Genomic DNA, 72,089 nt, shown 5'->3' on the forward strand with positions numbered 1-72,089 from the left:
GTCCATTTATACCAATGGTATCATCCCCGCCATGGGTTAATTATGTGGCAACCTATTCCATACCTACATCAACTAACGATCAATTCAGTAATGTTGTACATCATGTACTGGGGGCATTGGAACCAGATCTCTCCTTCATGACCTCTTATGAGTTGTGGTAGGAATATCAGGATAGTTCTTTTACCATGTCAACCTCATTAAAAAAATGAAACAACTCTCGAGGAGAGTTCCTTGTCTTGTGTCAACCTTGTTAAAAAGTGAAACCAAGGATATGAGGATAGTTCTTTTATTATGTCAACCTTGTTAAAAAACGAAACAGGTCCATGACGATAGTTCTTTTATTGTGTCAACCTCATTAAAAAATGAAACAACTCATGTGAGCATAGTTCCTTATCTTGTGTCATTCTCGTTAAAAAATGAAACAAGGAATCTGAGCAAAGTTCTTTGTCTTGTGTCAAGCTCATTAAAAAATGAAACAAGGTCCCCTGGAGCAAAGTTCCAAGTCGAGTCTTTGAGTAGATCTCATAAAATCCCAGTCGAGCCTTTCACTTGATCTCGTAAAAGAACCTTCATTCCATCCACCTGATAGCCATGAGTAGTCTACTTAGGTGAATGTAATGAAGCTTGGGGGGCATATACCTAGTAGTAAAGATAAGTTTCCCTATAGGTTATGTGAAGGGAATCACCCCATTCACCTTTGTCTATCTGGATGAAGCCAAAGAGGTGTTGGATAACCATCCTGCTTCACCGCAACAACTTCCATCTAGTTACTGGAGACTCTCCCTTTCATCATGTTGGGGGCATGCAAACCATTTCCAAGCATAGTTTTTCATTTTAAGTTTGTGTAAAAATGAAACTAAATCCAAGCATAGTTTCGCGTTTCACGCTTGTGTAAACATGAAACTGAATCCGAGCATAGTTTCTTATGGTTCAAGCTTGTGTAAAAATGAACCCATTTTTAACCCTTGTGATTGCCATTCTATTGGCCTTTTCTATCAGATGAGCCTTGGTTGTTTCATTCCATCACTGCCATCTCTTTTACCGATCATATGCTTTCACTTGGTTTTTTTACCCTTTTTGAGGAATAGTTGCAATGAGTGGTCTTATTAGCCAACCTCCTCACATAAATCAACATGTTTTGAGAAAGTTCCAACATCAGCAGAACCAGTTGCTACCATAGACAGCACTCGTTCCTCAAAATGGATTCCTCTTTAAGATCTTTTCAGACTCTCTAAACATGAAAAGATTGTCGAGCACTTGTCGTTTCTAGCTCATTAATGGATTAGAATCGATCTACTCAGTATAGTTTTACCCCTTCTTCAGGCTGAGATAGATTAACTACGAAAAATGTACTCGTTGGTCAAACATGATCAATAGGTTCTCTCTTATATTGTTTTATGATTTTTCAGGCTTGGGAGACAAATGTACGACAAAGAACTTGTGAAGTTTCCTTTTAGTCCCTTTTCAAACTCTCTAAATGTGAAAAGGATCAAGTTATCTTTGTCGTTAAACTCATTAAAAACATTAAATAGCGACAAACTTGTCCGTGTAGACAAGACTAAGTTTCACCTTCGCTAGGCTCTTTAAAACATCAAATAGCAATGGATTCACTCGAAGGGTGGAGTTATACAACAAGCATATGTTATCCTCCTCAAGCTTGATTATAAATAAAGAGGTACTGGTCAGAAAGGATTGGGGAAAATGGGAAAAATCTGGGAACACTTTATGGTAGCAGGTCACTCTTGAACATGACACTTTCACTTCATCACTATGACTATGTGGGTTGGGTCATTCAGCTTGATGGTTATCACACCATTGGTCTATCATACCATCCATCACTTTGTTTGGGTCAATGCTATCAATTCACATTAGTGTTGCCGATGTGTTCAAGAGAAGTCATTCATTTGTCAGGATAAGTTGAATGAACAGATCAGGCTTTGCATGTTTCACTCAGGGATTGGTTAACATTTGAAGTTTCTGGTTCATTACCTCCACATGCGGTTAATGAAAGCTCTAAAAGAGCCAACACTGAAGCTACCTCCTCTAGCCAGCTCGGTCCGCACGGTTCTCCTTCAGTTTGTCTTGGTTCAATCATTGCGGAGAAGAGTGAGCAATCTGCTCTCTGCCCAGCCAGTAATTGAGGGGCTCATTCTACCCTTGACTCAGCTATTGCGAAGAAGAGTGCCCAACCAGTAATCGAGTGCCTCATGGCTCCAATATTCCTTTACGTGAGGACGCGGCTAGCACCTACCCATTGGTTCGGTTTAATGGACAACCTATTGATGCTGGGGGTAGTTCCGTTTCAGCGAATGATGGAAAATCACCAGCTATTGAAGTGTTTCAAGCCATGGGTTTCACCTTAATCTATTCCTACCAGTCTGATTCATCAAATCGTGCCATGAAACAGGTCTCGAGTGATTCCAGCGCATAGGTTCCGATTGGAGGAATGCATGGTAGTGTGGAGCATGGTTTTAGTTTGCCAGTATCCTTAGCTGGCTATCCTACGTAGGATTCTTCCTACGTCTCTGGGCCTGTTTATACTTTGATTCATGCGGAACCGATTCAAAGCTGCAGCCTAGTTCATGTCGATGGTATGGGCTCTAACCCCCCCTGCATTGTTCTCTTAATGGGTTAGTGTCTAATTTTAATTTTAATTATAATATTACTTATAATAATAATATTATTATTAATAATAATTATAATAATATTGTTAATAATAATAATTATTATAATAGTATTATTAGTAATAATAATATTGATAATAATAATGAGGGTAATGATAATAAGAATAAGATTAATAATATTAACATTGGTTATATTAATAATGTGGGTGTTAATATAAATAATAATAATAACAATGAAGAGGACGACATAATTAATTTTGGTTCTAGGATTAATAACATAGAAAGTAGTAATAGGATCATTAATAATATTAATAAGTTAAAATTTCTTAACATGAGCAGTTCTTCTAAGGAGAATCATAGTTTAGTTAAGTTTATTCCTCATCCCCCTCCATCTAATAGTAGTAAGAAGGTTGTCAATTTGTCTAATTTCTCCTTTCCCCTTTATTTTTAAGGTTTTAGGAAAAGGTTTAAATTTTGCCTTGGCCCCTAAGAGGATCCCAGTTGATGACATTATTTGTGACATAGAATTTGGGATTCGTGGTTTACCTGATAGTATTAAAAACACTATTAGGTAGGATTGTGCTGTTATCCTGAGGAAGGGTAAGCCTCCTAAGACCAACCTTAGCACGGATGAGTTTGAAGCCTTAAGATCCTTAAATTAGAACAAAGATATTGTTGTTCTAAAAACTGACAAAGGTGGGGCTACTGTTATTCTTAACAAGGAAGACTATCGCAATAAAATGTTGGAGCATCTTCATAATAGTGGAAGCTATAAGAAGCTTCCCAAAAACCCGTTAAAGAAGATCTCCAAGAATGTGGCCCTTGCCATTAAATATAGTATCTCAGTGGGTCCCCTGCATAATAAACTGATTGAGAGAAATCCTATTACTCCTCGAATCTATGGTCTCCCTAAAATTCATAAGGAAGGAGCTCCCCTTAGACCCATAGTCAACACCATTGGCGGTCCTACCTACCTTCTAGCTAAGTTCCTTGCCTTGAAGCTTAAACCCTTGGTTTGTCGGACAGAGTCCTACGTTAAAGACTGGGCTTCCTTTATTGAGGAGCTCAAGGACATTAGGCTGGACTCTAGGGACATTCTAGTCAATTTTGATGTTGTTTCCCTGTACACTTGCATCCCTATTAATGAGGCCATGGAAGTGATCAACCATTTAACCGATCCTGATACTACTTGGTTAGTTGAGATCTGCCTCACTTCGACCTTTTTTCAGTTTTGAAGGTGAGTTCTTTGAGAAAACCTATGGGGTTACTATGGGCTCTCGCCTTTCCCCTTTTGCTGCAAATCTTTTTATGGAGGATTTTGAATCCAAGGCTCTTAACTCAGCCTGCCTCCTGCCTAAGCTTTGGAAGAGATATGTAGATGACATTATTGTCATCTGGTCTCATGTCCAAGAGGAGTTAGACCTCTTCTTTGATCATCTCAATAGTCAATCCTCGACCATTAAGTTCACTAAGGAGTAAGAAACCAATGGTTGCCTCCCTTTCCTTGATATTCTTATCTCTAAGAATAGTGATGGTTCCCTTTCCCACCGAGTGTTTTGTAAGAAAACTCATACGGAGCAATATCTTGATGCTAGTTCCCAACATTTCCCAGCTCAGAAGTTGGGGGTTCTCAACACCCTTGCTACTTGTGCCTTAAGGATCTCTGATGAAAAGAGCTTCAAGGAGGAGAAATCCCATCTCCTTAATGTCTTTGTTGAGAACGGTTATAGTAGACACTTGGGATAGAAGGCTTTCCTCAAAGCTGCTAAGAATTCATTCACTAAAAGGGATAAGAAGGAGCAGATTCCTGGTGTCAATCTTCCGTTTGTTCAGGGGACCACGAATAGGATTGCGAGGATTCTTAAGAAGCATAATGTCCCCTCGACCTTTAGACCTCTTAACACCATTTGTAAGTCCCTCAGATCAGTGAAGGATCCTATCGACCCCAAGGACATGAAAGGGGTTTATATTATTCCTTGTTCATGTGGGACCCCCTATATTGGTGAGACTGGTCGCTCCATTAATCAAAGGATTAGTGAGCACGTAGCTGACCTTAAGCATAGGAGGGCCAAGTCTTCTATGTTAGCAGAGCATGTGGAGAAAACCAATCATCATGTCTGTATCGAAGAGGCTAGTGTTATTGCTAGAGTGTCCCAATTCCATCATCGGAAATTTAGGGAAGCGCTTGAGATTGAAAAAAGGCTGAACACTCTCAATAAGGAGGATTGTTGGAAGATTAGTAGTTGCTGGGTCCCAACCCTCTCCTCCTAGTCATTGTCTTCCTGTCTTCCCTCCCTTTGTTTAGTCTTTTCTTATTGCTTTTTAAAATTGCCCTTGGTTTTCTGTTTCTTGTGGCCTTTGTTCTTTATGATTGATTTAGTTGGTGTTTTTATGCTAATAAAGAAAATAATCTGGAAAATAATCTTATTTTTAAAATTTTTTTAAATATTAGAATATTCTTTCTTCCCTTAAATTACTTTAATATTTATATATTAACTATTAAACTAGAATTAATTTATTTTTAATTAATTTATTTATAAGTGTTTAATATAGTCCCTTTTCAATAAATATAACTAAATATTCCTATTTATAACTTTTATAATTAACGACTCTAATTTTTAGATTTAACAACTTGGTTCACTTACCATTAATTTAAATTATTTTATTTAAATTTATTTATTTTAATATAGATTTATAATATCATTATTATAATTTAAATTACTCTTTATCATACCCTTAAATTACTCTATATTTATTTAACTTTTATAAATAATTTTTATTTTAAAATTAATTCTAGTTCATAATTGATTTATTTTAATATTCATTTATAAATAAGGGTATGAAACAACCCTTTAACTTATATTTTAATAAGAATATATCTAGCTATTGCTCTATTATTTATACATTTAATAACTTTTTTAACTAACTTTTAGTTACTCTAATTTTGAGATATAATAACTTTGTTAACTAACTATCGAATTAAATTAATTTAGGTTATAATTTTATTTTTTAATGCATTTTTATAATGGTGAGTGTATAAAAAGGGTCCATCTTATAACTAACCAGGGTAACTTATCTAATTAAATAATGGTTATTATCATGTCCTAACTAACCGGTCAAATCTAGCCGTTATCAATATATCCATTACCTGAATATAGCCATTGGAGGTTCTGCTCTATCTATTTAACATGCAAAGCCTGATCTGTTCATTCAACTTGTCCTGATGATGAACCACACTAGTTGGTTCGAAATGTGTCGACAAATGAAAAATCATGTGATTTACGCCGAAGAATCTCTCTTAAACTTGATATGGATCACAAAAGCCTCAATACAACAACAAAAGTCATTCAGTTCAAAGCTTAATACTTTACAGTACAGTAAACCTTCATTTTCATTCCCGCCATTCTTGAACCTTGTGTCATCAGTCAATGTTTCATCTCCAAAATCATTACTTTGTTTTGTGTCGTTGATGTGGGATACATCAAGGCCCACCTGCGACGAGTCGCTTCTTTTCGACATCAGCACATCATCCAAGAAGTTGACTTAGAAACACCCCTTCAGTACCTTAAGGCTTTTGTACATGAATGGCAGGTTTTTCACTTCTGGCGATAGGTTGACATCACTGCCCTTCAACCGAAAGACTTTGTATGGTGTTCGACATCAAATCATTTATTCACATCTTGCGAAATGTACTACAGTACCTCGAGGGTCATTATCATTATCGGTGATTCCTCTCACGTCTGTTAATGGCTTACATCATTGGCTGGTAATTAGATGATGTCTCTCCATGTTCAAAATCAGATCATCTATTCACATGGTTAGACTTGTACTTGAGTGAAATATTGGACGAGATTGAAGACCCCGAATCTAGTTTCATCCATCCGGGCTGCGATATATTTTCAAGAGTACTATATCAAATGTACAATGGCCTTACATTCATGGTCATACATTCATGGGTCTACATCTGTAGATGACTATATTTGTACATGTAATGAGTGTTTATAATGCTGAGAATGGGTATGCCTTCCCTGAGCTAAAATTGTGAGAAAAAATCAAAGTATCATGATATTTGTATTGTAATTGATGCAGGTCACCTTCCACTTCGAAACCTTCTCTCCAAGTGGTAAAGCATCTCACTCGACATGTTTATTTTCAACTTCATGCTTTAGGGGGCAACTGTTATAGGTCAGTTTGGGCACATCAACCCCAGCTTCTAGATCCGTATTATTAGGGTCCATCAATCCATAATTTAGTTGTTTTCATTCCCTAATGAGGTCAAACTACATCATTCTTGCTTCCTAAGAGTTTTCATGTCATCATTCATCCAAAAAATGCCCCTGGAGAGATCAGCGCAGGTGGCCTTTTATCAGGCTACAATGCATTGCAGGAACTACATTGTTTGGGTGCTATGCATCGCACCTAGTCTTTGTTTCACCTGCGCTAAGAAAGATTCATCAAATTTTTGAAATGAATAAAAGTTTCTAGATGGATGGAGCTCTCTTTTGGATGAGGAAGAGGATGAATGAGCCTTAATCCATTATCCCTTCCTCCACGGAACCACTTCCGAATTTTGGCAAAGTATTCATGAGGGAAATTAATGGCTTAACCTCCTCCATTCAACTATAAATGGACCAAGCATTCAAAGGCTTGGGGAGGTTGGAACTTCTTGAGCTAAGGAAATGTTGTTTGAGTGAGATTTGTAAGAGTATTGTGATGATGTCAAATTTTTACTTCATGAGGAGAGAATGGTTTGAAGCTGGAATGATGACACTGAATCGAGCATGCATCTACATGGGTTGTAATATTTCCTTCTATTAATAAGCAATTCTTAGCTTTTACCATTCATGTGTTTATATATGATGTATATCGTATTCTTGATTCAATGATATGTTTAGTTAACAGATCATCATTGTTGTATGCTTTGATGGGTTTCTGTCTCGGCTTGTGTGCAGGTACTTTCCAAGCGAGTTAAGTATGGAAAGGAGTGGTGAAATTGGTCAAAGGAGAGAGGGATCGAGCAAAAGTTCTAGGTTGGTACCTTTGTTCTTCTTTCTCTCATATGTTAACTATAGGAAAAGTGATGAATTACTTTGTTTGTTGTTTCTAGACTAGTTATTAGGTCTAGAGGGTTAGGTGTTTGAAAAACACTAAATTTTCCCAAAACACTCTGAAATTTGAAGCTTGGGATCTTGAACAATGGAGTCGCCAAATGGATGATTGTACTTTCTTGTGTCTGATTGCTATCTAGCATCAACAACTGAATCTAAGTTGTTGTCATTCTTTCCTAGGGAAGATAGATCTTTCGTTCTCTGGCAACGACGCCATTTTGTTATCACTCCTATTCTCCAAGACTGAGGAAGAGTCTAGATGAGGTAACCACAGACCAATCTTTTGACTTGGTAGCTAACCCTACCAAGCTATAGAGGGCTCTCTCCAAAGGATCACAACCAAAAGGGTTGGATGGATTAGGGTCTTAGGCTAGGTATCATGTGCAGAGGTTGTTTAATTTGAGTTGGTGGGTTTGTTGGAAGAGGATTAGGTCAAAGATTCTAGGTCAGGGCAAATAAGGGTATGATTGCAGACATCTAATGGAGCAAGGTAGGTTGGCACTCAAACACTTTAAGGTTATAAAGTGAGATGGATAAGACTAGTGAGGTGCTAAAGAGAGCAAGACAAGCATATATTCTTTCTAAACTGAAGGAAATTGACAAACTATGAATATTTCCCCAAAACAGATCATGTAAGATTTATTCTGCTCATAAATTGGAAAATAAACATATCATAGAAGTAAACTGAAACATGGGAGTACAAAACATTCAAACAGATGAAACATAAGAAGAAACTATGTCAAAATTCCATTCGACAGGTATTCCACCAAAATAGATGCAACTTATTCATTAAAATTCTGCCAAATACTGATTACACTAGTGTCTTTGATCAATAGTATAACATACAATTGTGTCCAACTCTTTCTTACTTCAAATGATGAAGTATTTATACACATTCTAAACTAAAATATCTTGATAAAAATCTCAAGATCTTTTTACAAATATACTAAACTGTTTTTCACAAATAGAAATGAAATGTAGGACATTAAAAACTAATGTATCTACATGGCACTATCATTATGGATTTTTGTTGACAAGGAAGAGAAATTCGAATTTGATTGCAACTCTTAGTTGATGAGGTGGCTAATTGTCTTTGAACATTTTCGTCCCGAAATCCTGCAAAATAGTGTCCAATCATCCCTTTGTATGTCTCAATCTAGGATAGATATGTAAAATGTGAGAGAGGTTATTGTAAATATATTCTTCAGATAAACCTCTCTCAGTTTCACAAAATGCAGCTCCAATGGTTACCAATATTGTCTCCAAAAGGTTGACTGAAACAGGACTTTTCATAGTCTGAAACATAGGCTATAAAGATGTACATGTATCTCTCAGTTTATAATATCTGTGTAAAATCGGAAGTAGGGTATTGTACGTTGGCATTATAGGAACATAGAACTCTTCCAGTTTCTTAAGATTCATCTTGGATTGGCCACAATATGTTATGCAAAAGTATGTCTAAACAAGAAAATTTGGGAAAATATGTCTACAAAGATTCATCTATATATCCAAAACCATAATAGCTGTTAGAAAAATGAGAGACATTTTTGTACATGAGGATGTTGGGAGAAACAACCTCTTTCAGTTTCTAAAAATTCATCCTCATTGGTTTGGAAACCATGTTTTAAATCAATATGGCGTACAGGAAAAAGCATACTTTCAACTGATCATGAGACAGATGAATGGTGTGGATGCTGGAGGTGATATGGCAGTAGCAGAATGGAGGATAACATAACTAAGGGTGCATGGGAAAAGGTAAAGGGAGGTAGATGGAGTGGAGGTGAGTGAGTTTTTTTTGTACTAGGGCTACCATCAGTGAGTAAATGTTTACATGATGACCCAGGTGGAATGATAAAAATTTGAACATGGGACACTAATATGAATATGAAAAGAGGTGTTTTGATCACTGATGACAGTATGAAAATGATGACTCTAACATCAACCTTATTGGGGATGGAAACTCCTTGGAGGTGTCATGAACACTTTAGACCAAGTGCCTAACCATGTGGGCCAATACGGTCAAAAACTTACAACCAAACTAAACATTGAAAAACACACACTGCAAACTGTAAACTAGATGCTGAAGAGTGCTTGTCTAACAAGCTTATTGCACACTTATCCTACACTAATCTACTACAAAATCACTCAATCAAGTGATACTAAAGTGCCAAATCAACGAATCTAGTAGTTGTTGTAATGATGAGGTTGTTTGACGGTGCTTGAACCAGAACATAATTGGAAATTCTACCAGCAATATATACACATAAGACATCTGGCTCTGTAAAAGGAAATATGGTTTATCATTGAAATTTAGAAAATATTCCATATATGCAACTATAGGATCATAAAAACAAGATTCTATTTGCTACCCCAACTCATTAACATATGCTCTTAGCTAAAGATTGTCACATCCTTGCTGTAAATCAAAACATCCTTCAATCCAACCATCCAATGGGAGCCTTACCTTTTCTTCTTTGGGAGGAGGGAGAGTTTCCAAGAACTATTTAGGATCTTGGAAATCATATGATTCAATTTTAACATCCACCATTCAGCAACTAAACCAAGAAAACAATTTTTACCTTCAGGTGTGAGTCGGCTGGATTTCAAACAGTGAAATACTGATGTTGAGAAATTATGATCAATCCGAAATTGTGCTAACTCATTCCTTAAAGTTAGTAATATTTCATGAGATAAAGGATTTGCCACATACCTTGTCATCACTAATTACCATCAATGGTCTAAAATATCGATTCTTTGGCAGTGAAGTCACTCTAAACATTGAAGCTCGGGATATTGAACAATGGAGTTTCCAGGTGGATGATTCAACCTTCTTGTGTCTGACTGCTATCCACCATCAACAAACGGATCTATGTTGTTGTCATTATTTCCCAGGGAATATAGATCTTTCATTCCCTAGCAACAGGACCAGTATGTTATCACTCCTCCTTGTTAGGACCCTACATTGTCCCTTTTTGACCATATATTTTGCTATTATGTCATCCTTTTTTAACCTATATTTAAAGTCCATGTTATTACTTTAATCCATTTTTCCAAAGGTATACAATATTTCTTCTCATGACTATACGTTTAATTTATTTTACATATACTTACATTACCTTCATAGTTAATCATTAAATCAGATAGTTGCTGAAATAGTTATTATTGCAGTCTATGTTGCTGAAACAGGCTGGAGATTGCAGGATTATCATTACGGGTTATGTTGCTGTAAAAGTTAGAATGATGTGCAAATTCCATTGCTGAAACAACCATGATTTGCATTCTAGATTCGACAACAACAGAAGAATATCATCAAAGGAGCTGCTACACTGGCTGTAACGACCACATTCCAAAAGTCATCATCACCATAACCATTGTAACAACATTTTGTTAATGGGAAAATTGATTACCCTATCTTCGTATATTGGGTTAAAGATAGGACCTACAATGTAATCAATTGTAATAGATGTCTACTCTTTAAAAGGAGGAGACATCTACATTAGAGGGGACAGATAGACTACAGGAAGGTTTTAGCTGAGGGAAAGAACTGGAAACTTTTTGTAACATAACATATTGATGGATGAATAAAGTATTGTTCTAAGCATTTCTTTCTAGTTCCTGTTTCCTGGGGAATCTTGTGAGAGGGACAGGGCCCACCTTCATCACAAGATTCACCCATTACATTTCTGCAGTGCGTTAAGTGTGTTTTCTATCCATACCTTGTTAAAGTTCCGTTTACTGAATGTTACTTATGTGTTATTGCTGAACTCTGTTTTTCCAATTGATTGTTGTATTACTTTCTCGAACTCATTTACAGTTAATCTGTGAGTGCTTTATTGGCAATTAAGTTTACAAAGTGAGTTAGCAAGCAGGTAATCAGAAACAGGTGCTGAAGATTCCTGCTTGCGGAATAGGGTCTTATTTTCTGTTACAGCATAGCTAGTGCTTTCCTTTACAGGTTGACTCCTTTTATTAGATTGCTCTTTTCAATGAAATTAATCATTCTTTGATAATTGCCTGCAATAGATTTTTTTTGCTGTAACTTAGAGTAGAGCTTCAGTTTGCTTAGAATAAGGTGTGACTAGTGTACTTATTACTACAACTTTTACTTCTTTTAGATTAAGCACATACACTGTGTGGTTGCCTTTGAAATAAATAGGCTTCCCTGGGTTGACAATTTATGTAGCACTTAGTTGTTTGAATTAATCAACAATTAAAGTGACCAACATTTTGGCGCCATTGCCAGGGAAGGCAATTGTAGATTTCAAAAGCATTAATTTTTTTCTTTTAGATATGCATAATACATGAGAGGACGCAAGAAAAATAACCATATAGGTGGCAAAGGTAAAAGAGGAGGAAGAAAGACCTTTATTGATGATATCATATCAAAGGCTAAAACTTCTCAGAGGCTGAGCTCTCAGAAGCCCAAGCCTCAGCTCTCCCTCCAAACAAACTACAAAACAGAGGAAGTTGTGGGTCCTGAAAAAGTTGAGGAAATAGTAGAAGAAATTGAAAAACCAGCAGAAGATTTTAAGGAGCCGGTTGAAGACATTGAGGAACCAATTAAAGACGTTGAGGAGCTAACAGAAAACATTGAAGACAAAGCAAGTGCAGCAGGAGAACAACCAATGGAAGAGAATAATGAAGGATTCTATAATGGAAGATAGGAAGGAAGAGGTGAGAATTTTCTCTCTACCTTGGGATTTCCTATTGGGGATCTTCCTAGAGGGGCAACTCCCATGAAGAATATCCCACTCTCAGCCTTAACTAACTTCCATGGTTTATCTTTTGAAGATCCTGATGAGTTTCTTTTTGAGTTTGATATATTGTGTAGAAGTTATGATTATGTTACTAATGCTCAAAAATTGAAGCTATTTCCGGCAACATTAAAAGGAAATGCACTAAGATGGTTTATGAGTCTAGGAGGTCATGTAATCACGACATGGGAACAAATGAAAGAGAAGTTCTTGACTAAATATCAAGACTACTGCCGGACAAGAGAAAAAAGGGAGGAATTATTTAAGATGGTGCAAAAGGACGACGAGAATCTGGAGGACTTTGTGGAAAGGCTGCAATATAAGCTGCAAAGATTCAATCGCCCCGATGTAAGTAAAGATATCCTTAAAACAATATTATTAAAAGGGGTGAGGGATGATTGTTTAGACATGTTAAACATGCTTGGTAAAAGGGACATATCTAAAGAATCATATGATGAAATTGTTAACGTCTACAAAAGATGTTCAAGAGGAGCTGCAAGGAACAGATCAAATAGCAAGGATAATACATATTCAAGAGTTCAAGAATCAGCCAATGGAGGAGCAACAAGAGCTAAAATAGGTAATTTACTTGAGGAATTTAAAACTAAAATGTTAAGCTCTTTTGCTTCACCGATTGACACCTTGCAGGCTAAGAAGAAATAGGCACAAGCAGAAGCTGCTTTGGAAATTTTTTGTTCTAAATGCAGAGAAAAATATCCACTAAGGGAGTGCTCGTTGGAAAAAGTAACAATTTGTAGCATTTGTGAGAGGGATCATGAAACATAACAATGCCCTTATTTACCAAGAATAAAATTAGCATTGCAACCAACTGAAGAAGAAGCTGAAGTAGTTTATTTGCTGACATAGAGAAGGCAATGGCAACCACGAAGACAAGGTATGAACTCTAATATGTCATTTTATAATCATTGGAACAATTACCCTTCTTTTAATCAAGCAAATTACCCTCCCTTTAACCAGATGCAATACCCACCCTTCAATCAAATGAGTTACCCACCCATGCAAAAACCAAACCCTCCCTTTGTAAATCCAGCAATGTAGACTTCTTGGCCCCCACAACAGCAATCTTATTTTAATCAATGGAATCCAAATTGGAGGGGTCAGCAACTCCCATTTCCAAACCAATTTCCTCAGTTTTAACAACCACTCCTGCCATCAAGAGCTCCACCTAATAATCAAACAATGAGACCCCAGCTACCGATACAACTGAACCCTAACCCCAATAATAAAGCCGTACAAGTTATTAATATTCAAAACTAGCCTATGTAGTGCAATGATATCCACTTACGATCTGGGAAAATAGTTGAACCTATTATTGATGACATTGTCTCTTTTGATTTTGATAAGGAAGAGACTGAGAAAAATAATTCTCGTAAGGAGGAACAGCCACCCTCTAACAAGGGTGCTGAAACTGCTGAACCACCATTCCCTGAGCATTTAGCCTTGACTAAAACCCCTAAGCCACCTGCTTTTAACCTTTTGGGGGAATTACAGAATCTTTATGTTAAAATTCCACTTTTACAAGCATTAGGAGATGTACCAATTTATGCCTGAACTATGAGGGATATTTGTATCAAGAAACATGGCAGGAAAGCTAAAGATCCCCTTACAGTCCATGTTATGGGTGATCTACAGCCTTAATGACTGGAAAGGCTCCCCCTGTTAAATATGGTGACCCTGGACATCCTACTATTACAGTTCATATTGGAAAAAATATCATCTCATGAGTTCTGGTAGATTTAAGTGCTACTATAAACATTATGACTCTGGAAACTACACAACTGTTACAGCTGAAAAATGTGATCAGAGAGACACCAACCATTCTAGAATTAACTAAACGTTCTACAATCAAACTAGAAGGAGTCATTGAAGACCTAATCATTTCAGTTGAGTCCTGGAATTACCCAGCTGACTTTGTGGTATTATAGACTAAAACAAAGTTGGGGGGACACCCTATAGTTCTGGGAAGGCCCTGGTTAGCCACAACTGATGCCTTTATGAGCTGTAGATCTGGTTCAATGACAATTTCTAATGGGTGTGAAACCAAGCATCTTACCCTCTACCCTCATGCCACACCTATGATTCATAATGATAATTCTATATGGTTGGACTATGATGATGATGCTACCCAACCTATTTTGACTATCGGATAAGCTTTAAGTCTTAAAGATACCACTAAGGATGAAGTAATTAATAATTTTATTTGTGAACCTTCCTCGGTCACTGCTAAAACACACAACCACTTGACTGCAATTTTGGAATCTGATACCCAGGAAAAGCTTAAATCAGAAGATCTACCTCAAACATCAACCACCATCTCTTCTAAAAGCATAACAGTAGAAATCGAACCTGGCAAAACATTGAATATAAACCCCAATTTAACAAATGCTGAAACACAACAATTAATGAAGCTACTTCGTGAAAATAAGGAAGCATTTGCATGGGATTATATAGATATGAAGGGAATCTCTCCTGAATTATGTACTCATCGCATCTATATTAAGGAAGGTTTCTGACCAATCTGTCAACCCCAGCGACGAATGAATCCCAATTTAAGGGAAATTGTCAAAGAAGAACTTCAAAAATTACTTAATGCAGGGTTTATATATCCTATTTCTGATAGTGAATGGGTTTCTCCATTGGTTATAGTACCTAAGAAAAATGGGAAATGGAGAGTATGTGTAGATTATAGAGCCTTAAACAAAGCAACTCAAAAGGATCACTTTCCCTTGCCATTCATTGATTAGGTGCTAGATAGTTTGTCAAGAAAGAAATTCTTCTCCTTTTTAGATGGTTTTAGTGGGTACAATAAAATCAAAATTGCACCCCAAGACCAGGATAAGACCGCTTTTACTAGTCCCTGGGGAACATTTTCCTATAGAGTTCTCCCATTTGGACTAGGTAATGCTCCAGCAGCTTTCCAAAGAGCAGTGATAGGAATATTTTCTGATATGATTAATGAGTCCATGGAGATATTTATGGATGATTTCACCCCTTATGGTGTGTCTTTTGAAGATGCATTGCAAAAACTTGAAAAAGTACTTAAACGTTGTGTACAAGCTCACCTTTCCTTAAGCACTGAAAAATGTCATATGATGAAGAATGAGGGAATTGTACTTGGACATTTTATTTCATTTCAAGGAATTCAGGTAGATCCATCCAAAATACATGTAATTCAAAATCTTCCTATTCCTAGAACACAAACCGATGTAAGAAGTTGTTTAGGACATGTAGGATACTATAGAAGATTTATTAATTTTTTTTCTAAAATAACTTCTCCTTTGTTTGTGTTACTTATGAAAAATGTTGAATTTAAGTGGACCGATCTTTGCCAGAAAGCATTTGATGAACTCAAGCATCAGCTATCCACAACTCCTATTTTAAGGGGACCTGTTTGGGCACTTCCCTTTCATATATCCTCTAACGCTTCAGATACTGCAATCGAAGATGTCTTGGGACAAGAGAAAAACCATCTTCCTTATGCTATCTATTTTATTAGTAAGAATATGATTCCTGCTGAGCTTAATTACATAGTTATTGAAAAGGAATTCTTGGCAGTTATTTATGCTATTAACAAGTTTCGACATTACATTACTGGTTACTCTACTTTTGTCCATACTAACCACTCAGTTATTAAGTACTTAATGAACAAATTTGTCACAAATGCCCGAGTTACCAGGTGGTTATTATTATTACAAGAATTTGACATCACAATTGTACAATGACCAGGTAAAGAAAATGTAGTTGTTGATTTCATTTCTCAGTTAAAAGCTGATGATAATACTCTAGTAGACGATTCCTTTCCTCATGAGTATTTATTTGCAGTATCTGCTCACTCACCTTGGTATGCAGACATTGCCAATTATCTGGTTGCAGGGAAGTTACCATCACACCTATCACATCAGGAGAAAAGAAAAATCACTCAACAAAGTGCTCGGTATAGCTAGATAAGTGGGTGTCTTTTCCATACAGGACTTGATCATGAAATCTGAAGATGCATTAGAGAAGATGAGGTTTATGATACATTGAAGGCTTGTCATGATGGCCCTTGCAGAGGGCATTTTGCTGATAAGAGAACAACAGATAAAATTCTCAGAATGGGTTATTATTGGCCCTCACTATTCAATGATGCAAAGAAATATGTTCAGGCCTGCGACAACTGTCAGAGAATGGGTCAACCGAATCATAGAGATGAAATGCCATTGAATCCCCAGGTAATACTTGAACCCTTTGAAAGATGGGCTCTAGATTTTGTAGGGCCCATTAATCCTTCATACAATCAAAGAGTTTACATATTAGTTTGTACAGATTATATGACTAAATGGGTGGAGGCTAAAGCACTCATTAAATCTAATGAAGAATCTATTCTAGATTTTCTATTTGAAGAGATCTTTGTCAGATTTGGAGTACCTAGAGAGCTAGTTACAGATGGAAGACCTCCTTTCAATTATCATGGTTTTAAAGCCACCCTTCAAAAGTATCATATTCATTGTTTCTCTTCTGTCATCATCATTCTCATATCCTGATGATGGATCCCATTTGGGATTTGAAACATTGGTACAACTCGAAAAATCGAGAGTGAGGATAGCAAGAAGAGCAGCAGATTTCTTTGTTGCTCTTCTGTCATCATCATTCTCATATCCTGATGATGGATCCCATTTGGGATTTGAAACGTTGGTACAACTCAAAAAATCGAGAGTGAGGATAGCAAGAAGAGCAGCAGATTTCTTTGTTGCTCTTCTGTCATCATCATTCTCATATCCTGATGATGGATCCCATTTGGGATTTGAAACGTTGGTACAACTCGAAAAATCGAGAGTGAGGATAGCAAGAAGAGTAGCAGATTTCTTTGTTGCTCTTCTGTCATCATCATTCTCATATCCTGATGATGGATCCCATTTGGGATTTGAAGCGTTGGTACAACTCGAAAAATCGAGAGTGAGGATAGCAAGAAGAGTAGCAGATTTCTTTGTTGCTCTTCTGTCATCATCATTCTCATATCCTGATGATGGATCCCATTTGGGATTTGAAACGTTGGTACAACTCGAAAAATCGAGAGTGAGGATAGCAAGAAGAGCAACAGATTTCTTTGTTGCTCTTCTGTCATCATCATTCTCATATCCTGATGATGGATCCCATTTGGGATTTGAAACGTTGGTACAACTCGAAAAATCGAGAGTGAGGATAGCAAGAAGAGTAGCAGATTTCTTTGTTGCTCTTCTGTCATCATCATTCTCATATCCTGATGATGGATCCCATTTGGGATTTGAAACGTTGGTACAACTCGAAAAATCGAGAGTGAGGATAGCAAGAAGAGCAGCAGATTTCTTTGTTGCTCTTCTGTCATCATCATTCTCATATCCTGATGATGGATCCCATTTGGGATTTGAAACGTTGGTACAACTCGAAAAATCGAGAGTGAGGATAGAAAGAAGAGCAACAGATTTCTTTGTTGCTCTTCTGTCATCATCATTCTCATATCCTGATGATGGATCCCATTTGGGATTTGAAACGTTGGTACAACTCGAAAAATCGAGAGTGAGGATAGCAAGAAGAGCAGCAGATTTCTTTGTTGCTCTTCTGTCATCATCATTCTCATATCCTGATGATGGATCCCATTTGGGATTTGAAACGTTGGTACAACTCGAAAAATCGAGAGTGAGGATAGCAAGAAGAGCAACAGATTTCTTTGTTGCTCTTCTGTCATCATCATTCTCATATCCTGATGATGGATCCCATTTGGGATTTGAAACGTTGGTACAACTCGAAAAATCGAGAGTGAGGATAGCAAGAAGAGCAGCAGATTTCTTTGTTTCTCTTCTGTCATCATCATTCTCATATCTTGATGATGGATCCCATTTGGGATTTGAAACGTTGGTACAACTCGAAAAATCGAGAGTGAGGATAGCAAGAAGAGCAGCAGATTTCTTTGTTGCTCTTCTATCATCATCATTCTCATATCCTGATGATGGATCCCATTTGGGATTTGAAACGTTGGTATAAAAATGTTAAAACTGTGGATTCTCCGGTCATTGATCCAAAAGATTCAAGCCACAGATCTCTGAAATCCATAATCTTGTCCCAGTACAGAGGGGATACTTGGAGTGATACTCGAAAAATCGAGAGTGAGGATAGCAAGAAGAGCAACAGATTTCTTTGTTGCTCTTCTGTCATCATCATTCTCATATCCTGATGATGGATCCCATTTGGGATTTGAAACGTTGGTACAAAAATGTTAAAACTGTGGATTCTCCGGTCATTGATCCAAAAGTATCATATTCGTCATAGAATGACTACACCATACCACCCCCAAGCTAATGGGCAGGTGGAGAGTACAAATAAAGTTATAGAAGCCATTCTAACAAAAACAGTGAAGGAGAATAGGAAGGATTGGTCTCAAAGGCTCCCTGAAGCACTATGGGCTTACAGAACTACTTGGAGGAACACTACAGGATTTTCTCCCTATGAATTGGTTTATGGTAAAAGTGATGTTTTTCTTGTGGAATTTGAGATTAAAACTTTAAGAACTGCTTTAGCTGTTAACCTTGATTTGACTGATGCACAGACAACAAGGTTGCAACAGCTTCAGGAATTGGATGAAAAGAGGTTAGATTCCATTCATGAAACAACTATGATCCAACAACAAAGAACAAGGTGGCATGAAAAAACCATCAAGCATAAGTAGTTCCAAAAAGGTAATTGGGCTTTATTGTATGATTCTCGGTTTGGAAATTTTCAAGGGAAACTACGTACAAGATGGTTGGGACATTATGACATAGATACTGTTTTCCCCAATGGAACAATAAAGCTCCTAACAATTGATGATTCTAGGACACCATTATTGGTAAATGGTCATCAGCTTCGTCTATACCAGCGACCCATTTCCAAAGAGGACTTTAAGGCCACTTCGATGGCAGATTCACATTATCTTTTCTTGGGGGAACTTGCTGCCCCTCATTGCTATTAATTTCTGCATTATATTTTTAAGTATTAGATTAGATTTTTTAACTAATAATCCCCGTCAAGGGTTGGCATGTTACAATTTATTATTTTGCAGATCTCAGATGTAGGAGAGGCTGATGGAAAAGAACAATCTCACTGCAAGTAGATTTAAGCTTCATTTTGTGAAGCATTATCATCTCATTCCAATTCACAAATTCATTCCCCCATTTCGATCATTTTTCCCTTTTTCCCCTCCCTATGTCCCCCATTATTTTTCAACAACATTTTTCCCATTTTTATCATTAATGAAATAAGTATTTTTCAGCAACATTTTCCATATTTTTCCCATTTACAACAACATTTTTCTTTACTTTCCCCATTGCTGAAACACCATCTTCCATCCATTTTCCCGTTGCTAAAACACTATCTTCCACCCATTTTCCCTGTTGCTGAAACACCAACTTTTACCCATCCTCTCCGTTGCTGAAACACCATTTCTCCTCAAGGAATTATCATACATTACTTTCCGTTGTAAGAATCACCTACTGCATTATTATTATAACTTTGTTCTTTCACTGCCTTCTCCTATGATTATACAGGCCTTTCATATAATTACCCTCATATTTCAAAACCCTCTTCCATAACCATTGATGATCTATTAGCAACGTATACTATATTTTCCGAATATCAATCAAAGGTAAACATGAGGTATGTGTTTGTTATGTGTAAATATTATTAAACTATAGTAAATGAGAAGATTATGACATTATTAACACGATCTTCGTACATTTAAAATTTGTTATTTCAGCCATAGTTGGGGGGAATATCAAAATCACACACCATCATTTCACAACATGCCAATCACTGTTGTTTTTTTACCCATGATTACGTCTTATCACCCCATCTCTGTCCTATTATTCCATGATCTCATTTGCAAAATTTACTCTGTCTTGGGTGCGATTACTCGGTTTGTCACTGTGCATTTTACTGAAGCTGGTAACTATGGGAGGACCTACTATTCGACATGAGCCTCGCTCCATAGCTTTATTAGAATTACACCTAGAGGTATATTAGATTTTTTAGCAGGCAGGCTGGGTAGATTATTTTCAGAGGCTCCAGGGATTTGATCCACAGCAAGTCCTTGAATTTGCACGTAATCTACGGGATGGCTACTCTACTGTTCAAGGAGTTCGAATTCCAGTCTCAGAGTATGATATAGAACAGGTTTCAGGCCTACCGACCACTGGCATTCGATCACATCATTTTGAATGCACAATAGGACTTTCTTCTACCAAGTGAGCAGGTCAAGCCTAAAGGCAGGGGTGTTGCACTTCATTCATTACCACGTCCATGACTGACGGTTATGGAAATCATCAAGCACTATCTCACCTGCGAAGGATGCTACCAGGTAGTCTATCAACATGATTTTGTCTTGTTAAAACATTTGAGACATGGTGGACTGTTAAATATGCCGTATTATCTACTTGGGTGTCTAAAGAATATGTCACATTACTATATGAATGTAAAATACTCACTCCTTTCCCTCACCCATCATCGTCTTGTCTAGCTATTAATTTAGAGGGGTTTGGCTCAACAGAATCCTCCCCCTCTTAACAATCCACCCCTAGAACCTCAAGAAGTTGCTGAAACTCCTCAAGCAGCAGCTGAAATTCCCTAAGAACCCACTGAAACTCTCGAAGTTTCTCAATCAACTCCTAAAAGTCCCCATCAAACTCGCGGAATCCCTCAGCAAGCTAAAAATCCTTCTAAATAGCAAGTAGAGAGTATTCTTGATCCCATAGAAATCCTACCAGCTGTATCAGCCAACCCAATTGACCCTTCCACTACATCAACTTCATCCCATAATCTAGCAGAATCATCTAGTCCCACTGTCCACATTCCTAGTGATGATTCTAAAGATAAGCTTCCCATTACGAGGCTAAAAAGAAAAAGGCAAGATAAGGATGCTTCCCTACCAAAAAGATGAACAAGGGCCTCAACCAAAGAAGCCACCATCCCTGGTGACCCTACCCTCTAAAGAAACCTACTCATAAAATAAAAATCACTACTTTACCTACCTTTCTCCCTCGAAGATGAATGATGACATCTACTGAAGCAGCAATTGTTACTACCATCCCAAATTCCCCACCTGTTAGCCTAAAACCCCATACACCACCATAGTCCCAAGTCCCTGAATCTTTACCTGTCTCACCCTCGGGCACTGAAATGCAAGACGCCCAAGATTTTGTGACATCATTCCTTTCAGAAAATATAGCTACCACATGAGAACCAGCTACCGATTTAGCAGCTGCCACACAAGAACCAGCTGTTGATTCACCAAATTTAGATACTCAAGATGATGTACAACATGTAGCTACCCCACAAGAACCAACCACTGATTCAGTAGTTGCCACACAAGAACCACCTACTCATGAACAGAAAACAAACGACCAAGATGTAGCTGCCCCAAAAGAACCATCTACTGATTCAGCAGTTGCCACACAAGAACTACCCACTGATGAATAGAAAACAGACGACCAAGATGTAGCTGCCCCACAAGAACTAGCTACTGATTCAGCAGTTGCCACACAAGAACCACCTGCTGATGAACAAAACATAGACAATCAGGATGTTGAACAAACCGTAGCTGTTACACAAGAACCAACTACTGAGTCAGTAGCTGCCACACAAGAACCATCTGCTGATATGCAAAATATAGATGCTCATGATGCTGCAAATAATGTAGCTGTTACAGAGCCAGCTGACGATTCAACAGTTGCCACACAAGAACCACCTGTTGAGGCTGTAAGTGATGTAGCTACTATGGAACAACAGGCCATTCCTTCACCAGAATTAGCTACTGAGATTGTGACCACTACACAAAGCCCAGTCACCTTGGCTTCCCTTCTACAGGAAAACGAGTTTCTAAAATTAGAACTCGAAGCTTATAAGAAGGAATTAATAATGGTAAGAGAAGCCTATGGCAGAGAACTTAATTTGTACACTTTAGCCCATGTAGCATCCGTAGCTGAGAAGAGTACAGAGAAAGACCGGTATAATGAATATATGTGCAGCCAATGTGGTAATATTTATCATCAAGTCGATTATAAAATAGTTGAAATTCCATTGCCTGGAGCCACCCCTGCATCTACTTCTGCTGCAATTAAAGAGGAATGCCCTGCTATCACACAAGAACTAGCAAGGCCTTCAAAAATTGTTGTAAAAGAGGTTAAACCACAAATACCTCAGCCTACTATGATTGTTAAAAATGAAAGTCCTGTTCCTCGGTCTACAAAAACTATGTTTACTCAGACTGAGCCTCGACCTACAAAAACTGTCTTCACTCAAACCAGTAGCACTCAAGCACAAATGGATAAATGGAAGAAAGAATATGTTATGTCACAAGAGAAGATCTTGCAGGAGCATAAATCATTGTGGCAAAATCATATATATTCAAACTGGGAAGTTTTGGAATAGGTGCTCCAACACTCTCGTGCCCAGAACAAGGAGAATAAACAACTGAAAACTAGATTGCTTCTCATGTTTGATTTGGTTCAAAGATTATTGGCCACCAGGAAACCATCCTCCAATTACTCTCTTTTTCTTGCAGAATGCTTAGTGTTCTTCCAAATAAAGGCAATTAGAGATGGGAGACCTCATGAGGTATCTGCACCTGAACAGTTTGTCAAAACTTTCACAGAGGCATCTACTAGTAAACAAAATCTACTCTGTGAATTGTATCTCCATAATGAAGCCATCCCTGAGGATAGGAAGCTCAATCTGAACCCTCTGGTGGGTGATATTCAGATCAGGGCCTTTGTCTCTTTCCTTGCCAATCAGATCACGTGGTAGAATGCATTCCTTTCAGCAAGGCATAGTGAAGATAATCGTCTTCTGTGGATTTGATCCAAGCCACATAATGCTACCATTTTCGTTGTTGAATATCGTCAGTTTTTGAAGGAACCAGGAATGTGTGAACACATTAGACAGTTACAAGCAGCAGTCTTAAAAGAATGCCAACATTATGTTAAAGCTAAGGGAGCTCTTGCCTTACAAGCAAACAACTTATTTTGGCAACAGTCTTCTAAGGAGTGGTAGGAGTATCATCCCTTTAGTCCTCTTAATGTTGAAGCAGTAATTTCACTACTACCTAACTATGTCAAATACGTTCAATAGTGTGCCGAAAAATGGGTAGGATATCATTTTCATTTCCCTCTTCTATGGATGCCAGCAAAAGAGTATAGGGCTCATTACAGGTTGTCCAAAAAGGAGGAAGTAGCAGCATGGCAGAGATTACATAATCTTTATGGCTTCAGAGATCTGGCTGATAACACCTTCTATACTTACTACCTAAGTAATTTGCACTATAAGGCCCAGTACTCGAACTCAGATTTAGAGTAAAGTTGCATGAGGACATGCAACCCTTTCAATTGGGGGGGATGTTAGGACCCTACATTGTCCCTTTATGGCCATATATTCTTCTATTATGTCATCCTTTTTTAACCTATATTTAAAGTCCATGTTATTACTTTAATCCATTTTTCTAAAGGTATACAATATTTATTCTCATGACTATACGTTTAATTTATTTTACATATAATTACATTACCTTCATAGTTAATCGTTGAATCAGATAGTTGCTGAAACAATTATTATTGCAGTCTATGTTGCTAAAACAGCCCAGAGACTACAGGATTATCATTATGGGTTATGTTGCTATAACAATTAGAACGATGCGCAAATCTCGTTGCTGAAACAACTGTGATTTGCATTCTAAATTTGATAGCAACAGAAGAAGATTATCAAAGGAGCTGCTACACTGGCCGTAACGACCACATTCCAAAGTCAGCATCACCATAACCATTGTAACAACATTTTTTAATGGAAAAACTGATTACCCTATTTTGGTATATTGGGTTAAAGATAGTACTTACAATGTAATCAATTGTAATAGATGTCTCCTCTTTAAAAAGAGGAGACATCTACATTAGAGGGGACAGACAGACTGCAGGAAGGTTTTAGCTGAGGGAAAGAACTGAAATCTTTTTGTAACATAACATATTGATGGATGAATAAAATATTGTTCTGAGCATTTATTTTTAGTTCTTGTTTCCTGGGGAATGTTGTGAGAGGGACAAGGACCACCTTCATCACAAGATTCACCCATTACATTTCAACAGTGTGTTAAGTGTGTTTTCTATCCATACCTTGTTAAAGTTCCGTTTACTGAATGTTCCTTATGCATTATTGCTGAACTCTATTTTTCCAACTGGTTGTTGTATTACTTTCTCAAACTCATTTACAGTTAATCCATGAGTGCTTTATTGGTAATTAAGTTTATAGAGTGAGTTAGCAAACATGGTAATCAGAAACTGGTGCTGAAGATTCCTGCTTGGGGAATAGGGTCCTATTCTCTGTTATAGCATAGCTAGTGCTTTCCTTTGTAGATTGACTCCTTTTATTAGATTTCTCTTTTCAATGAAATCAATCATTCTTTGATAATTGTCTGCAATAGATTGTTTTTGCTGTAACTCAGAGTAGAGCTTCAGTTTTCTTAGAACAAGGTGTGCCTAGTGTACTTATTACTACAACTTTTACTGCTTTTGAGATTGAGCACATACACTGTGTAGTTGCCTTTGAAATAAACAGACTTCCTTGGGTTGACAATTTATGTAGCACTTAGTTGTTTGAATTAATCAACAATTAAATTGACCAACACTCCTGATCTCCAAGCCTGAGGAAGAGTCCAACTAAGGTAACCATAGTCCAATATTTTGACTTGGTAGCTAGCCCTACCAAGGCGGAGAGGGATCTCTCCAAAGGATCACAACCAAAAGGGTTGGATGGATTAGAGTTTTAGGCTAGGTATCATGTCCAGAGGTTGTTTAATTTGAGTTGGTGGGGTTGTTGGAAGAGGATTAGGTCAAAGAGTCTAGGTCAAGGCAAATAAGGGTATGATCGTAGATATCTGATGGAGTAAGGTAGGTAGGCACTCAAACACTTTAAGGTTATGAAGTGAGATGGATAAGACTGGTGAGTTGTTAGAAAGAGCAAGACAAGCATGTATTCTTTCTAAACTGAAGAAAATGTACAAACTATGAAAATTTCCCCAAAACAGGCCTTGTAAGATGTATTCTACTCATCAACTGGAAAATCAACATATCATAGAAGTAAACTGAAACATGGGAGTACAAAACATTCAAACATATGAAACATAAGAAGGAACTATGTCAAAATTCCATTCCATAGGTATTACACAAAAATAGATGTAACTCGTTCATTAAAATTCTGCCAAATACTGATTACACTAGTGTCTCTGATCAATAGTATAACATCCAACTGAGTCCAACCCTTTCTTACTTCAAATGATGAAGTATTTATACAAATTATAAACTAAAATATCTTGATAAAAATCTCTAGATCTTTTTACAAATATCCTAAACTATTTTGCACAAATAGAAATGAAATGTAGGACATCAAAAACTAATGTATCTACATGGAACTATCATTATGTATTTTTGTTGACAAGGAAGAGAAATTCGAATTTGATTGCAACTCTTAATTGATGAGGTGGTTAACTGTCATTGAACATTTTCCTCCCGAAATCCTGCAATATAGGGTCCAGTCATCCCTTTGTATATCTCAATCTAGGATAGATCTGTAAAATGTGAGAGAGGTTATTGTATACAAATATATTCTTGAGATAAATCTCTCTCCGTTTCCCAAACTTCAGCTCCAGGTGTTACCAATATTCTTTTACCAATATTCTTTCCAAAAAGGTGACTGAAAAAGGACTTTGCACAGTCTAAAAAATATGCTGTAAAGATATACATGTATCTCTCAGTTTATAATATCTGTGTAAAATCTGAAGTAGGGTTTCTTTTTTGGCATGTTAGGAACATACAACTCTTCTAGTTTCTCAAGATTTATCTCTGATTGGCCACAATATGTTCTGCAAAAGTATGTATAAACAGGAAAATTTGGGAAAATATGTCTCCAAAAATTCATCGGTATATGCCAAACCATAATAGCTGTTAGAAAAATGAGAGAGGTTTTTGTACATGATGATGTTGGGAGAAGCAACATATTTTAGTTTCAAAAAATTCGTCCTCATTGCTTTGGAAACCATGTTTTAAATCAATATGGCATATACGAAAAAGCATAGTTTCAACTGATCATGAGACAGATGAATGACGTGGATGGTGGAGGTGACATAGCAGTTGCGGAATGGAGGGTAACATAACCAGTAATGCATGGGAAAAGGTAAAGGTAGGTAGATGGAGTGTAGGTGAGTGAGTTTTTTTTTTACTAGGGCTACCATCAGTGAGTAAATGTTTACATGATGGCGTAGGTGGAATGATAAAAATTTCAACATGGGACACTAATATGAATATGAAAAGAGGAATTTTGATCACTGATGACAGTATGCAAATACTGACTCTAACATCACCCTTATTTGGGATGGAAGCTCCTTGGTGCTGTCATGAACACTGTAGGCCATGTGCCTAACCATGTGGGCCAATACGGTCAAAAACTTACAACCAAATTGAACACTGAAAAACACACACTGCAAACTGTAAACTAGATGTTGAAGGATGCTTCTCCAACAAGCTTATTGCAAACTTATCCTACGCTAATCTACTACAAAATCATTGAATCAATTGATACTACAGTGCCCAATCAACCAATCAAGCAGTTGTTGTAATGATGAGATTTTTTGACAGTGCTTGAGCCAGAACATAATTGGAAATTCTACCAGCTATATATACACATAAGACATCTGGCTCTGTAAAAGGAAATCTAGTTTGTCATTCAACTTAAGAAAATATTCCATATATGCCACTATAGGATCATAAAATCCAGATTCTATTTGTTGTCCCTACTCATTAACATATGCTCTCAGCTAGAGATTGTCACATCCTTGCTGTAAATCAAAACATCCTCCAATCCAAACATCCAATGGTAGCCTTACCTTTTCTTCTTTGGGAGGAGGGAGAGTTTCCAAGAACTATTTAGGATCTTGGAAATCATATGATTCAATTTGAGCATCCAATAGTTCAATTTCATTTTGTAATCTTTCAACAACTAAACCAAGAAATTTTTTTTCCCTTCAGGTGTGAGTCGGTTGGATTTCAAACAACGAAATACTGATGTTGATAAATTATGATCAATCTGAAATTCTGCTAATTCATTCCCTAAAGTTAGTAATATTTCACGAGATATAGGATTTGCCACATACCCTATTATTAGTGATTACCATCAATGCTCTGAAATTTGGATTCTTTGGCAGTGAAGTCACTCTGAACTTTGAAGCTTAGGATCTTGAATAATGGGGTTGCCAGGTGGATTATTCAACCTTCTTGTGTCCGATTGCTGTGCACCATCAACAACCTGATCTAAGTGGTTGTCGTTCTTTCTTGGGGAAGATAGATATTTCATTCCTCCGAAACGACACTAGTATGTTATCACTCCTTCTGATCTCCAAGGCTGAGGTAGAGTCCAGCTGAAGTAACCACAAACCAATCTTTTGACTTGGTAGCTAGCCCTACCAAGCCGGAGAGGGCTCTCTCCTTAGGATCACCACAAAAAGGGCAGGATGGATTAGGGTTTTATGTTAGGTATGATGTACAGAGGTTGTTTAATTTGATTTGGTGGGGTTTTCGGAAGAGGATTAGGTCAAAGAGACTAGGTCGGGGAAAATAAGGGTATGATTGCAGACATCTGATGGAGCCAGGTAGGTAGGCACTCAAACACTTTAAGGTTATGAAGTTAGAAGGATAAGACTAGTGAGATGATAGAAAGAGAAATACAAGCATGTATTCTTTCTAAATTGAAGAAAAAGGACAAACTATGAAGATGTCCCCAGAAAAGAGCATGTAAGATGTATTCTTCTCATCAACTGGAAAATCAACATATCATAGAAGTCAACTGAAACATGGGAGTACAAAACATTCAAACATATGAAACCTATGAAGAAACTATGTCAAAATTCCATCCCATAGGTATTCAATGCCAAATACTGAATACACTAGTGTCTCTGATCAAGAGTATAACATCCGACTGAGTCCAACCCTTTATTACCTCAAATGATGAAGTATTTATACAAATTCTAAACTAGAATATCTTGATAAAAATCTCAAGATCTATTTACAAATATCCTAAATTGTTTTGCACAAATAGAAATTAAATGCACGACATTAAAAACCAATGTATCTACATGGCGCTATCATTATGGATTTTTGTTGATAGGGAAGAGAAATTTGAATTTCATTGCAACTCTTAGTTGATGAGGTGGCTAACTATCTTTGAACATTTTCCTCCCGAAATCTTGCACAATAGGGTCTAGTCATCCCTTTGTATTTCCCAGTATGCGATGGATATGTAAAAAGTGAGAGATTTTATTGTATATAAATATATTATTGAGATAAACCTCTCTTCGTTTCCCAAAATTCAGCTCCAGATGTTACCAATATTCTTTGCAAAACGGTGACCGAAATAGGACTTTGCACAGTCTGAAAAATAGGCTGTAAAGATGTACATGTATCTCTCATTTTATAATAGATGTGTACAATATGAAGTAGGGTATTGTAATTTTTCATATTAGGAACATAAATCTCTTCCCATTTCTCAGTATTCATCTTTGGTTGGCCACAATATGTTCTGCAAAAGTATGTCTAAACAGGAAAATTTGGGAAACTATGTCTACAAAGCTTCATCTATATATCCCAAACCATAATAGATGTTAGAAAAATGAGAGATGTTTTGTACACGAGGATGTTGGGAGAAAAAACCTCTTTCAATTTCTTAAAAAGCATCCTCATTGGTTTTGAAACCATGTCTGAAATCAATATGGCGTATAGGAAAAAGCATAGTTTCAACTGATCATGACACAGATGAATGACGTGGATGTGGGAGGTGACATGGTAGTTGGGGAATGGAGGGTAATATAATTAGGAGTTCACGGGAAAAGGTCAAGGGAGGTAGATGGAGTGTATGTGAGTGAGTTTTTTTTTACTAGGGTTACCATCAGTGAGTAAATGTTTACTTAATGACCTAGGTGGAATGATAAAAATTTCAGCATGGGACACTAATATGAATATGAAAAGAGGACTTTTGATCACTGATGACAGTATGAAAATACTGACTCTAACATTGGCCTTATTGGGGATGAAAACTCCTTGGATATGTCATGAACATTGTAGACCAAGTGCCTAACCATGTGGGCCAATACGGTCAAAAACTTACAACCAAACTGAACACTGAAAAACACACATTGCAAACTGTAAACTAGATGTTGAAGGATGCTTGTCCAACATGCTTATTGCACAATTATCCTACACTAATATACTACAAAATCAATGAATCAAGTGATACTAAAGTGCCAAATCAACCAATCAAGCAGTTGTTGTAATGCTGAGTTTGTTTAACGGTGCTTGAACCAGAACATAATTGGAAATTTTACAAGCAATATATACACATAATACATCTTGCATGTAAAAGGAAATTTGGTTTGTCATTTAACTTGAGAAAATATTCCGTATATGTTACTATAGGATCATAAAAACCAGATTCTATCTTCTACCCAAACTCATTAACATATGCTCTCGGTTGGAGATTGTCACATCCTTGTTGTAAACCAGAACTTCCTTCAATCCAACCATTTAATGGCAGCCTTACCTTTTCTTCTTTGGGAGGAGGGAGAGTTTCCAAGAACTATTTAGGATCTTGGAAATCATATGATTCAATTTGAACATCCAATAGTTCAATTTCATTTTCTAATCTTTTAGCAACTAAACCAAGAAAACTATTTTTACCTTCACGTGTGACTCGACTGGATTTCAAACAAAAAAATACCGATGTTGAGAAATTATAACCAATCTCAAATTCTGCTAACTCACTCCTTAAAGGTAGTAATATTTCACAAGATAAAGGATTTTCCACATACCCTGTCATTAGTGATTACCATCAATACTATGAAATATGGATTTTTTGGCAGTGAAGTCACTCTAAACTTTGAATCTCGGGATCTTGAACAATGGAGTCACCAAGTGGATGATTCAGCTTTCTTGTCTCCGATTGCTATCCACCATCAACAATCAGATCTAAGTTGTTGTCATTCTTTCCCTGGGAAGATAGATCTTTCATTTCCTGGCAACGACGCTAGTTTGCTATCACTCCTCCTGATCTTTAAGGTTGAGGAAGATTCTAACTGAGGTAACCACAGTCTAATCTTTTGACTTGGTAGCTAGCCCTACAAAGCCGAAGAGGGCTCTCTCCAAAGGATCACAGCCGAAAGTGTTGGATGGATTAGGGTTTTAGGCTAGGTATGATGTGTAGAGGTTGTTTAATTTGATTTGGTGGGGTTTCTGGATGAGGATTAGGTCAAAGAGACTAGGATAGGGAAAATAAGGGTATGATTGCAGACATCTGATGGAGCAAGGTAGGTAGGCACTTAAACACTTTAAGGTTTTCAAGTGAGATGGATAAGACTGGTGAGGTGCTAGAAAGAGAAAGACAAGCATATATTCTTTCTAAACTGAAGAAAATGGATGAACTATGAAGATTTCCCCAAAGCAGAGCATGTAAGATGTATTTTTCTCATCAACTAGAAAATCAACATATCATAGAAGTGAACTGAAACATGGGAGTACAAAACATTCAAGCATATGAAACATAAGAAGAAACTATGTCAAAATTCCATGCCACAGGTATTCCACCAAAATAGATGCAACTCATTTATTAAAATTCTACCAAATACTGATTACACTAGTTTCTCTGATCAATAGTATAACATCCAACTGAGTCCAACCCTTTATTACTTAAAATGATGAAGTATTTATACAAATTCTAAACTAAAATATCTTAATAAAAATATCATGATCTTTTTACAAATATCCTAAAGTGTTTTGCACAAATAGAAATGAAATGTAGGACATTAAAAACTAATGTATCTACATGGCAATATCATTATGTATTTTTTTGGCAAGGAAGAGAAATTCGAATTTGATTGCAAATCTTAGTTGATGAGGTGGCTAACTGTCTTTGAACATTTTCCTCCCGAAATCCTGCAAAATACGGTCTAGTCATCCCTTTGTATATATCAATCCAGGATAGGTCTATAAAAGGTGATAGAGGTTATTGTATATAAATATATTCTTGAGATAAACCTTTCTCCGTTTCCAAAACTTTAGCTCCAGATGTTACCAATATGCTCTGCAAAAATGGGACTGAAATAGGACTTTGCATAGTCTGAAAAATAGGTTGTAAAGATGTAGATGTAACTCTGATTTTATAATAGCTGTGTAAAATCTAATGTAGGGTATTGTACTTTGGCATATTATAAACATAAATGTCTTCCAGTGTCTAAAGTTTCATCTCTGATTGGCCACAATATGTTCTGCAAAAGCATGTTAAAATAGGAAAATTTGGGAAAATATGTCTGCAAAGCGTCATCTGTATATCCCAAACCATAATAGATGTTAGAAAAATGAGAGTGATTTTTGTAAATGGGGATTTTGGGAGAAAAAACATCTTTCATTTTATGAAAATTCATCCTGATTGGTTTGGAAATGATGTTTGAAATCAATATGGCGTATAGGAAAATGCATAGCTTCAACTGATAATGAGACAGATGAATGACGTGGATGTGGGAGGTGACATCGCAGTTGGGGAATGGAGGGTAACATAACTAGGAGTGCATGGTAAATAGTCAAATTAGGTAGATGGAGTGTAGGTGAGTGAGTTCTTTTTTTTTACTAGGGCTACCATCAGTGAGTAAATGTTTACATGATGACCTAGGTGGAATGATAAAAATTTCAACATGGGACACTAATATGAATATGAAGAGAGGAGTTTTAATCACCGATGACAGTATGAAAATACTGACTCTAACACACTCATGATGGGGTCACTTTTAATTGGGTTGAAATAATTATTGAATATATCCAAGCCAATGTGACAGTTGCTCAGAGTCCAACATAAGGGAATAAACCTGAATTTTTCACGACTTCTTAATTGCTTGATTGCATACGTGATGGATGTGAGTTTGTGATTATGGGGTGTATGTGGAATCTAACTCTAGACATTTAGCTCATGAAAATTTATCGTAGGGAGTTATGGGAGAGCCAATATACGACATCATATATAAGGATAGTTAAAGGCTTCATTTCACAACTATTTGATGTCTTATTTGAACATGATTCAACATGCATGTTTGATCATTCTAAGGAAGTAGTGGAGGGAGATGTTGATTGGTTCAACCAATTATATTAAACATTTATAAGAGTATTTAACTTATGGAAACCATCAGACCAACTCTCACTATTTGTAAATGATTAGATAACTTACATGAATTGCATCTCATGTGACCATAGGTGTCAGTGGCATGCTAATGTGTCTGAAGAATAAACTATGGCTTACATACCCCTTTTATGTAGGTATATATGGTATAAAGAAATATTAAGAAGCACTAACATAAGCAATTGACCTGAATCATTTTGAATTTGGAGAACTAGACTTCCATGGTTGTGACCCAAGGGGTGTAGTCTTAGCACATTGCTAGAGATGTAAGTGCAAGTGGTCTTACTTGTCGCAAATCAACAAAGATGAAGAAATGATTTTTTTTAGCAATGTTATAAAATCCCTGGACATAATGAATAAATATAGTACTATAGTAGGAGAGCCTTCTAAAGGAAAGAATGCTAAAGACAAGAAAATTATAGGCAAAATGGTAGTAGAAAAGGAATTTGCAAAGAATGAAAAAAAGAAGAAATTAAGAGAATATCTTAGGTTAAAGGATAAGAAAGATAAAAGAGAAACGAAGGAGGTAGTAAAAAGGTTAAAGTTAGAAAGATATAAGGGCGCAATTAGACTTTCCATCTGAGCATAGAAATAGTTTCAACAGTATGTGATAAAAACTATGAACACCTATCAACAACATCATATTATGATGAAGAAGGTCGTAAAAGCTCATGGGTTTATTAATTTTATCTTAGGGATATATTGTTATTTGCTTTGAGAATTTAATTTGTTCATTTTATTATTAAATCCACCCCATAAAATCATATCATTATTCATTTTTACAACATTATTAAGCAACATATGAAATTTTAGAGAAATAAAAACAACATCATCAATGCAGCGGAACATAAAGGAAACATAGAAGAAAATAATTCACACATAGAGACACCAGGATTGGTCAGAAACTAGGGAAAAAGCCACTATGGGGAAAACCCTTTCAAATTCTTTTTCTTATTAGATTTCCACTGAATGATTCAACAAAAGAGAGTACATTTATCCATATATTCAATCATAATTCTATCTAGAAAAATAAACTAAACAATATCCATGAGATGAACCCAACGGTGCTAATAATCCAAAACCCTGATTCAGAAGGCTATGATCAACTGTCACTGTCTGTGCTCAACTTTCGAATTCTGCGGTCAACTGGAAAAATCTTTGGTGAACTGAAAATTCAAAACCTAGGTCTCAATCACACGTAGAGAGTTTTGTGTGTGCGACACAAACCCTTCAACCGCACACATAGGCCTGCATGCCTGCGGTTATAGATGAAATATACTTGTAACAAGCTTACGGTTGTAACCCAAAACCCTAGACACATGTGCAAGCTTTAGAAGCTTCAATTTAGTACATATGTGAGCCAATATCCACAAAATACCTTAGACCTATATGATCCAAAACCAAAGAAGAGAATAAAAGAACACTTCATGATCATGTCCAAATGATGTTGAGGTCACTTTTATTTATAAACTTCCAAGAGTGTCCAATTTTGTTTAGGGACAACCTAATCATATACACACATATGGGATTTAATTCATAAATACTCTTTCCCTTGTCCAAATTGAGCATTTCAATAGTCAAAATTTGTCCTCTTGAAAAGATGAAACTTGTCCCATGGTTGGAATTTGTCACTAAGCTACCAAATTAATAAGGTTAGTCTTCGTTGGAGCTCGGGGAGACATAATACCTGTGGAAGCTAATGAATGTGAAGTATAGACAATGATTCTTACACGATAGCTAGCATTCATGAAAAAGGATATAAAATTGACAAAAGAAGCATGGAAAAACATCTAATGGAGTCTGCTAAGTTATGTGCCAAGCTCACTTCATTATTTCACTCGATCCAAGATGACCTGAAGACAATAATAAGAAATACATATGAATGTGAAGTCATAAATGAAGGATTAATTTCAAGAGAAGTTCTGTGTATTGGAAGAAATTGTAAGGCTTGGCACGCTCATGTGACCAAGAGTTACAAGTCCAAGTAATAATCCTGGTGAAAATTACATGTAATAAAAGTAAAAAATAATAACCACGGTTTATGGGACACTTATTCCAAGCTAACTGTCGGGCAAGACATCCTAGTGGGTGTTCATTTGATTATTTATGGCTAAGGAAATTGTCAAAGGCAATGGCTAAGACTTTGAAAGGAAAAATGACATTTTGGCACATTCATTTATGAAAATAAAGGAAAATAGGAGAAAAGGAAGGTAAAAGGTCACAGGTTGTATGTGAGGAGGAAATGGAAGGAAAATAATGGAAAATGAAGAAAATAGAGGCCTCATTCATAAAAACGATTCTGAGGATCAAGTTGTAAGCTTTTGTTAGTTCAGTTTTGGAGCTCTCTCATTATTCTCTCTCTCTCTCTCTCTCTCTCTCTCTCTCTCTCTCTCTCTCTCTTGGACACTTCAAGTTTTCTTGGAGAATTTTGGTATTGGAGCAAGAAAGGAAAATAAGGAAAGAGGAATCAAAGATCAAGCACAGAAAGGCAGGATCAAGAAAATACAACATGATTCATTGTAGGTATCAATTTGCATGTTTATTTTCATTGCTAGATTTGGCACGCATGGTATTGCATGTGGTTCTTTGCTATTGTGGCATGGGTTTTGCTAGGTGTAAAAATGTCTTCATCCTAGCCTTCTTATTTTTAGATAGCCATGGTGTGATGGGTTCTCATGTTTTGGTTTATCTGAATTGTTGGATGGATTCGAAGCTAAGTGAGGTAGATCTCCAAAATGATAGAACACATGGCCTTGTAACGCATAAAATAGACTATGGGTTGCGGTAAAGTTAGACTTTTTGTTGCCTCAGATGGCCTAGGAATCCTTGCCGGTGAATGGGAGGATATATGATAAAGCCAAGAGGCGGTTTTCTCTCCATTGGGCCTAGTAATTCCGTGTTTGGGATATGCAGTAAAGCCTAGAGATTGGGTATCAGTTTAGGGCCTAATGATCCAGGTTTGGATTGTGGTAAATCGTAAGAGATTAGAAGTCAGGAAAATTCCTCACCATGTAGGTGTAGAAATCCAGTGGCATACATGCTTCTTTGGCCTAGTGATCGGGTGGAAATCATGGTAAATAATGTTATGATATGTTCATTGTGTTGGCCTAGTGACTTGGGCTGGATTACGGTAAAGTCCTTTTCTATTGATGAGGGTGAGGTGGTTTAGCCTTGGTATGCCATGGTTGGTTCTTTTGGTTTGAGTCCCACATTCATGCTTGGATTATGGCATGGGGGTGAATGGCTGAAGAGATGTTTGGCTCATCCATTCTATGGTCATGAGTGTTACAGGGAAAAGTGTCTATATAGAACTGCTCTATCCCACTAAGGTGTGACAGCTGCCTTAGAAACAAATAGAGAAAAGCTACTTATGTTTTTCCTTTATGAATTATAGATAGAGAGGAATAGAAAGACCAACCTCTGTCTTGCGCTAATCCTTTGATTCGATCCCTCTCTTCTTTGATGGTCCACAGCTACCTGCTCCCTTACATGCCCAACTTCACAAAGTACCTGTAAGATCACAGAAGCATAGCACTATACAAAGACATGGATCTATAATCATAAACAATCTAGGATCAGATGTAAATTGACCATACAAATGTAACAAGCATCAATGATACAAAAGCATGGAGGAAAACTCAAATAGATTTTATTGATAAACAAGAAAAGAGCCAGGAGGAGTTACAACCAGTTGTTCCGACCCAGCATCAACCTCCCAGCAAAGAAGCCCCTCTTCACCTCAAACAAAGCTTAGATCACCCAACAATCTGACGTTTTGTCTCTAGAAACCAACAACAATTCCTTACAATATGCAAAATTCCAGCCTCTGGATCTCTGGGATGAGGGATCCATATATAGATATCTGTAAGGGGGATGAGTCAGCTTGTGATTTGATTAGTGTCTTCTCTCTGACAGTTCTTGCTTCCACTTGGAGGCTGAGGGCCTCTTACTCATCCTTGGTCGAATTCAGTGAGGCAATTGTCACAGGAGAAGATTCTGGAAGCTTCCATTGCCTTTCCACCTCGTGGAATGACACTGCCATTTGTCATTTCTCGTCCATCGCACCCCGCCATTTGTCATTTCTCGTCCATCGCACCCCACAGAAGGGACTTTTGAAATGCAACACACCCTCACAGTGTATTTAGGTGAGATGCAACGCACTTAGCCAGTGGAGCAGCTGCAATGATCCTGTTTTGACCAATTCTGAGTAGTTTCTCATGGAGAACTTCTGGGAGAAGCTGTAATCTGTTGACCTTGTTCCTTTAGGGGTTAGAACAACACTTTTAGGGACTTAGGAGCCCTTGGTTTATGGACATTTCATGCCTGGGGTTGTAGGGCACAAAAATGTCTATAACAATGAGGAACATGGAAGTCCCATCCCAGGTTTGGTTTTTGCATCATTATTGAAAGGTTATTTCTCCTAGTATTTGTATGAGCATGTTCATAGATTATATGTGGTCTATACGGCTGTACTTTCATGAGTATTTCCTTTGTTATTATGTTGGTTATATGTGTGTTTTATGACAACAACTATGTATAGCTATTAGCATGTTTTTAGTTGTAAATGAATGATAATGTATCTATGGTCTAATAGATGATAATGCAGAAAATGTCACGATGGAACAATGTTTCATAGTGATTCTTAGATAAGTATGAGATCCCTACACTTAATTTTGTTGTTTACACCTGTAGGTTACATGTTGATGATATGTTTGATGACATTCCTATCATGGGTAGTAGGGATCCAATTACAGTCTTGTTCAACTTATTCCTTTTTCATCATTGTTGCCATGTTATTTTATTGTTCCCGCATTATCACTCCATTATGGCAAGTAGCCTGGGCTCTGGGCCTGAAAAGGTGGCTCAAATCTCGGAGTCGCTGGCATAACACTGACAAATTTGGTCTTTTGTCACTGGAAAGAGAGCCTGTGAGAGAGACTTTGGATTTCTAGATGCTCTCTTTCCCATAGGATGAGAGTGACTTTGGCCTAAGATGTCCAAAACATCAGCGAGACCTAGGGATAGGATGTTTTAGTGGCGGACATGTCTCTTGAGGGTTTTGTTGCTGATGTGGATAGGTTGGTTGATGTGTTCCATCGATTCCAATTTCTTAAGGTCACATAGGAGGTTGAATCCAATCATAGTAGCCTCTTGTCACATGTTTACCCAATTGGCATGGTTACTTTGGTGGATGTGGGAGGAGGGTGTTACAAAGTGGTATCAGAGCATGGTTCACCACTCAGACTAGATAGGCAATGTGTGCTTGTCATACAGTTGCATGTGTGTCTCCTACACTTGCATTCCATGTGCTTGCTGCATTTGCTTGATAATTGGTTATGGTTAAAGTAAGGTTGTCATGAGGAACTTGATTTGATTTTGCGTAATCATCGTCATGAATATATGAATAGTTGCATATGGTTATATGTCACTTACATGTAGATTTTATGTCGCCTACTTACATTCTTTTATGTTAGGCTGCATTATTGTAGGTTTGATTAGATGTATCAATCATGTAGTTTGATTACAAGAATTGATCGCTTATGCTTGACTATGTGTGTCTATGCATGTGTGCAGTTGATTTGGAATTGCTTATGCATGTTGATCATTGCATGTGGAAATGTGTACAATGGAGTAATTGTTATTGTCATGCATGAGGTCATAACATCCATTGTTGATGTGGTCGTGCATTGATGAACGGACCCTAGCTAGAATGATGTCTATCTGTTGATGCACTTACTTGTTATATGTCTATATGTTGTTATGATTATGTTATACATGTATCATGCTGATTTGATGACATTGCAGATGAGGTATCCTTCCCAAATTATACTAAGGTACATTGATTTATTGTGATTTGGTTTATATGACATATTATGCATTGTAGGAAAGTGATCAAATGGCTAGCAAGGTGTTGGAATACGTAGAATCGCCCTATGAATCAGATGGGTAGCATGTTGTAGGGCACTATTCTAATTTCAATGACACATTGAGAAACTTGAAGGAAGAAATAAAGAATGGTAAGGGAGATAATGACCACATCATATAGGCACAAGGGAAACAAGCAGAGGTTAATGCTATACTTCTTCAAAGTTTGTCAGACTTGCAGTGACAAGGGCCATTTCAGATTAGCCATGAACATGAGGATAGAACTAATGGGGCATATGGCAGTAGGTCTCTTAGTAGACACAAGCCGGAAAAATTTGATACAATGAGACATGGCAGGTCGTTGCATACTCCATATAGGAGAGGCAATGGATACATGTACTAGTGTAGTTCTGGTTCTAATAGACATCATGATCGTCATCGCTATCATCCTTACAGGAGGAATGATAGGGGATACTTACCATATGAGTTTAAGAAAGTGAAGCCACCTACTTTTCATGTAGATATGAAGAATCCAGAAGATGCAGAGGCTTGGATACTTGGGATGAAAAAATTCTTTGAGTTGCATAATTGCACAGATAACATGAAGGCTAGAGTAGTGATATTCAACTTGAAAGTTAAAGTAGAAATTTGGCAGGAAGATGTTAAGCAGGTCAGAGACATTAGGATATATTACTTGAGTTGGCAAGAGTTCAAGAGGATTTTTAGAAAGAAGTACATTTCAGAAAGGTACTACGACAGTAAGGCTAAAGAGTTCTATGAGCTAAAGATTCGATCAATGATAGAAGAAGAGTAGACAACCAAGTTTATGGAGCTATTGAGGTATGCATTGTATCTTACTGAGGAGAAGGCTAAATTTCAAAGATTTTTCAGTGGTTTTCCTTTAGCATTTAAATATCGGATTGATTATGATGGTCCTCAGTCACTTGAGGAAGTTATTGGGAATGAATCTCAAGAAGGATGAAAGGGAAAATACAAGGGTAAAGGTAAATGGCACCCTAAGAGGAGAAGGCCTCAACATGGAGATGAGAAAGAGAATGTGGCACCACAAAAGAGATTTAATGTAGCTACATAGGGACATGAATGACAACAAAAACATAGAGGTGTTGTACTGGTTAGTTGGAAGTGTTGGACATGTGACAAGGAACACCTTAAGAGAGATTTCCCACAGAATTAAGATGGTATGCCTTAGATATAAAGTGCACAGGAGGCATCGATTGTTCGGGATGTAGGGATTAACATTCCTCATATCTATGTAGTAGTGGACAATAGGCATGTAGAACAACATGCATCTATCATTGAGATGGATGGTAAGCTTTGTGATCAAGTTATTTCTATTTTGATTGACCCTGGATCTAAATATGGCTATGTTAGTCTTGACTTGGTGGATACCTGTGGTTTGAGTAAGGAATTGCATGCAGAGTCTTCGTTAGTGCAATTGGCTATAGGTACAAAGAAGATAGCTCACCATTGGGTAAGAGCTTATGCATTTGATTTGAATGGTATGCCTACCATAGCACATATAAACATAATACCATTGGGATCATATAGTATGTTATTAGGCATGGATTTGCTATATCTTCATAGAACCAAGGTAGATTGTTATGATAAAGCTATTGAGTGTGTTGATGAAAATGGAGAACCAAGAGTCTTGCAGGGTAAGAAGAAAGCCACATCAGTTAGGATGGTGACAGTTATGCAAGAAAATCATAACTGCAGGAAAGGGTGTATGTTGTTTGCAGTACACATTTTTGGTTATGAGGGTATGGAGGTTGAGGATGCAGATGTGTTGATAAGGTACCCAATTTTGGAGCAGTTCCAAGATGTATTTCTTGAGGACATTACAGAGTTGCCACTAAGGACATTACAGAGTTGCCACCGCATAGGGAGGTAGACGTTTCTATTGAGTTAGTGCTAGGGGCAGCTCTAACATCGAAATAAAATTATAGAATGACCACACTTGAGTTAGTTGAGTTAAAGCTATAGTTAAAGGAAATGTTGAAAAAAGGATACATTAGGCTAAGTGTATCACCTTAGGGCGCACTGGTCTTGTTTGTGAAGAATAAAGATGGAACCATCAGATTATGCATTGACTACAGGAAATTTAACAAAGTGACCATCAAGGACAGATATTCATTTCGAGGATTGATGACTTGTTTGATCAACTGAAGGGAGAAACAATGTTCTTCAAGATCGAGTTGAGATCAAGATACCATCAGGTATGCATCAAAGAGGAGGACATTTACAAGGCTACATTCAGGACCAGGTATGGGAATTATGAGTTTTTTGTTGATCCATTTGGCTTAACTAATGATTCAGCTACATTTATGTTCTTGATTAATAGTGTGTTGCATACGTATTTGGATAAGCTTGTTATTGTGTTCATTTATGATATACTCATATATTCTAAAAATGAAGAAGAGCATGCTGAACATTTAGGATTAGTCTTGAGGTTGTTGAGGGAGCATCATTTGTATGCTAAATACAATACGGGTAGTTTCTTTTAGACTAAGGTGCACTACTTGGGGCATGTTTTCTCCAAGGAAGGAATTGTAGTAGATCCAAAGAATATAAGGGTTATCATGGTCTGGGTAACTCCTAAGAATGTGGATTAGGTGAGATATTTCATGGGTTTGGTAGGCTATTATTGTAGAAAATCTGTGATAGGTTAACCTGATAATGCAATATAAATCAAAGCAAAATACTATAACCTACTTCTACTATTAATTTGCAGAAGCTTAAAGGTCGAGCTTAACAATATAACCAGAAGAAGTAGAATCAATGGCACAATAAACATGAAAATACTTTGGGGAAATCCTTAGATAAAACCCCACACTATTGTATTATCATACATGTGGAAATACATAGGAATTATACAAAGCCTTAGCTCTCACATCTAGCCAACTCTTAGTACAATCCTCACAGATTCTCACAAGCAATCTTGGCTTCTCTCAAGCCTTCCTCTCTGCCCTCCAAGCTCCTATTTCCTTGCGTTGTTCCTTGTGGATGATTAGCCTTTTACCAAGTGGAAAACCAACCCTTCAAAACTATGCAATCCTCAAGGACAAATCCTTGACTGCATGCATGAGTTTTCTCCATGAGAAAACATATGCAACTGATAGTACACTTTCCTTGAACATTAATCTCAACTGTGTATTTCAAAGAATAGACATGGATGAGCTTCTGATGAGGGAATCTTCAGTTAACTAGAGTAGCACTAGTTGAGTGCATTAATGCATCAACTGACTGTTAACTCACTATTAGTTCCTCAAATAGTTTGGAACTAATTTAACTAGACTTAACCTAGTAAACTAAGTTAACTAATTACAACTCAAATATAACTCAATCTTTTCTCCTTAATTTAAGGGATAACTCTTTCATGACTTCATAAAGACTTCTAACTTGAATTTCTCCAAGTAATTAATTTAAAATAAATAAATTAATTATTTCCAAGTAGTTGTTAAGACTAAATTCTATTTTAATTCACAATTTAATTCAAGGACAAATTAAATTGGAATATTCTTGTTACCATATTTCAACACTCCCTCTTAACAAGAAAGGGATTATTTGCCACCCCAATCCCGTCTCTATGGAACTTGAATTTACACTTTGACAATGCCTTTGTCAAAATGTCAGCATCTTGCTCCTTTTTCAAAATGTACTAGAGCAACATGATCCTCCTTGATACATAGTCTCTGAGATGATGATATCGGATGTCATTGTGCTTGGATCTATCATGAAATACTAGATTCTAAGAGAGTTCGATACAACTTTGATTATCACAATAGATCACAGTTCGATCCATACTCTGATCAAGCAAACCAAATAGGATTTTCCACATCCAGATGGCCTCAGATGCTACCTGACTTGCAACCATGTATTTTTCCTCTGCCAAACTGAGGGCAACCATCCTCTATTTCCTACTATACTAAGAAACTATTGCTGACCCAAGTTTTAAAATCCCTCTTGATGTGCTCTTTCGATTTGATGGACTCCCTGCCCAATCTGCATCGGTGAAGCCACGTAGCTTCACTCCCTCTATCCATATGTACCATAATCCATACTGAGATGTGCCTCTGAGGTATCTCAATACATGCTTTTCCACCTTCCAAAACATCTTGGTAGGTGAACCATCACTTGACTCAGCTGGTTCACTACATAGCACAAATCTGGTCGTGTGTTCATTAAGTACATCAGTGAACCCATAATCTCCCTGTACACAGTAGCCTCTACCACTTCTGTTGAAGTAGCAACTTCCTTATTCTAGTTACCTGCAAGAGGAGTCTGCATGGGCTTGCACTTCTCCATGTGGAATCTCCTTAGTATATCATTGGCATACCTGCCCTGAGACACAAACAACTCCCCATCCTTCTGTCACACTTCCATGGCAAGGAAATAATGCATGAGACCCATGTCTTTCATCTCGAATTCTCTTGCAAGGTCATCCTTGTAAGACATGATCAACTGATCATCACTAGTCAATATGAGATCATTAACATAAAGTATGATGATCAACAGCTTACCTTTCACCGCGATGTGGTATAAGTTCACATCTGCTTCACTCTTTGCGAAGCCCAAATCGGCGAAGTAGTTGTCAATCCTGGTATACTATGCACAAGGTGCTTGCTTCAACCAATATAACACTCTCTTGAGTCGGCACACATGTGACTCACAATCGAAGGTCTCAAAACCTTCCAGCTGCTCTATGTACACCTCTTCCTCAATTTGGCCATTAAGGAATGTAGTCTTCACATCCATCTGATGGATCTTCCAACCCATCTATGTTGATAGTGCCAACATAGATCTGATAGATGAGTACCTTGTGATAGGAGCAAAAGTCTCATCATAGTCAATCCCCTTGACATATGAAAAGCCATGGGCAACAAATCTTGCCTTATGCTTCTCCACACTACCATCAGCAGCTTTCTTTACCTTGTAAAGCCAATGGGAAATCACAACTGACTTGTTCTCCAGTCTCGGAACCATGTCCCAAACATTGTTACGAACTATGGAGTCATACTCCTCCACCATAGCATCAACCCAAATCAGCTGCTGCACTGCTTCCTCAAAGGAAGATGGCTCGGTCTCAACACATTCCCTAGCAAGGGCCATGTATCCAATGTACCTCTCAGGTGACCTCCTCTGTCTGCGCTGAGAAGATGGTGCTCCCACCTTCTCTCTCGCATCCTCCAATAATTTGTCAGCTTCTCTTGTGCACTTCCATCCATCTCTGGAAGACTCTGCTTGAGTGGATGTCTCCACTCTTGGAACGTCTACATGCAGCTGATCCGCATCAGTCTGAGGCTCCTCCTCCTTAGGAACCAACAGTTCCTCCATAGCTTGTAGTTGGAGCTCCCTCTCAAGGAAAGCTCGAATGGCCTTCTGCTCATCAAACTTAAGATCTCTGCGAACCACTATCCTCCAATTGGTAGGAAAGTATACCGAATAGTTGTGAGGTGTATCATTGTACCCCACAAATATCTCCAACTCTGTTGTCGACTCAAGCTTCTTCCATGCATCCTTTGTCACATGGAAATATACTAATGAGCCAAAGATCCGGAAGTGACCCACATCTAGTCTCTTACCGGAGAAAGCTTCCTTTGGTGTCTTCATCACAAGTATGCGATGCGGGCTTCTATTCTGCAAATAGACCACTGTGTCTCATGCCTCAGCCCACAAGTGAAGTGGTAGGCCTTGGTCATGCAACATTGTCTGTGCTTCCCCTACAATAGTTATATTATTCCTCTCGGCCACCCCATTCTGTTGTGGATTATGAGGTGTTGTAAACTCTCGTTTAATTCCTTCCACTACATAGAAGTCGTTAAACTCTTGAGAGACATATTCTCCACTGTTGTCACTTCTCAAGGCCTTAAACTTCTTCCCTAACTCTTTCTCGACTAAAGCTTTGAACTCACAAAACTTTGTGAAATTTTGGTCCTTCTTCTGCATGAAATAAATCTAGAATTTATGAGAATAGCCATCAATGAAAATCACAATATACCTTTGCTTCGCTGTGGATGCTGTCAAGAATGGTCCACACAAATCAATATGAACTCACTCTAAGATAGTCTCTTCTCGACTGTCTCGATCATGAAAGGAAGACTTGGTGTACTTTCCCAAGGTACAACCTTTGCATGTGTCAACTTGCTCAAGTTTACCTTTGGGAAGTCATGTAGATATCTGCTACATTATCTTCAAAGCCCCATGATGCAAATGGCCCAACTGCCTGTGCCAAAACTCGCCAATGTCTTGGCTTTGCACCAATTCTGCTTTCATACTCAATGCTGCACAATCATCTACCTCTAGTTTATAGAGATTCTTCACCCAAATCCCTATCCTCTTGGTCTGATCGGTGGCTATGTGTCTTAGGAACACCTTTCCTTTACTGGAGACAACATCGTAGTCTTTTTCCTCCAACATCATGACCGATACCAAGTTCTTCTTTAGTCCAGGCACATACATCACATCTGTGAAGGTGAGAGGAGCTCCATGTTCCCTCTAAAAATAAACCGTGCCCACTCCTGAAACACTATACCTTCCATTGTTACCCATCTCTATGCGCATCTTGAGGTCTTTCTCCTCCAAGGCAATGAATAAATTTTTATCACCAGTCATGTGGAATGAGTCTCCACTATCAAGATACCAGACACAACCCATCGTTGATGACACCATGCATGCGATGACGGTAACATCCATTTCGAGTTAAGAGGCTATTGCCTCACCTTTCGATCCTTCCGAGGATCCCTTCTTCGACTTTTTTGATGGGTAATTAATTACATAATGTCCCATCTTATGACAATTAAAGCATATTACTTTAGACATGTCACCCTTCTTCCCTCCATGAGAAGAATTCAATTTGAAATCGGAAGCCTTGACCTTCCCTTTCCTTGCCTTACTTACTAAGGCCAGATTTTTTTCATCATCATTCTTGGATGAAGAACCATCTCATGTGCTCCTCTTGATCTCCTCTTGCATAAGATCTAACCATAGTCGTTCCCAATCTGGCAATTTATCCTTTCCATCCATAGAGTCCTAGTAGCTATTCCAACTCTTTGGAAGGCCAAGGAGAGTGAAGCTCAGCTGATCATCATCAGCAGTAGTTATTCTCACACTGCCAAGCTCATCTCTGTAGGTGGTGAGCTTGTTCAGATATGTGGAAATAGTATCACCCTTCTCCATCTTGATTCTTCGAAGCTTATCATTGAGTGCCAATTTCCTTTGGTAGCTACTATTCTGGTAGAGTACCTTCAATATCTTCCACATTGAAAATGGAGTATCCTTCCCATGGAGACTCGAGACAATATGGTCTCGAACTCCCTCAAGGATGATCTGTCTCACCTTTGCCACACACTTCTTCCACTAAGCCAACTCTTGTGTATTAGTTGAAGATGGTTTTTGGATTTCTTGATCAATGAATTCCTTCAAGCCATTGTCTTCTATACAGCCTCCATTCTATCTTTCCATGCTATGTAATTCGACCTACCTTCGAAGGCATACTCGAGTCTCAAGCCATAGAACGCCATTGACCAACCTTGAAGTATGATATGAATTCAATTTGCATCTGCAACCCCGACCTTCAAACATCGAACTCTCTTCTCAGTATATTGTTCACAGCTCCGATACCATGTAGAAAATATGTGTTATAGGTTAACCCGATAATGCAATATAAATCAAAGAAGAGTACTATAACCTACTTCTATTATCAATTTGTGGAAGCTTAAGGATCGAGTTGAACAATATAACCAGAAGAAGAAGAATCAATGGCACAATACACATGAAAATACTTTGGGGAAATCTTCAGATAAAATCTCACACTATTGTATTATCATACATGGTGGAAATACTTAGGAATTATACAAAGCCTTAGCTCTCACACATAGCCAGCTCTTAGTACAATCCTCACAGATGCTCACATGCAATCTTGGCTTCTCTCCAGCCTTCCTCTCTTCCCTCCAATATCCTATTTCCTTGCCTTGTTCCTTGTGGATGATTAGCCTTTCACCAAGTGGAAAGCCAACTCTTCAAAACTATGCAATCCTCAAGGATAAATCCTTGACTGCATGCATGAGTTTCCTCCATGAGAAAACACATGCAACTGATAGCACACTGTTCTTGAACATTAATCTCAACTGGGTCTTTCTAAGAATAGACATGCATGAGTTTTTGATGAGGGAATCTTCAATTAACTGGAGTAGCACTAGTTGAGTGCATTAATGCATCAATTGAATGTTAACTCACTATTACTTCCTCAAACAGTTTGGAACTAATTTAACTAGACTTAACTCAGTAAATTGAGTTAACTAATTACAACTCAAATGTAACTCAATCTTATCTCCTTAATTTAAGGGATAACTCTTGCATGACTTCAGAAATACTTCTAACTTGAATTTCTCCAACTAATTAATCTAGAATAAATTAATTAATTATTTCTAAGTAGCCGTTAAGACTAAATTCAATTTTAATTCACAATTTAATTCAAGGAAAAATTATATTGGAATATTCTTGTTACCATATTTCAACAAATATAGGAGGTTCATCAGGAACTTCTCGCAAATTTCTTATCTTATCACATCATTGTAGAGGAAGGGTAAGGAATTTGAATGTACAGAGGAGTGCGAGGCTAACTTTAAGCAGCTTAAGCAATTTTTGACACATGCACCAGTGCTACAAATTGCAGATCTAGACAAAGAGTGTAGTGTGCACACATGCTTGCAAGAGAGGACTTGGTGGAGTCCTTATGAAGGATCGATATGTGGCATGCTATGAGTCGTAAAATCTCAACGACCATGAGAAGAAATACGTGACATATGATTTGGAGTTAGGAGAAATGATACATGCATTAAATATGTGGAAGCATTATCTTCTTGGCAGGAGGTTTGTACTGATGTGTGATCATATTGGGTTGAGATATTCGTTTGACTAGCTGAATTTGAATGCCAGGCAAGCTAGATGATTGGCCATGATCATTGAGTTTGATTTTGGGATCAGGTACATCAAAGGAAAAGAGCATAGTGTGGTAGATGCTCTTAGTAGATGGGTACAGGTAAATCACTTAGCAGTTACGAGTTCCTATGGGACGGATCTAAAGTATAGGATATTGCAGGTAGGTCAGCAGGATGTTAGGTATATGGAGATTGTGCACAAATTGCATCATGGTACTGGTACAGGTACAGGTATAGGTGCAGGTGCATAGGGTATGGATTATTGACTTACAACAGAAGGATTGGTTAGATTTAGAGACATGACATGTGCCAGATAGCAGTGAGCTGAAGAAGGTGATCTTGGGAGAGTTTCTTGTGAAACTGTATTTAGGCCAACCGGGTTACGAGGAGATAATGACTGCAGTGAAGAAATTTTATTATTGGCCGAATCTAAAGAGGGATGTCACAGAGTTTGTGGTAAGATGCTTTGATTGTAAATGAGTGAAGGCAAAGTGTAAACATCCAGGTGGGCTTCTACAACTAATCACGATTCCAGAGTGGAAATGGGAGGTCATTTCCATGCACTTCAGCATAGGGTTGCTGAGGATAGTGAGACAACATGATTCCATCATGGTTGTTGTGGACAGGTTGATGAAGGTTGTACACTTCATTCCAATGAATTCTACATTCTTAGATAGCAATGCGTCATAGCTATTGTTATGAAACCAGCTCACAAAAAGATAGAAAAGAGAGATCAACGCCTTAGAATTCAGCCTCTTCGAGGGGGAAACCTCCTTTACATTACACAAATGAACAATTCTTGGATGATTCAAATGAAAAAACCTTCACTCTATATATAGGAGTCTAAGGAGTCACAATATAACCCAACCGACCTAACACTAATAATATAAAGCCACAAAAATAACAATAGAGGGATTCTATGGGGCACAGTAATAACAATATGGGGACAATAGGGGCACAACAATATTAATAAGGGATACAACTACAATAGTAATGGGGTAATCACTAGTATTATAGGGACCCAACATGCCCCTCTCCTTCAAAAAACTGTTGTCCTTAATGCTTTAGTAGTTCTGGATGCTTCTGTATAAAATTCTCATCCTCCCATGTGGAATCTTTAGCGGATAAGTTCTTCCACTTGATAAGATACTCTGATATTGATCAATTTCGTAACTGTCGAGTTCTTGTTTCTGTGACTGCTTCTGGTTCCAATATAATTTTTCCTTCCTCATCAAGTTCTGGCAATATTGTTTGAACTAGGAGCTTGTCGCCTATAACCTTCTTTAAACATGAAACATGGAAAACTGGGTGCAATCGAAAAGCTACAGGAAGCTCCAATTTGTATGCCATAGTACCAATCTTTTGCAACACCTTGTACGAACCATAATACTTTGGTGATAATTTATTATCCTTCTTAGCTTGCTTGAGGGACATTTGCTTATATGGTTGTAGCCGTAGGAATACCCAATAATCTACATCAAAACTACTTTGACTATGATGTTGATCTGCCTGTTGTTTCATTCTATTATGTGCCAACACGAGGTTATCCTTTAAGTGTTGGAGGACATGTTGTTGATGTTCGATGTGATGTTCCACTGCTTGAACTTTAGAATTTTCTCTAAATATGATGTGATGGATGGCGGCTGATATCCATAAAGTGCCATAAATGGGGTCATTTTTGTTGTTGTATGGAAGGAAGTGTTATACCACCATTCAGCCAGAGGCAACCATTTGACCCATTCTGTCTGTTTATCAGATACAAAGCAACGAAGATATCCTTCCAAACATTTCTTTACTATCATAGTTTGCCCATTAGATTGAGGATGATAAGATGAGCTATGAGCTAATTAAGTACCAAGACAAGAAAATAATTCTGTCCAAAAATTTCCAGTGAAAATGGGATCTCTGTCACTTATAATAATCTTTGGGTTTCCATGTAGCTTTTGAATTGTTTCCATAAATGCAGTAGAAACTGTACTGGCTTTAAATGGATGTGATAAAGCACAAAAGTGTGCATACTTGGTAAGTCTGTCATCTACCACCATGATGACACTCTTTCCCTCAAACTTGGGTAAACCTGTGATAAAATCCATTGAAACCTCCTTCCAACATTGGCTTGGAATGGATAAAGGTTGTAATAGACCCGGTGTCTTAATTGTTTCAACTTTATTTTGTTGGAAAACCAAACATTCCGCCACACTTTTGAATATCTGATTTAAGACCCTCCCAAAAAAATTCCTTCTTAATCCTGTGGTAAGTTTTTAAAAATCCTGAGTGCCCTCCTAAGGGAGAAGTGTGCAATTCCATAAGAATCTTTTGTTTTAGCTGGGAATTCTTACAGAGGTATAAGCAATCTTTGTACCATATCGAATCATTTTGCCAGCTAAATGTATCAAACGTACTGGAGACTTGTTGTAACTTTCGAATAAGTGCCCACACTCCTTCATCATTCTTCCATTCCTCCCTTGCTTCGTTTATCCAATCTGGTTGGATAATAGAAATGGCGCACAACAATGCTTCCACATCCTCATCCTTTCTTGAGAGTGCATCTGCCACCACACTTTCTTTCCTTTTTTGTAGATGATTTCAAAGTCATAACCCAACATTTTTTGTGACCCACTTTTGTTGCTCTTCAGAGGATAATCTTTTTTCTAAAAAGTATTTAAGGCTATCATGATCCGTTTCTACCTTGAAGTGTCTTCCCATTAGGTAGGGTTGCCATTTCTTAAGTGCATGGAGTATTGCCAACATTTCCTTCTCATAAATAGCTTTGTGTTAAAACTTTCCCTTGATTGGATGACTTTCTAAAGCAATGGGTCTTTCATCTTGCATTAAAACATCGCCAATTCCATTTCCTGAAGCATCACATTCCACAATAAAGGTTTTTGTGAAGTCTAGTGTAGCTAAGACCGGTGCTTGGCACATTGCCTGTTTAAGATGCTCAAAGGCCTTTGTTGCTTCTGGAGTCCATGAAAATGCATCTTTCTTCAATAATGTTGTTAGAGGTGCTGCTATTCTCCCATAATTCTTAACAAACTTGCGATAATACCCTGTCAACCTGAGAAATCCTCGCAGATGCTTTATGGATGTGGGGATTTTCCATTCCTTAATGGCTTTAATTTTTCTAGGGTCTACCTTAACTCCTTCATGAGATACAATATGACCCAGATATTCCACCTCTTGTACTCCAAAGAAACATTTGGATCTTTTTGCATATAATTGTTTCTCCTCCAATAGTTGTAGCACCCTGTCAACATGTTCAACATGATCCTTCCAAGACTTGCTGTAGATTAGTATATCATCAAAAAATACTAATACAAATTTTCTAAGGAATGGTTTGAAAATGGAATTCATCAAACCTTGAAATGTTGAAGGTGCATTAGTAAGGCCAAAAGGCATGACCAAAAATTCATAATGACCCTTATGAGTTCTAAATGCTGTTTTCGGAATGTCTTCAGTCTTCATTCTGATTTGATGATATCCTGAACGAAGATCCAACTTGGTGAAGTAAATTGATCCATGCAATTCATCCAATAATTCATGAATGACAGGAATGGGAAACTTATCTTTAATAGTGAGCTTGTTGAGCTCCCTATAATCCGGACACATGCACCATGATCCATCCTTCTTGTGCACCAATACTACTAGAGTAGAGAAATAACTTTGACTCGGTTGAATTATACCAGCCTCTAGCATTTCTGCAACCATACGTTCAATTTCACTCTTTTGGGCATAGGGATATCTGTACGGCCTGATGTTTGGAGGAACACTTTCTGGAATCAGATGAATAGCATGATCATGATCACGAATAGGTGGGAGACCTTTGGGAGTCTCAAATACCTTGGAATGATTGTCCAAGACTTTTTGGAGATCTGGAGAAATAGATGATTCCAATGTGGAAACATCTAGCGAACATAATTGTGCAATTACACCTCTTTGTTCCTTTTTTAGAAGCTTTGTCATACCGTTAGAGTTGATTATCTTTCCTGGTTTCCCTGCAATACCCCTTAATTCAACTTCCTTTCCTTCCACAGAAAATTTCATGAAAATTTCCTGAAAATTAAAAGCTATTGTACCCAAGGATTGTAGTCATTGGACTCCTAGTACAACATTAGCACCTCCCATTGGAATGGAAAGCATTGGGCTAGTCAATACATATTCTCCCATGGATAGCTTGATATTATGGCACTTTCCAGAGAAATTTATTGTTCCTCCATTTGCAACCATCATTTGACACTCTGATGCTGGATATAAGAAGCAATTCAATTCTTTTGCTACCTTACAATGAATAAAATTGTGGGTACTTCCTGAATCAATCAACACTATTACCTTTTTCTTCTTGATTTGTCCTTCTATCTTGATGGTTTGAGGAGTGGTAATTCCTAACAATGCATTAAAAGATATGGTCGGATTCATTTCTTCTTTATCTAGGCTTTGTTCCTGGAGTATATCCTCTTCTTTTGACCTTTCTTGCTCCTTTTCTTCTTCCTCTTCACAATCTATGTAGAATAATTTCTTCTCAGCACACTTATGACCTTTAGTGTATTTGCTATCACAACTGTAACAAAGCCCTTTTTCTCTTTTTTCTTCCAATTGTTGTGGTGTCAACCTTATAGGTTGTGGAAGACTAGGGGCAACAACACGTCCATCTTTATAGTTGTGAGTGGTATGCTTCCTGGTTGCCATAATTTTGCTTTCCATTTTTTTTGCTAACCTGAATGCCTTCTTTAATGAATCAAGTTCTCAAAGGTGAACATCATGTTGGATATTATCCTTTAAAGTCCCTATGAACACATCAATGCTATGCTCCTTTGGAATATTTTTTACCCTTATGTTCAATTTTTGGAACTCCTCAATGTGCTCCATTATTGAACCCTTTTGTTTGAGACTTATCAATTGGCTAAAAAAAGTGTTGCTTTTTATATCCTCATAATGTGTTGTCAATTCTTCTATAAAAATTGCCCAAGTGATAAAGTGTTTACGAAACCAAAGTCATTGATACCATACAAACTGATTTGGTTCCAAATATAAAGTTGCAATACGTACCTTTTGTATGTTTTTCACATTATTGAGATCGAAAAATTGCTCCATCTGTAATATCCATGTTGCGGTATCCTTGCCATCAAACTTCCTCAAATCGATTTTTGGAATATGGTGGGTCTTCGATCCAACATTAGAGTCTATGGAATCACGATTAACATTTCTTTTGTTCTCATCATGAGTTTCCTTTACTACCCTTTCACCATTAGTGACCATTTCTTGTAGCAACTTATTCATATTTATCTTCAATTATTCCATCTTATCATCCATGCCATCAATTTTAGCATCCATGCCATTCATCTTAGCTTCCATGCCATCCATTTTAGTTTCTATGCCTTTCTTTAAACAATCCATCTTAGCTTCTACACCTTTCTTTAAACCATCCATCTTAGCTTCTACATCTTTCCTTAAACCATCCATCTTAGATTCTGTTGCTTTTTGTGCAAGTGACACTTGTTGCACTTGGTCTTGTAATTTTGATATATCATGTTGCATTTCTTCCTCTTCTTCATGATTCATGCTAGAGATTTTAGGTTGCTTACTAGTTGTTTGCATTTTCTTTCCTCAGGGCATCAATTACTGATTGAAACTAATTTTTCAAACCAAGCTTATGCAAAAATTTAAAAAAAACTACACATCTTTTTTCACTTTGTAGAAGCTTGATATTGAATCTGATGTATCTCTGCAATTTCAGATCATCCAGTTCTAAAATTGTGACCTATAGTAGCCCTCTATGTCCTCTTTCTAATGCCACCAATATGATCCAAATTGGATTCTCCAACGAAGAGTTATGCACAATCTCCCAAGATGACCTGATTATAGACTAGTTTAGTAGAGCAAACTTGTACGATGTGCCACGAATCACTATTTCAACCTTTGGATTTGAAAACGATATACAAGAAACTACAGTACATCCTCTATCTGTACCTTCTTATGAAATTTCAATCCGATTCTCAGAGAGAAAGTTATGAAAATTTTCCCCAGGTCACCTGTTTGGAATGTAATTCAGGAGTCTGCAAAAATACCAACTTCCTGAGATCATATCTCCGCAAATATAGTTGAAAAGCTCTAAAATTTGGACCCAAGATTTAGCATGATTTCTTCTGAAATGGGTTTTTTTTTAGCTTTTGAAACGTCGCAGAAAAAAGGTTGCAGCGAAAATGCCATGATGACCTATTTGGAGCAGCGAAACCCTAGAATCCAAAGCTATGATACCAAATGTTATGAAACCAGCTCACAAAAAGATAGAAAAGAGAGATCAACGCCTTAGAATTCAGCCTCTTTGGGGGGGCAACTTCCTTTACATTACACAAATGAACAATTCTTGGATGATTCAAATGACAAAACCTCCTTTCTATATATAGGAGTCTAAGGAGTCACAATATAATCCAGCTGACCTAACACTAATAATATAAAGCCACAAAAATAACAATAGAGGGATTCTATGGGGCACAGTAATAACAATATGGGGACAATAGGGGCACAACAATATTAATAAGGGATACAACTACAATAGTAATGGGGTAATCACTAGTATTATAGGGACCCAACAGGTATTCAATAGAGATGTGGGAAGATTGCACGGTGTTACAAAGAATATTTTGTTAGAAAGGGATGCAAATTTCACTTCCAAGTTCTAGAAGGAGTTATTTGCAGGTTTGGGCAGAGAGTTGGCCTTCAACACAACTTATCATCCACAAACAGATGAATAGACAAAGAAGGTCAAAAGGATATTGGAGGACATGTTGAGGATGTATGTGATGCATCAACAACGGAAGTGGGAAGAGTGTCTCCCCTTGGTAGAGTTCACATACAACAACAATTATCAGGAGTCATTGATGATGAGTCCTTTTGAAGCATTGTATGGGCAGAGTTGCAACACTCTTATTGATTGGAGTATTTTGGTTAGTAGGGTATTCATTGGACCAGATATGTTGGCGACATGGAATAAGAAAATGTAGCTTATAAAGAAAAATATAAAGGCAACATAGGAGAGGCAGAAGAGTTATGTAGATAGGAACAGGTTGGTGAAGGAGTTCTAGGTCGGGTAACAAGTGTACTTGCACATCAAAGCAAAGAAGAGTTCCTTGCAGATTGGATCATGTACCACACTGGCACAATGATTTTTTGGACCCTTTAGTATCATTGAGAGGATTTTGCCAATATCATATCGACTTTCACTGCCTTCGACAATGAAAATCCATGATGTTTTACTTGTATCTTTGCTTAATAAGTATGTTAAGGATGCTGATCACATGATTGACTGGTCTATATTGTAGGTGGAACCAGATGGAGAATTCTAGCTACAGTGTCAGTGTATATTGCAAAAAAAGGTGTTGATGCTCTAGAACCAAGCAATCAAGCAAATTAAAGTGAATTGGAAGAACTTTGGAACCGATGAAGCTACATCGGAGATGGTGGATCAGATGTGGGATATGTATCCTTCCTTGTTTGTTGATTGAGGCAAAGCAGTTTTGGTATGGTGTTTTGGGTATATGTCTTGGTATATGTTTTGATGATTTTTGTATATGTACATATGTATATGGATGTAAATCCCGCCATGAGATATGTTATAAAGCTCCAATAAGCGATGTTGGTGTCATGTCATTATGATGCCATGTTATTATGTTGTTATGATGTTGGTTTGCTTTTCAGTAGGGTAATCATTGTAAATACTGCATCGAGGTATGTTATAAACCTCCATGGGAAGTATGTTTTATTTCCAAATTTTTTGCTAAGGTCTTGGTGTGGTATAAAATTGAGGATAGTGTTCCTCAAGGGGGACGGTTCTATAACAACCATGGTGAAAATTTAATGTAATAAAAGTTAAAAATAATAACCACGATTGATGGGACACTTATTCCAGGTTTAATGTTGGGCAAGGCATCCTAGTGGGTGTTCATTTGATTTTTATGGCAAAGGAAATGGCTAAGGCTTTGGAAAATCAAAATGGAATTTTTTGCACATTTAATTATGAAAATAAAGGAAAATAGAAGAAAAGGAAGGTAAAAGGTCACAAGCTGCATGTGAGGAGGAAATTGAAGGAAAATAATTGGAAGTGAAGAAATAGAGGCCTCATTTATAAAAAGTCTTATGAGGATCAATTGGTAACCTTTTGTTAGTTTAGTTTTGGAGGTCTCTCATTATTCCCTCTCTCTCTCCCTCACTCTTGGAAACTTTGAGTTTTCTTGGAGCATTTTGGCATTGGGACAGGAAAGGAAATGAAGGCAAGAGGAAGTAAATATCAAGAAGGGAAAGGCAGGATCAAGCAACTACAACATGATTCATTGCAAGTATCGATTTACATGTGTATTTTCCTTGACATATTTCATATGCATGGTATTGCATGTGGTTCATTACTATTGTGACATGGGTTTTGCTAGGTGTAACAATGTTTTCAGCCTAGCCTTTCCATTTCCAGATAGCCATGGTTTGATGGGGTACCCATGTTTTGATTGAGCTGTATTGCCTGATGGATTAGAAGATGAGTGAAGTAGATCTTTAGAATGATAGAACACATGGCCTAGTAACCCCTGAAATAGACTGTGGGCTGCGGTAAAGCCAAATTTTGTGTTGCCTCGGATGGCCTATGAATACTTTCTGGTGAATGGCAGGATATACGGTAAAGGCAAGAGGTGGTTTTCTCTCCACTGGGCCTAGTAATCCCGGGTTTGGGATATGTGGTAAAGTCCGGACATCGGGTATTCATTTAGGGCCTAGTGATCCGGGTTTGGATTGTGATAAATCTTGAGAGACTAGGAGGTAGAAAAATTCCTCACCATATAGGTGGAGAAATCTAGTGGAATCCATGCTTCTTTGGCCTAGTGATTAGGTGGAGATCACGATAAAGCATGTTATGATATGTTCATTTTGTTGGTCTAGTTATCTAGGATGGATTATGGTAAAGCTTGGTTTCTATCAATGAAGGTGAGGTGGTTTAGCCTTGGTATACCTTGGTTGGTTCTTTTGGTTTGAGTCCCACATTCATGCTTGGAATATGGCACAGGGGTGAATGGTTGAAGAGAGATTTGGCTCAACCATTCTACGATTGGGTGGAAAATGGAAGTCCCATCCCGAGTTTTGTTTTTTCATCATTAATGAAAGGCTATTTCTCCTTGTATTTGTATGAGCATGATGATGGATTATATGTGTTTTATATGGGTGTACTTTCATGAGTATTTCTATTGTTACTATGTTGGTTATATGTGTGTTTTATGAAAACAACTATATATGGATGTCAACATGTTTTTACTTGTAAATGAATGGATAATGTACCTATGGCCTAATAAATGATAACGGAACAAATGGCATGAGGGAACAATGGTTCATAACAATTCTCAGATAAGTATGAGATCCCTACACTTAATTCTATTGTTCACACCTATACATTAAATGCTGATGATATGTTTAACGAAATGCCTATCATGGCTAGTAGGGATCTAATTATGGTCTTGTTCAACTTATTGCTTTTGCATCATTGTTTCCCTATTATTTTACTATTCCCAAGTTATCATTCCATTCTGGGCAGTGTCTTGGGCTCTGGGCCTGAAAATGTGGCTCAAATCCTGGAGTCACTGGCATAACATTGACAAATTTAGTCTCTAGTCAATGGCAGGCAAGCCTGTGAGAGTGAATTTGGGTTTCTGGATACTCTCTTGCCTATAGCATGAGAGCAACTGAGACCTAATATGTCCAAAACTTCATTTGGACCAAGGGACATGATGTCCGAGTGGCTATGTCCCTTGAGGGTTCTATTATTGATGTGGATAGGTTGGTTGATGTGTTCCATCGATTCCACTTCCATAAGGTTACATAGGAGGCCGAATCTAATCATAGTAGCCTCTTGTCACATGTTTACCTGATTGGCATGGTTACTTGGGTAGATATGGGAGGAGGGTTCTACATTGTAAAAGTAAAATAAAATTAGAAAATAAAATGAATTAGAAATTACAAATGAGGGTAGGTTAAAACTCAAGGAAGATGAAAATTCACCTCACTTTTGTATAAATATAACCCTCTAGTAAAGAGGAAGGGATATTAGTTTTTGGATTTTTGGAGAAATTTTGAAATGAGAAAGATTGTAATCAAAATGGGGACTAACTTTCATCTTTATGCATTCACACTATTGGGATTTTTGAAGAAACTTTATGATTTGGCATTGAATGTTCAACTATAATATTTAGAAGCTCGAATGGCCTCATCAAGGACATTTATATCATGTGTTATTGACTGTTATAAGACTTTTCTTTATCCGTTTTTATTAATGTTTGGCTATTGTTTATTTGTCTCAACTTATTGAACTAATTTTTTAGTTTCAAACTGTTATCATTCTAGGAATTTCTTGTCGATCTTTGCATCTATTTATGCCAATTGTTGATTGTAAGTTGTTTCACAATTAATAACTAGTATAATTTTAGTTGTAATTTATCTTAATTAGATATTACTATCACTCTTTCTTTCAGATACATGCTTATTATAAATATGTTGTATCATTCCTTATACAAGTTCATTTAAAGTATTTTCATTAAAGATGACTTTACTTGCATTCCATCAATGACTTAATTTACATTTCAATATCATATATAATTCAACCAAAATTTAGTATTCGTAAAAAAATAAGGTGACAACTAGGCCAAAAATCCAAATTGGAATCTCATCCAAAATGGTGTGAATCCTAACTGGGGCCTCATACTAGAGAGATACCCTTAAACCTATAAGAGGTGCATTAAGCCCCATCAACAATATTCTATGAAGACAGCTGAACTCCTTGAAAATATGTTCACTGAGATTGCATGTAATGGTAGCTAAGTGTTATAACCCTATTGGCTCTTTTGTAGAAGACATGATCTCTTATCCAGAGTGGGAATTATTTGCATTAGACTTAACACCTGCCATTAACCTACATGTATCTCGGGTATTCAACTCAAACCTAGTTAAGGAAATCTATGGATGAACAATTCACTTAATTATATGGTTTGGGATTTTTTTAATTTTTTTTTTCACTTCTTGCAATATACGCCTTTGTTTTGTGGTAGTATTTTTAAGGAAAATAATATGAAGCAATTGTTCCTATTGGCTGTGCATAAATTTCCATAACAGAAATGGCAAATCCACTGGGGAATGAACCCAAAATCTCTAGTTTCACAAACCAGAGCCTTGTGTAGTGGACACACCTTCACGTGACCTCTTACACTAAGTTACACTTATATGTAGCATACATAGGAGTGCGAGTGATATTTTTATCTCTTCTTTGTTTTATGTGTGATGCGAGCATTCTTCTAGTATCTCATATATGTCAAAAAAAAAAAAATTATAAAGTAAAAAAAAAAATACCTCATCCATGTTTTTTTTTTTTTTTTCATTATGTTATTTAACCATGGCTCTAGTCTTTTTGGATGTTTTTTACAAGATAGGGTGGAATTTTTATTGTGACAACCATTGGAACTTAGGTGCATTTCTCTTGAACTTGGCATAGAGTGGTAGGTCACATATCGCCCTCTCCATTGCATTATTGACTATCAACTGAACCATTGTTCCTTACACCCAACCCCATTAAGTTGTGACATTATGCCATCTCTTTTATTCATGTTGTAACATAATGGAAGAACCTACCTAATAATAGACACTCTAGATTAGCCCCTCTTTGTTATAATGGTGTCCATGCAGTACCTCATTTATTTCCTTCACAAAATCCCTCCTTCTCACCCACCATGACCTAGAATTTGAGCCTCAAGTCCTATTCTTCATCATATTTCTAACCCTTACCAAAGAGTGTTCCATGATTTATGCCTTATGATTGCCACATTTTATCAAATTATTTTTCATGATGAGACTTGGTTTCCTCATTCCATCATCATAATCTACTTGGCCTATCATTTGATTTCACTTGGTGTTTTACCATTTCCTGGAGGTATTTCTTCATGATTGGTCTTATTAATCCAACCTGTTTATCTCCTTATGTTATAAATGGTTCTATCATAATAGAAATAGCTTATACATTTATACCATTCATTCCTCTAGGACAAGCTTCCTTAGAATCCTTCTTATGCTCATTAAACCCTGAACGATGTCGAGGTTCTTTTATCCTTGTTTTCATCCTCATTAATCAATGAAAATGATGAGTATACTTTGGTCCCCTTTTCATGAGTCGTTAAAATTATGAAAATCCTGAGCTTCTTTTGCTATATTCTCATTCTCATAAAAAATAAATGAAAATTATGAGTTTTTTCCATATGTTCTTTCTCGTTAGGTAAATTAAAATTTGGAGAGCGATTTCTTTACCATTCTCAAAGCCCATTAAACTGTGAGAAGGGTATGAGTGTACTTTTCTCTTTTTTGGCCTCATTAAAGTTTATGAAAAAGGAACCTATTGAGCATACTTGTCTTGTATTTCGTGTTCATTAAGTTATGAATGAGACTAAAAGGAGAAAATGGGAAGGGAACATTTATTTCTGTTAGTCATCAAAATGGTAGTGGTAGTCATGCCTCCGTTGAACATGGAACATGTTTGTATCATTATCTCATAGTTGGGTTTTATCTTTCTTAAGAACTGTACCACACATATAAGTTTGTCTACTCCTCACAATGGCTACTCTTCAAGTTATATGGAGTGTGCTTCAATGCATATTATGTTTTTACACAATATCATATGGTGCTCATTAGTCATGCTTCCAAGTCACTCTTTTGTCATGTCATTATATGTTCAAGGGACATCTTAGCCTATGTAGGCTATCTGTAATTGTATGTTGACCTTTTCAAGTCAGCCATCTTTGTGTCAGTTATACTTCATCATGTCATGAATTAATCCATTCAAATCCTGTTGATTTGTTTCACATCAATTAATGAGGGATGCATCAAGGCCTTTCTTCGATGAATCTTCTCTTTTTGAATTCAGCTCATTAGGAAGGAGCTTTCTTTAGGAACCAGTAGTAGATTGGAGTTTTCATCCATCAGCAGAAGGATTTGTCGTGATTAACAGTAGGTTTACATCATTGGCCCCTGATTGGTTGAGTGCATGAGTGTTCAACATCAGCTCATGTCTGAACTCTTAGTGTACTTTACTAGGTATGTTGGGGTCCATTTTCATCATCGGTGGGTACCATCATGCCTGTTAATTGTACACCTCAATGACTAGTGATCAGATGGTTTCTACAATACTCGACATCAACACATCTATTCGCATGTTGTAGATTCGTACCATTGGGGTTATGTCAAAGAACATTGATTTGGGACATCTTAGTCTTATATGGCACCATTCGAAGGATGTGTTGGAATTATGTATCATTTATGTAATTTGAGGAATACTCTGAGACACCTCCTATCTATTATGTGTCCATAGTCCTACTAATGTATACTCTGACAAAGATCCAAACTATATTTGCTGGTATCTATGATATGTTTGATGTGTCACATGGATCCAGTATGTATTTTTTGTGGCCATGTCCTAACATTTCATGTCATGGATCCACAATGTATGTTTGGAAGCCATGTTTAGTATCTCTTTCTAACACGGTAGGGATGTTATCAATAGAGTTGAGACTCCAACACTTGGGGTTTCTCTAATCTAGCTTCACAATCTTGGCTCCTTCCTCCCATTTTGAGCTTTGAGTTTTGTTTTAATACATTTCGACCATCAGTTTCTCTTATGACCTCATGCATTAGGGGGCATCTATTATAACTGTAGTTGCCACTCCATTATAGTGAGAGACAACCAAGTTCAACTTCTCTCTGTTGTTGGATGGAATGCATCCCCTTTCAAATTTGTTTTTACTCATGTGAGATTTATTCCATGTTAAAAGCGTGGAGTTACATACTTGAGTTATTCTCATAATTATTTTGTCACAATTTTATAATTATGAGATAATAATTATTTCATAATTGAGATAATTGAGAAAAAGCTCCTAATTGTGAAAAAGGTTTCTATAGTTTTTCATTCCCAAGGAGATCATCTTGACCCACTTGTGTATGAGTTGGCTAGGGATCTATTATTGTAGAAATTTCCTAACTTATCAAGCCCCTAGGTGTCTAGATACATTCTCATGGTGGATAGAAAGAACCTATATAATATCACTAATAGGAAAGGGGTTTAGATGAAGGATCCATGCTATAGAGTGAGAGCTTTGTTGTATTGGGAGAAGGAGACCATGCTATAGGCTTGAGACGAGACCTCATTTTCTTGAAGGTATACATTTTTTGTACTATCATTTCATGATTAATACATGTGAAGGTTACTTTCCATCAGATATATGTTTATGATCAGTTATTCATGTTCTTATTTATTTGTTTGGGCTGACGGTCCTCTTTGGAAGGTGATTTGTGTGCATTGTTTGGTGGTGATTTTGTCCAAGATTTAGATCTATTGTAGAGGATAATAGCTCTTTACTGGAGAGGGAATTATCTACAACAAACTGAACACCCACAATCAACATGCATGGATCTTAGGTATTCCTATCAACCCTTGTTAAGGAAATCTATGCATCAACAATTGATATAATTATATGGTTTGGGATCTATTTTGTTTGTTCAGTTCTTGCCAAATAATCCAATGCTGTATGGTAGTATTTTTAGGGCCAAGACTATGAATAAATAGCTCCTATTGGCTATGTGTAAATTTCCATAACACTAAGTAAGTTGAGAAATAAAAAGTAAAGGTAAAAGGATAAAGGAATTATGTAAGAAATGTTTTTTCGCTAAATTTGATATATTTCATTTTACAAATTAGTGCATGTATTGAATGGATGCCCAAGATGTGTTATAATTAAGGGAAAAAATTGTCAACACAAAAATATTTAGTAAAATATTAATAATGTGTGCACACATTGCATTGTCATGTTGAACAAGGAATATATTAATGGATTATACACTCACGAGATAAAATATGTTTGGTAATGCATTTAGAAAATCCATGAAAATGTTGGATGTAGGAATCAGGTGTAGGGATTCATTGAAGGCTCAAAACTTCTTCTTTAACATTGGGTAAAACTACCCGGTTGGGACCTTAGAGAAGTTCCTTTCCCATTTGAGGTGGTGGCTCTGACTGGGATTATGGGACTAGCTTCCCTTAAAATAAATTATAGAAATGGATGGAGTACATAGGTATGATGATATGATTTAGTTAAAACTGAGAATACAAAGTACTAAAACTAAATATCTATCCTAGGAAATCTTATCTTTATATGTGATTCAAAATGATATCATAAGAAAATGACAATATAGATTATCTTTTTATTATGAGGTTGAAGTAGATAATGATAAATATTTTAATTAATTAGTTAATTAAATTAGTTGATGAATTCAATACACATATAAGATTTTGTTGTTTATATAGATAATATATGATTTCAATCACAAATAAATAGCGAAAAATGTGCGATTGTTCATAACACATAAATGATAAACATAATCAAATAATCTTTAAACTCTTAAGCAAAGAAATAATAGACATATAATAGTACCCAATATATCGTAACTCTTCGCATGAGAAAATAGTAGTGGTTCATCTTTCTATTAAGACGAACTTAAGTTATAATAGTGAAAACACAAGCCTTCTTTCCAAAATTCAGAACCTCCTACTCCATACAAATGGAGAGGGATTTATAGTTTCAAAATGAAATACAAATATATCAAAGTAGAGTAAAAGCATGAAGCGGTTTTCACAAAAAATGCTGAAAATAAACCAACAAGACATTTTTAGAATTTTCTATAATAACTTGACTAGGTATGTGAAGAGGATCGTCCTCCCATTCGCCGCTGGAATTCGTAAATATATGTAATGGGCTTCAATTCAGGTGGAGTCTTCAATTGAATCAACATTTGATTGGTAAATATGGCATACTTTAATGTGGGGAGTATGTGGGTTTTTGTATTGGATAGGCATCTGACCATTAACCATTGGCTGTGAGGCTTCACTAAGAACTACCATTAACATTCCATGTCAGTTTTAGATAGTGTCGCAACTGTTTCAGCTCATTTTTTGGATAATTCCTGCCATGTTTTGATTAGCTCTTTGATATCACTACAAGAAAAAAAGTCATTGGTGAGGGTCATGCCTGTGATGGACCTTTAAGGTTCGTCACCAATGTCGCATATGGTGACGGTCCTTAAAAATGCATGGTTGTAAGTGCATATAGTGATGGTCCTTTAAGGTTTGTCACCGAAGCCATTTTTAGTGACACTTTTGGTGAGGGTTATTAAAGGCCCCTCACTAATTCTCTCTTTGGTGACACTTCTAGTGACGATCTTTTGTTGACCCTCACCGATTCTCTTTTTGGTTGCTTTTGGTGATAGTAAAAAAATGTTCGTCACCATTGATCATTCCAACGAATTTTTGATGATGCGACGTGCATGCTACTATATTTTTGTCAAAATATAATGATTCAAGACCATTGTTGTGGAGTACTTTTCATTATGTGTTTAATTCCATAGTGGTTAGATTCAGTCGATTTGTTAAGAAGTAATTACTCTGTATCATTTCCCTCAAGTAATGAGAATATAATCCTCCTATGAGTTAATGCATGATTCATCTCTATTAATTTTATTATCTAACAAATTCCCTTTGGATAAAGTTCCACTAGTGTGTGTAGGAATTATATTATTTAATACATAATTAGGCTCTATCAATTCTATTAATGAGAGATAACTAGCACTCCTCAACACTCTAATTTGCACATCTTAACATGTTTTGTAACGCACAAACATTCCTTGGTACCTCAAATGTATTGGAACGTGTTTGTACCTACAACATCTTACCATGAATAGGACACCCAAGCACATGTTGGCAGGCCCTAGCACAACATATCACTCTCCCAACATGCGTTGGCATGCCCTGGAACACTTTGGCATGCATTAAGATACATCAACACTTGGCACACATTGGCACTTGGCATGTATTGGAACCTATTATTAGTGTGCCTAGCATGCCCCATTTGAAAAATATAAAGTCTTGACTTATTAACCCTCTTATATGTTCATTTCCTTGCATTTTACCATGGTTCTTCCTTATGTTTCCTTGACACTCCTTGACACATGTTGGCATGTGCTGGCACCCTGCACATGCTAGCATGCCTTAACATTTGTTATGTCTTGGCATGCCCTAGCACTATTTGGCACATGTTAACACACAATGGAACTTCCTAGCACACTTTGGCATGTCTTGGGATGCCCTGAGATTCCATAACATGCCTTACCAGTGCTTAGCATACCTTTTCACTCCCTCCTTGGCATGTCAAGCACTAGTTGGCACTCCATGACACACCCTCATATTCATTCACTTGCAAGCATTTTGACCTAGTTCTCCCTTATGTTTCCCTAGTACTCTCTTACACTCCTCAGCATGCATTAGCACTCTCTGGCACACCTTAGCACTCTTCGACATGCCCTACCACATCATAACATTTGTATCACTCCCTAACACACATTGGTACTTAGCACATGTTGGCACTTGGCAAGTCTTAGCATGTCTAGCATTCGTTGAGATGCCTTGGTATGCTTTGGCATGGTTTAATATTAAAAGTTATTTGAGATCAACTATTGCAAAGTAGATGAGAAGTAACATAGGAATATTTGGCACTAAGAATGAACTAACACTTGGCACTTGGCACCTAGTGTTGGTGTGACTATCATGACCCTCTTGGAAAAGGTAAATTGATGACTTATTAACCCTCTTATGTGTTCATTTCCTTTTAGTTTCTCTTTTTTATCCTTTTTTTTACCTTGACAACCCTTGACATGTATTGTGACACCTTTTCACATCTTGGCATTCCTTAGCACTTGGCACATCTTAAGCATATTTAACGTGCCTTCGCACTACGTAGCAATGTTAGCATTCCCTAGAATGCCTTGGCACTCACACCCTCACAACTATCCTTACATTTTTTCACGACTTGGTAACTCAATTAAGTCCATAGCTACTGCAGTTCATGTGGAATTGGACTGCTTCAACCTTAATAACTTGACCAATTGCACCTATTACAAGTAGATTGTGCATTGTTCACCTAAGAACTACCTGTAAATCATATTAGGTAACTCATGTCCTAGATCAACTTGTCCCACTTAAGAACTTACCAAGACAAGGATCACATATAGCCATGGCCATAAAAAACTAAGCCACATAGCTTATACAGACAATATTTCACATGTATGTCCATTTCATATAAACAATAGAGAATTAACTAAGAATTTGCAAGAACCACAAGATGCACAAGACACACATGATGTAACCTGCCACAAAACGAGTGCCACAAAACTTATACATGACAATGTACAATATAAAATTTTCTAAAATAGTTTAAAACACGAGAATTAGGCCAAAATGTGCCACATGTCATATAAAAATAATAGATGAAGGAAAAACAATGTTGTGTCTAGCACAAAGTCTCCCTTTCTCTAAAACTACTCTGTCGAGCCCCTTATTGCAGCCATAGGTTTTCCTCTTGTAAATCCTATTATGAACTTGTCCTAACACACTTCATCCTTGGCACACTTGAATTCGTTGGCACTCCCTAACACACACTCTAATTTATTCATTTCCATGCATTTTGACCTAGTTCTCCCTTGTGATCCCTTGGAACTCCTTAAAACTCCTAGACATACATTGATATTGTTTGACATGTGTTAGTGCAACTTTTCATTCCTTGTCATGCCCTCACAACTATCCTTAATTTGCAACTTGGGAACCCAACCAAGTCCTTGCTTGACTACAAGAGCTTGAACAAGTTATGATTACTAAAAATAGACTATGTTGTTGAATTGTGTAGCTTGGGAGGTACTCCACAAGCTTAGTGAGATGGGTTTGTGTGAGTTTGGACACAAAAATATTTGTCGGAAAAGAACCCAAGCGAAGGGGTTTTGGAACCAAGATGGGGTTTAAAATTAGAAAGAAAATTAAAAAGGAAAATTAATATTTCCTAAGGTCTAAGTGGATAAAACTTATAAGTTATAGAGGGTTACTAAGAGGCCTAGCTAGGAAAATATATTTAAGGAGGAATTAGTATGAAGGCAAGAACATCAAGTGAGAAGGATCTCATTTGATCAAGGAGGCTAGAAGAGATGTCATCTGAAAGTAGGCTGAGTTAGAGGGTTGAGTAAGGGTTTCTAAAGGGAGGCCATGATCATCCACCAAGAGCAAGATCATCATGTGAGAGTTCACAAGAATACCACATATCTTAATGGGTTCAATCTAGGAAGTAGGATGGCATACTATTGGTTCTCTTCTAGTAGATCGAGGTCAAGAGAGGCGACTCATGAGAATTTGGGCATGTGATTTTAGTGGTGTTTTTGTGTGAAGGCCACATCAAATTCTGAAATAACATAGAGGGTTGAGACCCTATCTTGTGGTGGTTGCAATGTATGTGATAAAGACCAACACAAATGGAAGAGGGTCTGCACTGGAATTTAGGGCCAAAACATAAGTAGTCGCAAGTGTAATATTGACTGAGGTAACTATAGTTTGAGGGTCATAAAGATTTGAAGTTCAGGTCAAGATTTAGTAAAATAAATTCCTAGAATCTATGGATCCATATGAGCTAGGTCGAGTCTCTTATGGAGGCAAGAGTTGTTGTTTTTTCTATGGGTGGATAGGATTTGTTCTAAAGAAATTAGAATATAAGTATAATTCCCTAGTTAGGGTGGTTTCCTAGCATGTTCAGTCCATAAGGTATGCCCTTAAGACTGTGACAAATCTGTGTAGAAGAAGAGGGGTCATGACCCTTAGAGCGAGGTTTATATTTGCAATATAGACCATAGATCTAGAAGATGGTTAGCAAAAGTATGTGTGGAGATAGTAGATCCAAAGGAGGGTGGAACCTGAGTAGATGATTGAACAAAATAAATGTGCCATATGATGAACGGATTGACATGAAGAGGATTTGATTTTGGTGGAGTGTCCATAGAGTTTTGGACAAAGGTATGAATCAACCTATAAAAAATTAGTCAATGGATTGTTAGTGGGTGAATTGTGACCCTAGTTTTGTCATCTACAAATTGTTAGAAGGATCATAGGAGAAGTAGTTTATGTTTTTTCATAGATTGGACAATAACTAAATTGGTAAACAAGAATAGTGATTTTGAGAGGACTCGAATCGCTATTAGGTGGTATATTTGTATATCCCTAGACAAGGGCAGTTCTATGAGCCTTAGATTGCTAAAAGAATTTAGTGTGGTTGGGAAAATTGATGGAATTACTAGTATAGATGGAGGGTTGTTAAGTGACTGTCAAAGAAGATCCCAAAGTCCTATACTTGTGAAGGAAAACAACACTAGTAGAAGGGTAGGTGTATTGTGCCTAAGGATGTGCAAACGTTTAAGGACTAAAGTAGAAGTAAAGTGGGTAGCCAACTAGCCCTAGTTCATCGTACTGTAGAGGATAGAGTCAGTGAGAAGAAGTTTGACCTCCATAGCCCTAGACTTGTCATCTTGGAGCAGCAGTATGGAAAAAATCGAAAAGCAAAAGAGTTTTTCATAAACAGAGTTGTGAATAGCTGATCAAAGACCCTAAGTGTTGCAGACCTTAAAGGGAAAAGGAGGTAGCTAGAGGGAAAATTTTGTTAAGTTTAGTTCAGTAATCTAAAGGAGTTGAGTTCATTGATAGAGGCAAATTGAGGACTTACAGAATGGGAGGGAAGAGGACCTGCCATATGCATTCAGGGCACATGGACCACAAGGGTTGTATGTCGTCACCATCAACAAGTAGGTTAAGCGTTGTCTTGTTCAAGGTATATTAGTTGTCAAAGGACTAACACCAATCCTTAGTTTTATTTCATGTATCAGTGTGATTGTAAAGGGCCATGACCTTTGGTACGAGAGCTCTAGCATCTTCTATTATAATTTGTAATATAACAAGGAAGAGTTTGAAAGAGTTAAAAAATTTCATGTGCATTAGTTGATTCCCTTATGTGTGTAGGTTTCATTGTGTAAAGTAGATGTGTTTTGGCACTTGAGTGTGTTTTCATCGAAGATTTTAAGACCAAACCTATATTCTCACGTGTCGTGGAAATTCAACATATGCCTTCTTCACCTAAGAACTACTTGTAACTCATCTTAGGCTACTCATGTCTCATCACATCCAATTGTGGCCATAAACCAACTAAGCAACACAATTTACATCTTGACATGCCATAGAACCTGACATGACTTAGAATTCCTTAGCACTATGTGGCATGTATTAGCATCCCTTACATTCCTTGGCATGCTTTGACACTCCCTAACACACCCTAGCACTTCCTGACACACATTGGTATTTTAGAATACCTTGGCACTACCTAGCATATAGCCTTGTCACTCCCTCCTTAACACACATAGAACTCGTTGACACTCCATATCACACACTCTTATTCATTCATTTCCATGAATTTTGACCTACGGATTCCTTGTGTTTCCCTGATAGTCCCTAGCATGCATTAGCACAACCTAGCACCTGGAATATCTCATCATGTCACCCTATCACTCTAGCATTCCTTGGCACTACATATCATACCTTGTCGCTCTCTCCTTATCACACTTAAAGCTTGTTGACACTCCTAGTCACAAATTTTTATTCATTCATTTCCATAGATTTTGACCTAGTGCTCCCTTGTGTTTCCCTAGCACTCCTTAACACTCCTTGGCATGTGTTGGTACAACCTAGTACCTAGGACATCTTGCCATGTTGGCCTGGCCTCTAGCATGCCTTAACACGACCTACGATACCTTGTAACTCCCTCCTTAACAGACGTCGAATTCCTTGGCACTTCCAATCACAAACTCTTAATTGTTCATTTCCATGAATTTTGACATAGTGCTCCCTTGCATTTCCCTACCACTCCTAGCTAACACTTCCATGCATGGGTTGGCACATCTTGGTTACATACCACCCTAGCACTCTAACATTCCTCAGCACTGCTAAGCATTCCTTGTCACTCTTCCTTAGCACACTTGGAAATCGCTGGCACTCCTTGTCACAAACTCTTATTCATTCATTTCCATGCATTATGACCTAGTGCTCGCTTGTGTTTCCCTAACACTCCTTAACATTCCTTGGAACACATTGGCACACCCTAGCACTTGGAACATCTCAACATGATTTCCTATAACTCTATCATGCCTTGGAACTACCTAACATACATTTTCACTCCCTCCTTAGCACACCTAGAACTTGCTAACACTCCCTATCACACACTCTTGTTCATTCATTTCCACGCAATTAAACTAGTCCTCCCTTCCGTTTCTCTTAAACTCCATAGCATGCATTGGGGCCACAACCTATCACCTAGCACATCTTCGCATGCCTTATCACTTGTCATGTCTTGGCATGCCTAACATACCTTGGAAATTTCTAGCATGTGTTATCACTTCCCGACATTCCTTTCAAACCTCGGCACTCCCTAGTTGTCATGCCGTCATAGATAGTCCTTTTTTTTTTTGCGACTTGGGAACCCAACCAAGTCATTGAAAAAATTGTGTTTTCCCTAGGCCCAAAGCCTCCATTTGTCTAATAGTTATTTTTCCATCCCCTTATCACAATCATATGCTTACCTATTGCAAGTCCTATTATGAAATTATCCTAAGACACTTCATCCTTGGGACACCTAGAATTCACCAAAACTCCCTGGAAGACAATCTTATTCGTTCATTTCCACACAATTTGACCTAGTTCTCCCTTATGATTCCCTAACACCCCCCAAGACTCCTCGACATGCATTAACATTGTTTGACATGTTTTAGCATGCCTTTTCATTCCTTGACATGCCTTAGCACTTCTTAGTTATCATGCCCTCATAACTACCTTTATTTTTTTTAAGACTTGGGAACCAGCCAAGTTCTACCTCGACTACAACATCTTGACCAAGTTATAGTTATTAAAACTATATTGTGCCTTGTTCACCTAAGAATGGTCTATAACTCATCTTAGGCTACTCATGTATAATCTTAACTCATCCCACTTAACAAGTTACCAAGAAAAGGCTCACGTCCAACCATGGCCATAAAACAACTAAGAAACATAGTTGACATCTTGACATGCTATAACACCTAGCATGTCTAACAATCCCTTGGCATTATGTGGCATCTGTTGGCATCCCCCACATTCCTTTGCATGCTTTAACACTCCCTAGCACACTGTACCACTCCTTGACATGTCTAGGCACTCTTGCATGCCTTGGCACTTCCTAGCATATAAATTTGTCACTCCCTCATTAGAACACTTGGAAGTCGTTGACACTCCCTATCACACACTCTTATTTGTTCATTTCCATGGATTTTTAACTAGTTCTCCTTTGTGTTTCTATCGCACTCCCTAACACTCCCTAGTATGCATTGACACACCTTGGCACTTGGCACATCTTGGCATGTCGCCCTAGCACTCTAGAATTCCTTGGCACTACCTAACATACCTTGTCACTCCCTCCTTAGCACACCTAGAACTCACTGACAATCCTTGTCACACACTCTTATTCATTCATTTCCATGCATTTGAAACTAGTGCTCCATTGTGTTTCCTTCACACTCCCTAACACTCTGTTGCAACAAAATATCCAAGGAGTTGTTGCTCTATGATCTCTTGTCCAGAACATATCACTAGATAGAGAAAAATAGAATCTATGGGGAAAAATCTAATTCTCCACCCAAATGCCCAATCATGCAGGAAAATATCAGATCTATACTATAAAGATGAGGGACCATGCTTGGAATCCTTGCATGTCAGGGAAGGGTTTTGAGTTCGATTTAGGTCTTACACTCCACTCGAGTGATCCAACATGTCCAGAATAGATCTCTATTCGTGCACAGAGTTACTACAAAATGAAGACGACATGTGATCTTCCACGAAATATCGTTAAATCAAAAACAATAAATGTCGATATATAATATGATGAAAACAAACTCATATAAGAAAGGGAACACATATTTCCATTAACCATAAAAGAAATAATAAAATGATGGCATTTCACCTCCAAGTCTCTTCTCCACAACCTGACAATGTTTCCCCACTACATCCAAGAAGTGAGCATGAAGAATAGTAGGCTAGTGAACAAGGACCTCACAAGCTCAGAGCAGCATTAACCTTAGATCATAATCTCGACACTAGCTATCAAAAGCTCTAGAATTAGCTGACCCTCTTAGATGGTCCAATATAAATAGGCATACAAGAGGTCTTAGGAAAATGTATCTAGATGCTTAGGACAAAGAGAGGTCATAGAAACTTCTAAGAGATAAGTCTTGGCCATCTCGAATAGATGAGGAGTCGAACTGATCTCCTAGGGACTAAGGTACTCTAGAAGAAATCCCTCGTCATTGGCACTGAAAGGAAGAAAAAGTCCTTCGTCACTCCCATAAAGTGGGTTTGAGAGTGACTTTGGGTCCACAGTGACTCCCATAGGCTTCTGTGCAAGCGAATTTGGGTAAAACTGGCAGAAAAAGAGTCCCGAGTCTGGAAAAAGTAATTCAGACACAAGTGCTAAGGGTTAGTGACCTAAAGGGTTAAAATAGTCTAATAACACACTCATTGTC

Source organism: Pinus tabuliformis, chromosome Q, assembly GCF_031772625.1.
Source record: "Pinus tabuliformis cultivar Carrire ecotype Pingquan chromosome Q, CPIR1, whole genome shotgun sequence".
In the NCBI taxonomy this organism is placed as follows: domain Eukaryota; kingdom Viridiplantae; phylum Streptophyta; class Pinopsida; order Pinales; family Pinaceae; genus Pinus; species Pinus tabuliformis.